Source organism: Colias eurytheme, chromosome 21 (assembly GCF_061535395.1).
Source record: "Colias eurytheme isolate Ceu_HAF_F1 chromosome 21, ilColEury1 Martin Lab GWU primary, whole genome shotgun sequence".
NCBI lineage: Eukaryota > Metazoa > Arthropoda > Insecta > Lepidoptera > Pieridae > Colias > Colias eurytheme.
The window spans coordinates 4601641-4663446 of record NC_143000.1 but is presented as its reverse complement, the minus strand read 5'-3'; the positions used below and the strand labels follow the sequence as shown (position 1 = coordinate 4663446).

At 32.4% G+C, this 61806-nt stretch overlaps 4 protein-coding genes across 4 annotated transcripts; all 4 read left to right on the top strand.

Annotated features, from left to right (window-relative positions):
- Window positions 1-3414: 3414 nt before the first annotated feature.
- Window positions 3415-17450, top strand: kz (putative ATP-dependent RNA helicase kurz). Its single transcript, XM_090114214.1, has 19 exons — window positions 3415-3599; window positions 6554-6736; window positions 7288-7480; window positions 7706-8197; window positions 8401-8616; window positions 9135-9376; window positions 9633-9779; window positions 9982-10128; window positions 10594-10759; window positions 11155-11374; window positions 12559-12787; window positions 13201-13326; window positions 13619-13759; window positions 14035-14190; window positions 14549-14744; window positions 14945-15169; window positions 16199-16337; window positions 16707-16909; window positions 17320-17450. Exons 1-19 carry the CDS (start codon window positions 3525-3527, stop codon window positions 17394-17396), a joined length of 3573 nt encoding a protein of 1190 aa, XP_089970340.1. The 5' UTR covers window positions 3415-3524; the 3' UTR covers window positions 17397-17450.
- A 1137-nt stretch (window positions 17451-18587) lies between these two features.
- LOC149899068 (apyrase-like) lies at window positions 18588-35977 on the top strand. Its single transcript, XM_090114277.1, has 11 exons — window positions 18588-18743; window positions 21487-21709; window positions 22071-22268; window positions 23542-23672; window positions 25286-25436; window positions 25882-26008; window positions 26482-26639; window positions 27290-27371; window positions 27784-27942; window positions 29146-29288; window positions 35797-35977. The coding sequence occupies exons 1-11, from the start codon at window positions 18625-18627 to the stop codon at window positions 35920-35922; spliced, it is 1617 nt and encodes a 538-aa protein (XP_089970403.1). The 5' UTR covers window positions 18588-18624; the 3' UTR covers window positions 35923-35977.
- A 2518-nt stretch (window positions 35978-38495) lies between these two features.
- LOC149899067 (apyrase-like) lies at window positions 38496-46678 on the top strand. The gene is made up of 11 exons (XM_090114445.1): window positions 38496-38601; window positions 40383-40605; window positions 40854-41051; window positions 41290-41420; window positions 41775-41892; window positions 42103-42229; window positions 43062-43219; window positions 43628-43709; window positions 44554-44712; window positions 45712-45872; window positions 46538-46678. Exons 1-11 carry the CDS (start codon window positions 38519-38521, stop codon window positions 46661-46663), a joined length of 1566 nt encoding a protein of 521 aa, XP_089970571.1. The 5' UTR covers window positions 38496-38518; the 3' UTR covers window positions 46664-46678.
- Window positions 46679-51336: 4658 nt separating this feature from the next.
- Window positions 51337-59685, top strand: LOC149899066 (apyrase-like). Its single transcript, XM_090114486.1, has 11 exons — window positions 51337-51620; window positions 54765-54987; window positions 55178-55375; window positions 55601-55731; window positions 56609-56759; window positions 57041-57167; window positions 57396-57553; window positions 58035-58116; window positions 58359-58517; window positions 58808-58953; window positions 59538-59685. Exons 1-11 carry the CDS (start codon window positions 51499-51501, stop codon window positions 59661-59663), a joined length of 1623 nt encoding a protein of 540 aa, XP_089970612.1. The 5' UTR covers window positions 51337-51498; the 3' UTR covers window positions 59664-59685.
- The last annotated feature ends 2121 nt before the right edge of the window (window positions 59686-61806 follow it).

Here is a 61806-nt window from a genome sequence, read left to right as displayed (position 1 = left end):
GGAGATACTGACAGAAAATTTCGGGTCATTTGTAACAGAATGGCGGTTCTACAGAGGTCTTATTACGCAATGACTAAAAGAAAAATGATGGTCAGAACGCTGGTACCGGCGGACTAGTCGCGTGGGCGTAAGTCGAACTCGTCGGATAAATAGCGAAAGTCAAACGATTTGTAACACAAAAATATTAGAATTTACCGATAGCCCATAAAAAAGATGTAGGCGGTAGTGTCATTCTTTTCTTTACTTTTCCGGTGTAACTTACAGCCCCCCATACCGACGCGATGCGTTGATTTAAAAAAAAACAATTCAACCATTTGTACCAGGCTAACTTTTGCACAGGTAATCATCATCGTGCAGACATTTACGAAAATCGCCATGCCATACTTTTCGGACGATTCCAAATGGCCACCATACCGCCGAAAATCTGCAAAAAAAAAATTTTTTTTCGCCAAACAATTTGTACCAGTATTGCATTTGGATTTTTGGAGAGTATTTGATAAAATGTGACCATTATTATATTTGCCATACTTCTAGTAGGGGGAAAAAGTGCTGCCATACTTGAAAAATTAATTTATTCGTCACGTTTCAAAAATACGACTGTACAATACGTAAAATTTCCCCTTTGAATTCCCTGATTTCTGTGATTTCCCCTTTTAATGGCATCATGCTTCACAGACTACACACTTCAATGTGTATTTTTAAGTATTGTAGTAAGTAAGTATTGTAGTAGTATTGTAGCATATAAGTATTGTATAAATTGCTTTGAATTATGTACGTGTGAGGCTATGTGCCATTAAATAAACGTTTTTTCTTTCTTTCTTTCTTTCATTCTTTAAAATAATTTTTTACAGTTTGGGATTATTATATTCTGTTTATATTCAAGTCAGCAGTGGTGGCTCAGTGGTGAGACCTCGGACTTCGAATCGATAAGTCCGGGGTTCGAGACCGGGCGAGCGCGCAGGAAATAAATTGATTTTTCAATTTATCTGCGCATGTTGTAACATCACCACAGCTCGAACGGTGAAGGAAAACATCGTGAGGAAACCGACATGTCGAAGAATCAAAAGTTCGACGATATGTGTCATCCGCCAACCCGCACTGGGCTAGCGTGGTGGATTATGGCCTGTACCCTCATAGGAGGCCCGTGTCCCAGCAGTGGGAACATATATGGGCTGATGATGATGATGATGATGATGATATTCTGTTTGTTTGTATACAATTCTACCTAGAAAGAAATATCGCAGAATGCAAACATGGGGCGGATGATTGTAAGACTTAAGCCAAGACGTAAAAAAAATGAAAAGAATTGGCGATTTGTACCAGTACGGCATTTTTGGAAAGTATATGATGCAACGTGACCATTATTATATTTGCCATACTTTTAATAGAGGGAAAAATTAGTGCCATACTGCTACAAATCGTTCAAACTACGAATAAAATCTTACAATAAGAATAAAAAGAAAATAGAAATCAATTACAATACAATCTTATACACATTCGTCACCTCCCACAGGTATGGCATTATCACACTTCTATTTATTCAGGAGTTGTTGAAAAAAAAATGTAGGATGGTACAAATCGTTTGGCGAGGAAAAAAAATTCAAAAATTTGCAGATTTTCCGCGGTATGGCGACCATTTGGAATCGTCCGAAAAGTATGGCATGGCGATTTTAGTAAATGGCTGCACGACGATGGTTATCTGTGCAAAAGTTAGCCCGGTATTTGTACCCGTTGATTTAAAAAAAAACAATTCAACCATTTGTGGTTGAATTGTTTTTTTTTTAAATCAACGCATTCACGTCGGTATGGCGGACTGTAAGTCACATCGTCAAAGTATGGCATGACACTACCGCCTACATCTTTTTTAAGGGCTATCGGTAAATTCTAAAATTTTTGTGTTACAAATCGTAGGACTTTCGCTATTTATCCGACGAGTGTAACTAACGCCCACGCGACTAGTCCGCCGGTACCAGCGTTCTGACCATCATTTTTCTTTTTGTCATTGCGTACTAAGACCCCTCTAGACCGCCATCCTGTTACAAATGACCCGAAATTTTGTGTCAGTATCTCCCGGCCTAACATGTGCAATGTGTAAATGTGTTGACGTTCCAGCTCTTCTTAATATACCTATATTCAGAAAGAAAGCTTGAAACTTATAAGCGCTTATAAACGCTTATCGGCGCTTGTCAGCGCTGGTAACCCGCGCAGGAAAATATATGAACATGACAAGCGCCGATAAGCGCTTATAAGTTTCAAGCTTTCTTTCTGAATACGCCCATAAGTTACACTTCTGACACTTGTGCTTGGCACACCCGTTCTTTTTGATTTTATTTATTTATTTATTTAGGTATATTATTTATTTTATTTATTTAGGTACTATAATCCATACTAATCACTTCATCACTATCACTACATAGTATAAAACAAAGTCGCTTTCCCTGTCCCTATGTCCCTATGTCCCTTTGTACGCTTAAATCTTTGAAACTACGCAACGGATTTTGATGCGGTTTTTTTTAATAGATAGAGTGATTCAAGAGGAAGGTTTATATGTATAATAAGATCCATTAAGTAGTGGAGAAGTACTGTTATTTTTGAGGTTTCTAATGTGATGTCGTAAAAAATTACATTTATTCCGCTTACATTGCAAACGCAGGCTGAACCCTACGAGTTTTATCAAAATAATGTACTAAGTATTATACACATTGAAAAGGTCTACAGAAAAGTCCGCGATGGTATATGTCTATCTCTTATGGATAACCCACAATAACTTTTTTTTGTCATTTACTTTTTACGACAAATAATGGCTAATTTTCGAAGCGATTTTAACCAATACAGCATTAATCCTTAACCAATTAAATACCATGGATACATTGTTCATTTAATATAGATCTATATGGCCCTTTACACCGTATGATTTAAGTGAATATTTTCGAAGATATTACAGATTTAAAAATTGCAGGACGTAGCGTTTGCGGCCGCCCGGCTATGTATTTTATACCCGTGCGATGCCGGAGGCCGGAGCGGGCCACTATATTTTTATACCTATACAACGTTCACAATTTTTCTGTAGTGTATTTACATTTAGTATCAGCATTGCACCCGTGCGAAGCCGGGGCGGGTCGCTAGTATTATAAATGCGAAAGTAACTCTGTCTGTCTGTTACTCAATCACGCCTAAACTACTGAACCAATTTGCATGAAATTTGGTATGGAGATATTTTGATACCTGAGAAAGGACATAGGCTACTTTTTATTGCGAAATATGTACCACGGGCGAAGCCGGGGCGGACCGCTAGTCACCTATAATTCCGAACGTAAAATTGATAGTTGACAGTTGACACGTGACATTCACAATCTCACAAGTCACAATTGACATAGGTACATTAAATTATAAAAAAAAAATTAAATAGGTATGTCATAACAATTGCACGTGTTGTTAAATTAAAGCTTTCGAATTTCGATAAAAACAAATATATTATAATTAATAAACTGCCAGATATTTATATGTAATGTAAAAATATCGCAATGGGTAAGAAAAGATATAACGCTAAAGCGCGGCAAGTGGTAAAAACAAACGTTGATAATTCTCAAACCAACGAGGTATGTATTATTTAGTTTTTTTTTAAGTGGGGAAATCTTTCAAAGATACCCACGGCCCCGGGGAAGGAGCCGTGGGTTATGTCGGATTCTTACCGACTAAAACACCACTGTGTTCCGTCGAGACGCTTTAATTATGGGGCCGCGGGTATTGTATGGAATTCTTTGATCTTTCGCAACCCCATCGGCGGCAGCCCGGTAAAACTGTACATTATAGGGCGTGGAATTTGGGGGTAGTGGGGGGTGGAGAGAGGGGGGGTGGATACTAGGAACTTCCCCTGTAAAGGGGGGGGGCGCGAAAATTAATAGTTTTCGAGATATTTACAAATTAAGTTTTGGTCCGCCTAAAGCAAAGGGGGCGCAAAGTAAGGACTTAGAAAATTTTTGATCTAAAGTGAAAATTGTATAGGAATCATAAAATACATAATTTTTATTCAAAACGCTAAAATAAGCATGTTTTATAAAAAAATCTTTTTCTCTAAAATAAAAAATGGCCGAGATATTCGCCCTCAAAGATTGATGATAAAACCTAACCTAACCCTTTCCCTATCTCCTCATGTCTTTTTTATATTGTCTCAGACACTGCCTTAGCTCCGGCGCTACGGGAAGTGCAGCCCTTCCGCCCTTGCGTGACAAAGCACGGTCGCCCGTACTCCACTTCGCAGCTTCAGCTTATTGGTCGCCTTCGGCGACCAGCCTCAGCCGCTCCGCTCCGCACGGCTCCCGAGCTTTGTCACGGCGGGCGAGGGCTGCTCTCCCTCCGCGCCTCCGGCTTTTTACATACACTCTAGGGGTAGGGCAGACAAGACCACGTGGAATTCGGGGTTGACAGCTTCGGTTCTGTGGCAAGTCTTATGATAATGCAATGCTTATTTTAGCGTAACGTTTTTTAGCTAGATTCGGACTTTCGCAGCTTAATATTGAATACATAATATTCCATCATTGAAAAAATTTACATTTTACAATCCGTCATGTATCTTGGTAATTATCAAGTTTAGAGAAAAGTTGCCCCAACAAAACATGCTTTTATTAGCGTAATCTTTACGATAAAACAATAATAAATATGTGTTATAATGATACCAACTCCATCAAAAATTTTCTAAGTCCTGCGCCCCCTTTGCTTTAGGTATTTTTTTCCAGTTCCACATTGATCTGAAGCAATTAATATTAATTATTACTTTACAATAATAGTTTTCAATACTAGTAATATTGCATTAGCTCTTTGATTTGAAATATGACAGATTTAATGTAATAGACATTAGTATGACCTGTAGTTTTTTTTTTGTTTGAGTGGGAATCGCCCTAAAGTCGCTTCTGGCACTCGCCGGCCGCTGCCGCGGCACGCTCGCTTCGCTCGCTCGGCTCGTGCGGCAGTTCAAATGTTAACCTAACACGCTCGTCGCTTCGCTCCTCGCTACCTATTTGTATGCTAAAAGTAAAAGTTTAATAGTTTTGTACAGTTTTAGGGCTTAACAGGAGTACGCACGAAACGATCTCGACTGAAAGGCAGCAAACGAACGGTAACTGAAAATGACGTCGTTATTGTTTTGTTCCACGGTACAAAGCGTACAATTAATATTGGACAGCGCTAGTCGTCCGCTAAACGGATGAATAAAATAAATTAGTCGTCCGATTACCGGATGAATAAAATAATTTAATCGTCCGATAACATCTATTTATCTATATAGTTAGGTTATCGGGGTTTCTTTAGAGAACTGCCGCACGTATTATAGGTTTTTTGTGGGGGGAGGAGGGCACACGTAGGTATTTGATTTTTTTTTGCGCGTCGACGGAGCCCCGCTTCGCGGGGCTCCTATTTCTGTGTAGTTTTTTTTTTAAAGAAACCTAACCTAACCTAACCTAACCTAACGGCTAACCTAACCTAACTTGATTTTTTTTTGCGCGTCGACGGAGCCCCGCTTCGCGGGGCTCCTATTTCTGTGTAGTTTTTTTTTAAGAAACCTAACCTAACCTAACCTAACCTAAAGGCTAACCTAACCTAAACCTAACCTAACGAATTGAGGGTGAATATCTCCGCCATTTTTGATTTTAGAGAAAAGTTGTTCCTATAAAACATGCTTATATTAGCGTTATCTTTACGATAAAACAATAATAAATAGGTGTTAAAATGACACCAACTCCATCAAAAGTCCTGCGCCCCCTTTGCTTTAGTCCAACCCAACTAGCTTTAGTGTTAAAAGGTTATCTAGTAATCCGAATAATCGGACGATTAAATTATTTTATTCATCCGGTAATCGGACGACTAATTTATTTTATTCATCCGTTTAGCGGACTACTAGACACTTCGATTAATATTTTTGTTAAATTATAAATTGCGAATATTAATAATTTTATTTTATTTAATCTATTTTACAAAAACTATACTTAATAATAATTATTTTTAATGTTGTTGTTAAAAAATATACAAATTTTATAAATAAAATTGAAATTATAATATTTTTTTTGTTAGATAGAAATGTTTTACCTGAAATGAAACGCGTTTGACAATCGCTGTAGGTCAATTTGACACTGTCATAACAGTAAGTTCGCGTTTCAAAGATAAAATGGAGTAAAATTTTCCGATTTTCAAAAATTCGTGACTCAAAAACAAAAAGTTTTCGCGCTGTGAAATTTCAGATTTAGGTTCCATAGGACAATAGCTAACCACAAAAAAAATTACGACTCTCAACTCCACGCCCTATAATGTACAGTTTAGCCGGCAGCCCGTCTCCAGTGTATAGGTAAATAATGGATTGATCTCCTGGACGGGGGGGGCAAAGATTATGTATTATTTACCAAACTCTTACACATTCTACTGATTTATTATGTGTTTACTGTGTTTGTAGTCCTGTTTAATTAAATTTAAGTTATTAGGAGATTATTTGTTGCTAGTTTCGGTGCAACATACCTAATTATTTATGAGTACGATTATCTTAATGCATTTTGTGTAATTTCAGATCAAGTTAGAGTTTGCTACAAATAACTATGGATCGGAGGATCCCAGTAATTTATTGGCTCTGCCATCACAAAAGAGAAAAACTAAAATTGTTGCAGAGAAGAAAGAAAAAACAAGATTTTTGTCCAAGGCACAGAGGAAGAGATTGGAAAAAATAATAGACAAAAAGAAAAAGAAAGAAAATGTATGTACTTATTGTTGTATGAATTAATTCAATGAACCTTTATTCTCACAAATTATCCATGAACATTTGAGAATGGTGTGTTCTTCTTTTTTTTCCAAAGAGATATTTTATGTAATAAAACAAATATACCATGCATTTTGATTGTATTTTAAACCAATACTAGCTATATGAAAATGTTTAACCCATTGACCACCGAGCGCCCCGATCGGGGCGCGACACAATAGATTATCTATTGTGTCTGTGATTCCGGGGACTGATGGATTAAATCATCAAACATTACTTGTTCAAAGTTAATTATCTTTGAACAAGTAATGTTTGATGATTATAGAATATAATATATTATGAACAATCGTTCATAATCTAATATAATATATAAATCTCGTGTCACAATGTTTGTCCTCAATGGACTCCTAAACCACTTAACCGATTATAATAAAATTCGCACACAATGTGCAGTTCGATCCAACTTGAGAGATAGGATAGTTTGAACATGTAGGTACCACGGGCGAAGCCGGGGCGGACCGCTAGTATATTATATGCTTAAATTTCAGCGGGCATCATTATTAGAATCTCTAAGTCAAGTGCAAGCTTCTAAAGAAGAAGTGGAGCAACTCACTACAATCTCTGCTTTCCAAACCCTTGGTCTAAGAAAACTTAATGAATATGATGTAGAAACTGCAAATTTGAAACTTAAGAAACCAGATGAAGATCAGGAAGAGCCGAAGAAATTCAGCAGTATAGCAGGTAATATGTTGTCATTTTTACTGTGGCTGTTAAGTACAATAGTAAAAAATGTTTTTGGGAGAATTTAGCACTAAAAATATTGACATTATAGATTTGAAGGTAGTTCTCAGATTTGACTACCTATGATTAAAAAAAATAGCAAATTTGAACAGTAAACATTTTTAATGAAAATTATACCTGGAGTAAATACTTAAAACTCAAATTGTTATTGAATTCCTTTTTCAGGAGCAAAAAAACGTTTACGTCTCCTCAGACTAGAAAATGCTAATAAAGTAAAAAAAACGAAGTATGACCCAAATGTAGTGGGATTAGAAGAATCCTCAGATGATGTCACAGAATCTGAATCTGATGAGGATGCTGTAGAAAATGGGGATCAAGAATGTATCATGGAAGAAAGTCATATAAAAGATATTCCTGATACTGTACAAGTTAAAGAAGAAGACAGCACAATTGTTATAAATGATGACGTTAAAAGTATAAAAATAGATAATACAGAAACAGACATAGAAAAGAAAAAGAAAAAGAATAACAAAAAAGCTGATAGTAAGGTTAAAGAAGTGAAAAAACCACTGCTGTCTCATGAAACAATTCATATCAATGTTAAAAGAGACCCTAAAATACAGGTAGCAAGGTTGAAATTGCCTATACTGGGCGAGGAACAAAAAATAATGGAGCTGATTAATGAAAATGAGTTCCTCATTGTTGCTGGAGAAACAGGTGATTATTTATTTATTTTAATAAGAAAATACAAGGGATTGATGTACGTTAAAAAAATTAGATTTTATTAGGTACTGTCTCTATACTTGCTTACTAAGACTTTAGTTTAAGAATACTTTGATGAATATTGCTAAGATTGAAAATTGATTTATTTGCAGAATTCTACATTCCATTTCTTTGAAATTATAAAAGTTCTTTTTCAGGTAGTGGTAAAACAACACAAATACCACAGTTTCTATATGAAGCTGGTTATGCTGAAAAACAAATGATTGCTGTGACTGAACCAAGGCGAGTGGCCACTGTAGCTATGTCTGCGAGAGTCGCTCATGAGTTGGGCTTGAGTAGTAAGGAAGTATCTTACTTGATGCGGTTTGAAGGAAATGTTACAAGAGACACGAAGATTAAGTTCATGACAGATGGTTAGTGTAACAGTGTTACAGATACTCAATTAATAACTCAGGCCCCGGAATCACAGACACAATAGAAAATCGATTGTGTCGTGGACCGATCGGGCCGTTCGGGGCTCAATGGGTTAAATTATAATACATTAAGTAAAATAAGAACTGTTATGCTTATTAGAAATTAAAGATTTTAAAGGATAGTACTCGCGCAAAATCAAATACAAAAAAGTACTATTATGCCTATTGTCAATGTTGTGCTTTCGTCAATTGACGATTGCAAGGAAAATGCTTGCATCTTGTGCATAATTAATCAAATTGTATTCACAGAGCAATAACGTGCCAATCGCTTGTCGTGCGTTCATTACAAAGTTTTGATTGTTGCTATGTAATATGCAAGCATTCATCTCACAATTCGTTGTACGATTTTGTTCTATGTCAATTAATGAACGCATATGCATCACATGCATATTCCATGGACAAACCTCAATATACAATCCAAAATAATTAAAATTTTTGCTTGTTGTTTCAAATTACAGGTGTGCTCTTAAAAGAGATACAGTCAGATTTCCTCCTCAGCAAGTATTCAGTAGTAATTATAGATGAAGCCCATGAAAGAAGTGTGTATACAGATATTCTGCTGGGATTATTATCTAGAATAGTTCCTTTACGGAGAAAACGAGGTTCCCCCTTGCGGCTTATTATTATGTCAGCTACATTGAGAGTGGAAGACTTTACTGAAAATACAAGATTGTTTAAGGAACCTCCGCCTTTGATTACGGTAAGATGACTATGGTATGGTACAGTATTTCTTTGATATCTGTTTGTTGTATGCATTGTATTGCGGAAAGCTTTTATGCGATCACAGTAAAAACATCTCTGTTGAATTCACTTTAATATTACAATTATAAAAAAAGTATCTCAATGGAGTATTGTAGACATATTTTAATATATTTCACATTTTTTATTTGATGTGTGAAATTACAAAGAGATTTTTTTCGTAAATATAATTTGCTTAAAGTTATCTTCTCTTTTAGATTGATTCCAGACAGTTTCCTGTGACAATACATTTCAATAAAAATACATATAGTGATTATTTGAAAGAAGCTTATAAAAAGGCGGTAAAAATACACACAAGATTGCCAGAAGGCGGCATACTTATATTTGTAACTGGTCAACAAGAAGTAAGTATTTGTTAATTGTTTATGAATAAGCCATTTTGTCTTATTTGTGTAAAATATATAATTTTATCTGTAAGAATTTAACCTATGATTTTGCTCATAATTTGTTTTTAATAAATAATTGTTTAATATATTATTTTAATTTTATTAAGTAATATCTGAAAATGTAAGAAACTAAAATTATTTAATTGAAATTAACTTTCAGGTCAATTACCTTGTGCGTAAATTGAAAGCGTCGTTTCCATATCGCAAAGATATAGATTATTCGAAAATAATCACCAAAAAATCTACAACAGAAGTAGATCCAGCACTTGATTCTGAACCAGAAGACATTGAATCTGATGATGACGAGGTAAGTAATTATAATAACAAAAAAGTCTCTATAATACTACAGCAATAGAATGATGAATGACAATATTTTTTTGAACTTCTTTATCGGCGTTGAGCACTTTTTCTGTAATGGGTATAAAATCTTAAACTCGCGTCAGGACACGTGACCTGATCGAAAAAGCGTAAGACGGATACCATTCCAAAATATCAAACATGCTTAACGTTAATAATCAAGTTTTCACTTCTGCCGGCACTCCCGGAGTGCAACCCGTCTTTTTTTTAATATTCTGTTGTTCATACATTACAGATTTATACTTTGTGAATCAAACATATTTAACGCAACATTTGAATTGTGTTATAAATGTGGCTATTTCACTACAAAAAATGTTATTAATGCTTATTATAAAAGCATATAAAAAAAAACCACTCAAAATATTTTATTTTTGTTTGAAATACACTTTAAAATATTATATTCATATTTTTTAAGGTAGAAAAAGAGATGAAACGTGCGAGAAAAGCAAGGAAGAAGGCTAAACAAAAATCAAAAGCATTACCTAAAATCAATTTGGATGATTATGACATGCCTGAAGACGATGGGCAGGCTGATTTAATTGGAAATGACGATGATAGTGAAGGACATTTGAGTGATTCAGGTATTTATTTATAACTTTTTAATACAATTAGAAATCTTATTATTTGCTTTATAAAAGTCTGAAAGAATGATAGATATTTAAAATTTTGAATATGCATATTGTCCTTGTCAACTTTAGAGAGTCATTTTCTTAAACAAGGAGAAATTTTAACTATTGACATAATAAAAAGGATAATTATAATTACTAGAATTAAATCTATCCGCAAATTAACCATCGAACATAAAAGCACACATTGTATGCACTCTTATAGAGCTGAATATTAGGGTGGGTAGCCGTAAATAAAAATACATCAAACATATAGGTGAATAAGTTTATTTATATCAGTATTACGTTGCATTTTATTATGTATCATATCATATTGTCTTATTTAAACTTCATATTAATTCTTCATTCAGATTTCGAAGACGATAGTCTAACACCAGAAATCAAATCCTGCCGACAGCCTCTATGGGTTCTGCCTCTATTCTCTATGCTTAGTTCTGCGAAACAGGCTCGAGTGTTTGAAACTCCACCCGTCGGAGCAAGACTATGTGTAGTTAGTACTGATGTGGCTGAAACATCGTTGACTATCCCAGCTATTAAGTATGTTGTTGATACTGGAAAGAAGAAGATGAAGTAAGTATATTTGTTGTATACTAGTTGTAAACAATATTAACAATTATCATGATAGATAGTAAGTAATCATAAGAAAAGAAATAATATTTTAACCCATTGAGCCCCGAACGGCCAGATCCGGCCGCGACACAATAAATTTTCTATTGTGGATTGTGTAGATTTCGGGTCCTGATGGATTAAATGCCAATGTGTGTCTTTTCACGTCGCAACGAAGCGATTTTATGATATGATTTTTCAGTCTGGACTTTATAAGGCCATAGATTACATTTTACTTGCGCAATGAACACATCAGAGGAAGTTTCAAGGTTGCTCCCATCACAGAGAAACTCACCGAACAGCGCTTGAGATGGTATGGACATGTAATGAGACGAGGGGAGGACCATGTAGTTAAGAGGGCTCTTAACTTGCCAAATAAAAGAAGGGGTCTGGGGCGTCCGCCAGCCACTTGGTGGTCCACCATATCGAACGACTTGGAGCGAGCCCAATTGAACAACCAGACAACCCAGGATAGGCCATCCTGGCGCATGAGAACGAGGAGAGCCGACCCCAAATAAAGGGACAAGGCAAAGGAAAAGAAGAAGATAGATTACATTTTACTGCGGCAAAACATCTCATTTCCAGGGCTATATACTTTATTGTATAATCATGTGCTCGTATTCGCGAGTGGAGAGCTAAATATTCTATCTTCTATCTTCTATCTTAATACTATTATAAAGGCGAAAGTTTGTAAGGATGTATGGATGTATGGATGTATGGATGTATGGATGTTTGTTACTCTTTCACGTAAAAACTACTGAACCGATTAGAATGAAATTTAGCACACTTATAGAGGGTAACTTGGATTAACACATAGGATAGGTTTTATCCCGGAAATCCCACGGGAACGGGAACTATGCGGGTTTTCCTTTGAAAACGCGGGCGAAGCCGCGGGCGGAAATCTAGTATATTATAAAGGCGAAAGTTTGTAAGTATGGATGTATGGATGTATGGATGTTTGTTACTCTTTCACGTAAAAACTACTGAACCGATTACAATGAAATTTAGCACACATATAGAGGGTAACTTGGATTAACACATAAGATAGGTTTTATCCCGGAAATCCCACGGGAACGGGAACTATGCGGGTTTTCCTTTGAAAACGCGGTCGAAGCCGCGGGCGAAAATCTAGTTACATATATTTTTAGAGTATACGACCACCGCACTGGCGCTAGTGCCTGGCGCATTGTGTGGACGTCGCAAGCCAGTGCGTCTCAACGGGCCGGGCGAGCGGGTCGTACTGGCGCTGGACACGCATACAGACTGTATAGTAGCGCAGTATTCCAACATGATTGTGCCCCACACTACGAACCGGATTTGTGCCGAAGACCTGTGGATGAGTTGCTGTTGCAGATGCGCTGCATGGGCATAGACAAGGTGAGTGTGACGTCACCGCTTTGTTTGTATAGCAAAGTATCAACACGACTGGGTTGCATTTTTTATGCTATCAGTGACGTCACGCGGTGCACCTGCCGCTTATTATATACAGCAGCAGTTATATTTGAACACTGGTAGAAAATCAATACTTATATTTCTACTCTGTCAATAAGCATATATTTTGTGTTATCTTTTTTATTTTCCATGTTGAATGAAGACTAATCCATCATTTTTAAATGTTTAATATACTAGTCAGTTTAAAGCCATAAAAAAGAGACGAAAGGCATTAAAAACGTTTTATGAAGGGGTTTTTCTTGTCCCTGTCCTTTAAAATTGAAACACATGAATTGGAATGAATATTATTTATTCTATCAATAACATTTATTCTATTGATAACAAATTATTTTGTTTAGGTGGTGAATTTCCCATTCCCAACTGCTCCAGATAGAATGCAACTGCGATTGGCGGAGAAACGTCTAGAAATTTTAGGTATACTAGAGAAATATGAAACAAACAAAAAAAGACGAGGAGACGAAGACGTAAGTAATTTTTATGTAAATAATAAAAATGTAGCATAAGAATGTTCTTCATTCTAGTTAAAGGTATTTTGGTCATAGACAAACATCTTATTGGAGAGGTATTTTTAAAGAAGACAAATTAATAATTTATAAATAATATTATACTATTTTTATAAATAATTTTATAGTAATGTCTAAACATCTATATCAAGGAAATATTACACTTTAAATTATTTATACCTAACTATTTCTAATATTATATCAATTACTTAATTACATTATGAGGTAAAAACATAATATTTGTATGTTTTAGGTGCTTAAAGTGACACCACTAGGTAAAGCGGTTTCAGCCTTTCCCCTATTACCGCGCTATGGTAAAATGTTAGCGCTCAGCCATCAACAAAACCTACTGCCTTATACTATTGCACTAGTTGCTGCTCTCACTGTGCCTGAGGTAATTTTTTATATGATTTGAAAACTGGTTTGAAATATTTGCAATATTTAATTGATTTTTATTACACAAACAGAAAAATTCACTGTCTTTCTATTTTTAGAAAATTATATTCTCGAGCGTGTTTTTTAGTTTATCTTTCTAAATTTTGCTACTTATAAATTGTAAATCAAAAATACAGATGTAGAACACTAAGTGACCGTTCCCGTGTTAAATTTAAACAGTAATTAATTTTTAAGAGTTATATAAAACAAAAGTACAAATATTTTTTTTACTAGATTATGAGCGGTAAGCCAGATTCTTGGCCAGCAACAGGCAATAGTCTTTTACTTGGCGATCCTGGTGTACTATTAAGAGCTGTGGGAGCTGCGGAATATGCACATACGAAAGGGGAAGAAGAATTGTTTTGTGCTAAATATGGATTAAGAGAAAAGGTAACGAATAAAATTAACAAAGTTTTTTTCATAAAATGAACAAACGAAATATCTGATTTGCATTTACTATGAAAACTTAGTTTGAAAATAGTGTCTTAAATAGTATACATACACTTAAATAATTTACTATAATTCTTATACAAATGTCTACAGAATACTTTTTATTCAATTCAAGACTTACTAGCGTGTTCCAAAATTGACAGAAGATTTCTAATGCTCGAACACAATTGACTTTGAACATTATTGTCTGGAAATAAGGTGTTAATTGGAATGAAAAATTGAAACACTTTATTTTTTTAAATATGCGATTGCGTTTCTAGTAAAATAAGTCAATAGTTCATCAAAAAATAAATTTCAGGCGCTCAAAGAAATCCGCAAGATACGAAAGCAGCTAACTTCCGAGATAAACCTAAGCGTCTCTGGAGTGAATGTAGCAGTGGACCCAGAGATGAAGCCTCCAGATGAAAATCAAGCAAGGCTGTTGAGACAGTTACTGCTGAGTGGTTTGGGAGACCAGGTCGGCAGAAAGATCGCTATGCACGAAGTTAAAGAGGGTAAATATTTGAAACAAGATTTATTTTACGAACAATTCAAATCTTACAAAACCAAAGTTCGAAATAAATGCAACAGTGAATGATATTGAAATTGTGTTCATGCTTGTTATTTCTATATTTATTTGTATCCTTTAGTAGACTGTATGTGGCTGAATGTGTAACTTTATAATCTCGGTAACTTATTTACCTTTACTTCCCAGGTGAAGACAAACGCAAATACAAATACGCGTACCACTGCGGTGATCTAGAAGAACCTGTACATCTGCACTCGGAATCCATACTTCGGAAGACGATACCTGAATGGGTGGTGTACCAGGAGCTTTACGAGACTGGTGGTGATGAGAGACGCAAGATGGTGATGAGGAATGTAGCGGCTATTGAACCGGAGTGGCTGCCGGTTTATGTGCCGCAATTGTGCCATCTTGGTACGTGATGAATCCTACTACTATTATAAAGGCGAAAGTTTGTATGGATGTATGGATGTTTGTTACTCTTTCACGTAAAAACTACTGAACCGATTACAATGAAATTTAGCACAAATATAGAGGGTAACTTGGATTAACACATAGGATAGGTTTTATCCCAAAAGTCCCACGGGAACGGGAACTACGCGGGCGAAGCCGCGGGCGGAAAGCTAGTTGTTATAATACTTATATTAAAATAGCTGTGCTCTGCGGTTTCACCCGCGTGGCTCCACTCCTGTTGGTCCTACCGTGATGATATAGCATATAGCCTTCCTCGATAAATGGGCTATCCAACACTGAAAGAAATTTTCAAATCGGACTAAGTAGCTCTTGAGATTAGCGCGTTCAAACAAACAAACTCTTCAGCTTTATAATATTAGTATAGATTATGCAATTTATGTGGAATGCAATGTTTGCGTGTAAGTTTGATATCAAAGTTATTGAAGTGATTTGAAATTTTTTCGACTTTCATCCATGTTCTTAACGTGAAATGAAGTTTAAGGGAGAAGGTTACGAAAAATAATAGATTTATTTTTGTCTACATATACATTTTTGCTAAGAAATGAGAATGGTACTTGCTTTAATTTATGGGTGCGAGGAAGGAGTCACGGTAAGAGTGCTATAATAAAATTTGGTGTTCTAAATTCTAACGTTATTTATACATATTAGCTATGAATGCTCTTTATATTCTTGCAAATAAATATAATTTAACTTAAGTTATTAGCGTTTCACGTTAAATACAATATCATTATGAACTATAATTAAATTTTCTATTTTTGACGTGACAACGTCTTATAATTCGATATAGCCTGCTGCAAGCACGAAAAAACATGACTCATGCGGCGTTACCTCGCTCTGAGGCGTTCCGTAAGGCTTGAAGTGCAAGCGAGAGCGCGGAACGAGCGACAAAGAAGCACAATCGGACGTTGTCACGTTCAATTACTATCGTCAGTAAACCGACTTTACAGACAACCAATTTTTTTTATTCAGAATCACTATCGGATCCAGAGCCAAGATATGACGAGAAAAGTGGTCGCGTGAAGGGTCATTACAAGGGAACGTTCGGAAAAGCCGGTTGGGAATTGCCAATTGTGGAAATAGATTTTCCCGATAAAATTGAACGATATAGGTAACTATGATACATGCTAAAACATGCTATGTTATTAGAAGATGGTTTCGATTCTATTTTTATCAATATTAATTTTGTTGATAAGAGTGTTTAAATTAACAAAAAACTAATTTAAAATTAACAAATGTGGTTGTCTCTTATATTATGTCGATAGGTTTTTTGTATCATATATGACGAATTGTAAAATTTTGCAACACGCAACTTATTTTCAAAAGACTTTTTGTGTTTTTATTGTTTGTATTATTCAATACTTTATTTATCTATAAGTATATTTATACAATGTTAAAATTGATAATATTAACAACCAAAAAATAAATAATTCTACCTATTAATTAAATACAGCTAGATAATCTAAGCCATCTCTTGCAGATGGTTCGCGCGATTCCTTCTAGAAGGTTCCGTGTTTCCAAAACTCAAGAAATACGCGACGTCTTTACTATCACCTCCTTCTACTATGATCAAGAGTTGGGCTAAATTGCAACCAAGAACCGAGATTCTGTTAAAAGCACTAATTTCTAGACGTTGCGGTACGAAGGTTGAGTTACAAAGGGCTTGGGAGGAGGAAGCGAGTTGTAAGTAAATTTAGTTAATACATTTAGGAACATAAAAAGTTCTTTATGAATATAATTTTAAACTTTTTTTTTTAATGCGCAGTAGTAAAAGATTGGTGAATTTTTAGTTGAGAGGTGTCGATTTGTTTTAACCCATTGAGCCCCGAACGGCCCGATCGGGCCACGACAAAATAGATTTTATATTGTGTCTGCGATTCCGGGGCCTGAGTTATTAAATGTGATATAGACAATATTTAATAATAATATGCCGCATTTTAGGCGTCAATTTTTTCTCGAAAACAGCTCTTTGTTTTTTCCATGAGGAGGTATGTCTCTTGTATATTTGTTAATTTATTATCGACCAATAGTAGTATATAAAATGAATAACATCTGTGTGTTAAGATTCTTTAAGCAATAAATTTTTGTTTCAGATTTACAAGAGGAGTATTTAAAATGGCTGCCAGAGTCCGCCCATAATGAAGTAACCTTATATTGGCCTCCACTATAAAAAGTATTTATTGTATATAATTATTGTAAATAAAACGTATTGTTTTATAAATAATTGTTTTCTTCCTACGGCCAAATAGATAACTTCTGAACTCGGTAAAATTTTTTATCAATACGATTTCTACTTTCGTAAGAAAAAAATATTTGTAGGTATTCAAATTTGAAGAAAGAATGATTCCCCATTTTAGTATCGCGTAAAAACACAAATATCACTGTATCTACTATTTTTTTTTCTCCAAGTAGTTAGGTACTTAACAATATGATTTATGAATGTTATCACGCAGGCATATTTACCTAGTTATATTTAAACAGCCTTAATCGCAATGTGACTTAAATGCTTAATTGTTAACTTATCGGTCATTAAAACTCTAATGGTGCTAAAGATTATAATATGTTGTGACAAATTATTTCGACCAAATATATGTTGTTTGAAAATAATTTAGACAATACCTACTTATCTAGTTTTCTGCGGCTTTGTTCTATTTCCCTTGATTAAGTTTTATTTTCGCAATAAATAATCTCTGTCGAATTTCAAAACGAATCTATCTCATCAAAATCGGTTTAGCCGTTTTCTTGCTTGATACTTATCCCTCCACTTTCACCCTCCAGAATGTAAGTAATATAGTATTCCATAGCTGGTATAGTTAATAGACCGTATATAGATACTTAAATTATTTTGCCAGCATTAATTTTATCAGAACTATTGAAAGAAATGATAAAGTGATAAAATATCTCATGTATGAATTTAATGTTAAGTGCTTAAGTGTTATGTCATCATCTAAGAAAGGTATAAAGTTATTTCAGACGATATTTATGAACCATTTTTTTAAATTAAATTAACAATTAAAAATGTAGAGTCTACTCATTATACGAAAAATAGCGTATATACTTACCACAAGAAACTTAAAAATATATATTCACTAATTGCTATTGTTTTTCCCGGCGTTGAGGAAAAAACTTGTGAATGCCATATAATATTTTTCTTTAGTGTATTCAATACTGCAAACGATTGAACAATCGTACAACGTTTAAACTCTTAAACGTGTACTTAAATTTGCATACATTATTATTAAGAAACAGCGACGCTCGTTCGCCTATTGTTCTGAAGACCCTCTTATTTCGTCTACAATAGATAATTCAGATCATTCAATTTGATTGTTAGAGTAACGTCAAATTGACAGTATCTGTGAATACGCCGCGCTGTGAACATGTCATAGTGTATCGTGAAAATGAACGTTTTATACAGTTTTATTTTTATTCTCTCGGTCAATTATTGCTATGGATTTGCACTGCCTTTCGAAGGATTGTATGAATTGAAAATAATTCATTACAACGACTTCCATGCACGGTAAGTGTTTTTTTATTAGCTTTTAAAAATAATGCGGGAATAGAGATTAATTGCTTAAATTATTTAATATGTTATTGTTAATTTTATGTTTACATAACTACATTAATTATATAATTTATATTTTATTTATTTCGACTTACGGATATACTGCTTAGTTTTTTTTGACTGGCTTTTCAATAATTGTACTATAATTTATTACTTATGTACATTACTGGGTATCAAGTTAAGGATCTTTTTAATTGTTTTAAAATATTTTTGCGCATTGAACGCCCTTGAATTAAGAGGCAAATTAACTTCACATAAACAATTTACTTCAAAGAAATATCCTTAATTATTTTCGTATATAAATTTGTATTGATGCATTTAATTGAAGTACTTCATTTAACATATTTAATGCCAAAGCTACGTTAATATTGCGATTGCGGACGTGATATTTGATAGGTCAAGACCATTTGAGGTGAAGTGTCGTATTGGTCAGTGATCCGTATTTTTGAAAGTAATTATTGAACATCTCGCTGTAACATTTTAGTATAATATTTGCTTAGTAAATGCTTAATGTAAATAAAAATTTACTATGTAGTTTCAAGAGTGCTTTCCAGTTCACTTTTCAATTTTCCCGCCAAAGTATATGTGGATCTAAAATCTAAATTACACACGCATTCGCAAAGTCTTCATTAAGGATGTTGTTTGAACATCAAAATGTTTTTAAAAATATATTTGGAAAATAAAATAAAAATACCTTCAGACTTTACAACCTAACGTGTGCGTCCACACTGAATGCGCGGTGGCGGCGGCCTAGGCGGGCGCGACGAGCGGGCGCTCGCGGTGGCCACACCGACGCGCGAGCTCAAGTAGCGGTTCGACGTTTTTCGGGTGTTGCAAACTTTGGACGATTTGCTATTTTTACTGGACAGTCCGATTTTGAGATGAGATCATTATAGAAGTTGTACACAAAATAAATAAAACAGAGGAATAACGGTTGAATCTTATATGAAGAATTGAGATTATACCCTACAAAATTACTGTGGTGTATATAAGTGTTTTAGATTGAATCGCACTTATAAATAAAGAAGTTTCACTTCAACAATTAAGTATTTACCGCTATTTTACGAAAAACAATAAAGGATATAATATAAGAAGTCGAGCGATAAGACCGAACTGGTTTGATACCCCCGCCGTCCGCGCATTGGGTCGCTTGCTGACTAGGCCCGTAGTGTGGCCAGAACGCGCGGATAGGAGAGTTTGAAAACTACGCGCGCTGGCTCGCTCATTACCGTCGCACTAGGCTTCCGCCATAGTCATTTCAATGTGGACGCAAAGGCGCGTTTCATACGTTTGATATTTCGCGCCCGCCGTCGCAACCGCGCTAGGCTCGCAGTGTGGACCTGCACTACGTGTGCCAAGTTTCATCGAAATCGATGTACAATCGATATAATGAGTATTAGCTAGTTCAATAAAGAAACGAATCTTCAATGGCGGCCAAAGCTGACTTTGACAGATGGTAGGATCAGCAAAAAAGAAAATAAAAATAACGTAAATTGATAATTATTTTATTAATTATTTCAAATTGTTTGTTGGCAAACTTTTTTGTTATTGTATTTGTGTATTTATATGAATTGTCATATTTACGTATACAGAATGTAATAAAATCCCCATAATACTTGTAATATGCCCATAAAACTGAACAACTTTTCCCAAAGAACATATTTTGTCAAATTCCAATAAAACATTATTTACTTTCGCAAATGCATAATTGTCATTGTAAATTTATGATAAAAACTATTATAGGGAAAATCAAATACATTTTAGTGATTTTATTTTTCCATTTTTTTTTTGCATACCGTACGGCCGTGTGTGAGCGAGAGGGAATGATAAGCGCCGCCATTGAAGATTCGTTTCTTTAAAGAACTGATTAATATAATAATATGCCTCAGATAGATATGAATTATAAATCAGAGCACTGACCTTCCAATATTGCATTTCATTACAATTTTATTTTATTCGTAGTTGCAAGTAAGGCGACTTTCGATAGCGTTGTTTATAAAATACAAATGACTCACTTTAGGATTGAAATACGGCTCATTTTTAAATGCTATATGAAGGACAATGAGGAAATTTCCTCCGAATGCTGAACTTTCGTTTTATACTTATCTACTTATTGGTTTTTTTATAGACTATAAAATTTTCGGAATATATTAACCTTCAGCTTATGTTTTTGTAACTTGGAAGTCATCATTTTTCACGTACTTATTTATATTTTCGCGTATTTAATTGATTAATATAATTTTCAGAAGATGAATATTATCCTATGGGATATTTTTTCATGCGTAAAGTTAGCGCGAACTCTTTTGGTCTTTTGCGAACAAAGACAAAAAGGGACCTTTCACGACCCATGGGCCACGAGTCCTTTTAAAAACAGGGCATAAACAATTATTAAAATGATCGACAGCGATCGAAAGTAAAACGCCTAAAAATTGCAAAGCGCAATTGTTATTATTTACGTTAGTTCTATTTTCTGGTGCCTACCTATTCAAATTTTATATATATTACAACGTATAGCAGCCATATAGATACTTATTTGATTTTTATTAATAAAACTTCTGTCTCTATAATATCTAATATTTGCCAACGCACATTTACATTCATATTTTCGAGTAAACGTGACCTATGCTGTTTGCTCACGATAAAAAAGTTCGTTCGTCGTTGAAAATTGCTTCCTTAGAATACATTTATCATAACCCAGGTTCGAAGAAACATCAGTCGAAACTCCAACATGCCGCTTCAACAACGGGTCCTGCCTGGGCGGCTTTCCCAGGCTTTACAAGAATATAATCTATTTAAAACAGGAGAAGCCAGATGCTCTAGTGTTAAATGCTGGTGACAGTTTCCAAGGAACTTATTGGTATACTTTGCTTAAGTGGAAGATCATATTGGAATTTATGAACCTTCTGCCTCATGATGCTCATGTTAGTATAGTTTATTTATAGCTTTTTCTACTAGGTATCATGATATTAAGGGACAGAGTGCTAACTAAACTTAAGATTTTTATTATTGCCCTGTTTTGATTTTTTTTTTACTTTATCTGTTTACCCTTAACGTACCAAAGTCAGTAGATAACTATTAAAAGTCTACATTCTTTTTTATATTTATGTATTTTTATTTCAAGTATAGCAATTAGCCTAGCACAACGATCGAGAGCCATTTACGCTTTAATAACAATGCAATCAACGCATGACCCAAGAGGATATGTGCCTTTGTCTGAATGTACCAATTACGATTCGATTATAAAACCATTATTCCTTTTTAATACCCGTTAATATTTTTAAGGCAATAGGCAACCATGAATTCGACGACGGTCCTGCAGGGCTCGCACCATATCTATCAGGGCTCAAAGCGCCTGTGGTCGCTGCGAACATGGATACGAGCAAGGAACCGAGCTTACAAGGACTGTACCAGCCCTACATAGTTGTGGAACGGCATGGCAGGAAGATCGGTATTATTGGACTGATCACACCTACTACTAAGGTGCGTAATAAAGTTAATCAGGTTCTATTGCCCGTTTCATATAGCTTAACAAAAGTGACAAATCGAAGCTCAAATAGAACGGCATTGACTGTCTAATACGGAAGATTTGTTAAGAAATAGAATAAATCACTTCTGCTTATCACAAATACACCGTTATTGCCATTATTTTATAATTTACGTGTATCGTATAATGTAGAATAGTGAAAAATATAAAAAAAAGACGTGTGGCACTCGGGGACTGCCGCGGTAAAGCTATTGCATAGCATGCCTTCAAGCCACACCTCCGTGTCCGTCGGAGTGGGGAGCGTGAGGTTTTTTCGTTACGGAATTTCTCGATTCGGTCCCCGCGCTCAAGGCCCGCGATAGAAGCTATGCAATAGCTTAAAAAATATATATTAGGTAGTTACCTTGGTAATGGTATCTATTTTCTAAATAATATTCCTATATAGCTTAAATTCAAAATTTTACGCCTAATAAGTTGAACTTTGATAGGGAAATTAACATATTATTTTCGACTTGTATATCGACAGTATTCATTGATTGAGATGCTTGCAAATATTTACAAACGTTAGATAACGAAATATTTACTGATATGTATATAGAGATGAGTGCTAGATAGGTCATTGTTAATGATATCATTCATAACTACATACCTACTCTGATATCGAGAGATATGTAATATTTTCGCGACGCGACCTTGAAATTTTACTCTCAACTTCAAATTTTTTTTTATTAAATACGTAAACTTGGTACGAAACCAGTTACAGTAAAACAAAGTATGGTCGAAAAATAATAGGGTCCCGTTTTACCGTTTCGGTACGAAACCCTAAAAAGACTAATTATTATATAAAAGTTAATTCAGCCTGTATTCGAGATGATCGCTTTAATAAAAAAAAAAAAATACTTATAAGTACGGCAAATGGCAATATCAATCGGCCTTTGCATTTTCACATTGATCTCAATGATCTTAAGCTATAAATAAATGTGATCAATGATCATATGTGATCTACATGCAATTAATACATAACAGTAACATGTGTGAAATAATTATTGTATACGATGTTATAATGCATAATAATATGCTTGCTTTTTGGAAAAATACATAAAAATGGTTACATATTATGTCCACACCTTGATTACATAAACTTGTTTAATTAATTTTTGCCTCTTGGACATTTTGTTAGCGAATATCTCATTTTCTTATATGTTTTCATATAAAAAAATTATTACTTTTCTATAAGCAGAAAGAATGATTGTATTTTTCATGTTTCAGATTTTGTCCTCAGCTGGTGAGGTTGAATTTACAGATCCCAAAGTGGCAACTTTACGTGAATCTAAGAAATTAAATGAAATGGGAGTGGATATAATTATCCTTTTATCACATTGTGGATTGGATGTGGATAAGTATGACTTTTTTATTTTAATGATTTACGGGAAAAAAGAGCGTGTGTGCCGAGCACACGTGTCAGAAGTGAAACTGTGAAAGTGATACCAAAATCGTCGCGCTAGTGATAACGTGACGATATAACGTGACGGATTGCCATGACGCGACCTTGAAATTTTACTCTCAATACGCCTAAAGAAGTTTCACTTCCATATACAGGGTGAAAATTTTCTATGGGCCCTGGACGAAAAGTACCTAATACTGGATTTTGCAAATTTTGCTTAAGAGAAACATTCCTTTATTTTTTATTGAAATAGAACTGCATTAAAAGATTTTTCTAAATTCACTAACCATACCCGGGAATCGAATCGAAATTGGCGAATTGTGGCCTAATAAGTCATAGGAAACTTGTGTCTATAAATATGTATTGGGATAAAAATGTGTTGATGATGATGAAAATAGTATTTTACACATCAATATAGGTAGGTATATTTCAATTATTCGTTGTGAATTGTGATTAGTCAACTGCTGCATCTGGTTAATATTAGTAGGTAGGTACTCCCTTATCAAACCATAGTTGTTCCATGTTTTTCAAACACTATTCATAAATCATAAGTGTGTGTTAATGTACTTGTTTCTATTTGCGTTTGGATTTTAATGGGGAAATCGTTGCCTCTGGTTTTATTTTCTAATTAATTATTGGCAATTAGTTAATGTTTTATGATCGTGTTACATTACGATGTTAGTTTAACTTTTACATGCTTTTGACAATAGGATAAATATCTGTAACTTAAACGCTAGGGGATCGAATATTCACCCCCTAAATTTTAAGGGCTACCTAACGATATAGGTGACACTTATCCGTCGGTGAAAGCAAATTTTACGTTAGGCATCCCCTAAACTGACTTAGGTGACACTTACATTTTACGGGTTGTTGGTGAAAACGAGCAATAGTATACCTTATACGTTCACGTATGATAATATTAAGTACCATAAAAGGCGTGAGATACTTTGAATTAGTTTGAAGCAGGATGCAGTTGTTGTTCTCACAATGGGCTAATCTTGCAATTGTGATGTTGTTCGAATGTCTGTATGGAAACTTGTTTATTTTTCTTGTTTCCTTTTACGTTGTGATAATATTTTGATAATTTCCCTACAATTAATATAACTTGTGAATAATAGATAGTCTATTTTCAACATGGTAAAATGTAGGAATTTTATAGTATGTATAAGGATAAAAATGTTATTTTAAGATACCTGAATTATTAAATACTCCTTTAGATTCCAAATTAAAACTAGGTTAATGCATTATACTTATTGGTAACAAATATAATATGTACCTACATACAAAAAGTGGTAGGTAACTAACTAACTGGTAACGCGAAAGCACTAAATAAATCTCTAAATAATTAACTAAATAAAACACTTAATAAATATGTATATATATCCAATTAATGTAATTAAAGACGCTTATTATAATAATAGTTCTGATATTTCAATTAAACGTTGATAGTTATCTTACACACATAACTTGAATTTGCGCACTCATCCTACTCTATTTATTTTTTCAAATATTGACTTATTCAGAATACACGTACTATAAATATATTTTTTAATTCTACCTATTTTTTAGAGAAATAGCACGTGATTACGGTCAATACATAGATATAATAGTGGGAGGGCACACGCACTCCTTACTATGGAACGGACCATCGCCAAGCGGAGAACGAGTCGCAGATACCTACCCTGTGATTGTAGAAACTGCTCCTGAAATGAAACATAAGGTTTGTGTTAAAATAATTAAGTAAAATATTCTGAAATAAGTTAAGGAGAGCAGTATAATCCAAAATAGAACGTCTTTTACATAAGGATATAGGCATGCATGTATAAAATATGTAATATGAAATATGACAAGGCTTATTATGGATTTATTCATAATCATAATGAGTTTAGACCATAGCATGAGGATATTGTAATCATTTTTTTTAAATTATATTTTTTATTAAATAAATTTCAAAACATATTTATGTAATTTCTACTCGTTATTGTATACTATAATTTTGCTCTGTTGAGATTTATTAACGTTTAGAAAATGTAAATAATAATATTATTTAATGATTAATTTATATTATAACTTGTTTTGTAGGTTTTACATAATATGGCAACATATCTTAGATTAATAATCTAAGCAACATATAGATTAAATACAATTACTTTATTATCTTTCAGGTGCTGATAGTACAAGCGTCAGCCTTTACAAAATATATGGGAAGTTTTTCTGTATTTTTTGACTTCCGCGGCGACTACGTAAAATGGGAGGGTGGACCAATATTCTTGAACAGATCTCTACCAGAAGGTATATTTTAGTAATTTAATCTTTATAAAAACTTCTGTGAACGGGAAGTGCTTTAATTTGTAATATAAATTTTGTCTTATAATTTCTTGCGATGTCAGAATAGTTATTTATCATGGCTAAACAGTTTTGACGAGAATCTGGAGCCCGCGTTATATTATATTATCAAAGACGTAAAAATGATAGTCTTTTCATCCTTGTACTTAGATTTTTTTGCTTGATTTTTATTCAACATCTAATATATAAAAATAGGTTTAAGTACCTATAGTAAAAACTTTTATTAATACTTATGGAATTACATAAAATAGACTTTTTTTTTCAAATCTACAACTCACATTAATTTTATAATGATACTAATTCATAAAGCCAACATATCCAATACTTATCCATTGATTCTGAGTTATTCTTTCCTGACACATTGTTTAACAAGAACGTTAAAAAGCCTCGTAATAATATTATATACTATTTATCCACAGACGAAGAAATAAAGAAGAAACTGCAGCCATACGCTGAAATGGTGCATAAAGCAGAACAAGCGGTTGTCGGCGAAAGTGTGAACACGCTTTATTTTGAGGACTGCGTGTTTGGAGAGTGTGCGATTGGGGATATGCTTGTTGATGCTATGAGGGAATATGTTAGTACACATTATAATACAATGAAACGTACAAAAAGATATGGAATAAAGTATATACATATTGCAGCCTAAAAGTATATTATGTACTTATAATTATAATGACCAGTGGTTGCCCAGTGCTCGGAATTCCAGCATAGAAATATTCTATGCAATTATTTATCATATTAGTACTTATAGAATAACGAAATTAAACACAAAATATTTAAAGTTAATTAAGAACGATCAGCTTGGAATAGTCAACATCGGTTGACAAAATAAAAACTTGATAGATAACACACATAAAATATGCATTCAAAATAATAATAATCCACCATTTTATTAAATATCGTAACTCTAAAGTAAATAAATCATTAAGACACTCAAATAATTTATTTGTAATTGAATAATATGAAGTTTAACCGGTATTTGACCAGTATTTATTTTCGTTATATGCAATTAGTTTAATTGATTTGAAAGTATTTAAATGTCATTATGATAAGTCATCAAAGTTCATTCACCGTAGAATATATTTATCATGCACCTATTATTTTTATTTTAAGAGTAGCCTGTAAGAGATCGCTATATTGCGATAAGGCCGCCTTCTGCTAAATAATTGACTTGTTGTATGCATTTTATGTATTTATTTTAATATATTTTTTGTTTTATTACAGGCTATGGAGTCTTATAATTCGTCATACAGTTTTGTAGCGTTCATTCAGCGGGGAAATATAAAATCGTCTATACCAAGTGGACGTAAGTTATTCAGCTATTGCATAGCTTCTATCGCGAGCCTTGAGCGTGGAGACTGAATCCAGAAATTCCATAACGAAAACAACTCCGACCGGCCGCGGCACAGCGGTGATGCTTTTTAATTTCGCCATCTATCGATGCAATAAAAAAATTTTGAGTTAAATAATTCGTTGTGTTCGACATAATTTGTTATGAATTTTTGTATAATAATTTGGTATTTGCCATTATTTCATTTAAGTAAAAGTAATGCTACAAAGATTAAAGTTCATTTTTCCAAGTTAGGCTTACAAAATCACCTTCACTACCATAAATGTAATTCTTCGGCAATGTTAATTTATCTCCATCTAAGATATTTCCATGCTTGTCTTTTCCTTGGAAAGACATACGTAAATTTACTATACTAAATTTATTTCAGAAATCACAAAAGGGGTTATCTTCGAACTCCTACCATTCAACGATCGGATACAAACATTTGAATTACAGGGAAAGTACATTTTAAAGGCGCTTGAGAGAAGTGTCATTGAAGCTTGGGCTCTAAACCCGTTCAAGGGACCGTATGTTTTACAAGTATCAGGTAAATGTTGTTTTTAAGCTATTGCATAGCTTCTATCGCGGGCCTTGAGCGCGGGGACCGAATCGAGAAATTCCGTAACGAAAAAACACTCCGACGTGTGGCTGGCGTGAGGTGTGGCTTGAAGGCATAGCATGCAATAGCTTTACCGCAGTCCCCGAGTGCCACCGAGTCTGAATCATAAAAAATTCTTCAGTCCAACAACGGTCAGCGAGTTTATACAAATTGTATGAAGGCTGACACACAGAGATTTTCACACAGAGATTTTCACACAGAGATTTTCACACAGAGTTTTTCACACAGAGATTTTCACACAGAGATTTTCACACCGAGATTTTCACACGGAGATTTTCACACAGAGATTTTCACTGAGAGATTTTCACAGAGATTTTCACACAGAGGTTTTCGCACAGAGATTTTCACACAGATTTTCGCACAGATTTTTACACAGAGATTTTCACACAGGTTTTCACACAGAGATTTTCACAGAGATTTTCGCACAGATTTACACACAGAGATTTTCACACAGATTTTCACACAGAGATTTTCACACAGAGATTTTCACACAGAGGTTTTCACACAGAGGTTTTCACACAGATATTTTCACACAGAGATTTTCAGAAATTTAGTAACGAAAAACCTCACGCTCCCCACTCAGACGGGCGCGGAGGTGTGGCTTGAAGCATAGCAATAGCTTTACCGCGGCAGTCCCCGAGTGCCACACGTCTTCGTTTTTATTAATTGTATTTGATTTTTTGCAAATAATGTATTGGATTAGGATGTTTAAACAATGTTTGTAAGGTGTTTTTGTAGGATTATAAAGACGGATAATAATACTCAGTGTAATTTTTAACAATATGGGTAATTTATTTTTCGCGATTGCCATTGTTTAAAAATTATGAATTAAGAGGCGTGTGATAAAAATCTTTATTATTAAATCAGAAACAATGTGTTCTAAGTTGATCATTTCAACATTTACACTATTATCACAATTTACAAAATACAATTTAACAATCTACATCCTAATATTTCATGTGTAACATTTCTGATCTATCAAGCAGACATAATATTTTAGTCATCCAACAAGACTTCAGAAGTTTGAAATCTTTATTTCATACATATTATAATATAATTTCCATTTCAAGGTGTAAAAGAAAAGCACGTTTCAATCTTTATTTAAAACATTTTATAATACCATTTTTCAAGGTCTCAAAGTGACATACGATATAAAGCAACCAGAGGGCGGTAGAGTGACGTCATCACTGATCGGTAAAAAGGCGATAGAGCCAGAGGAGTTCTACCAAGTCGTAGCTCCCGCGTATTTGGCTGATGGAGGCGATGGTTTCTCGGTAAGTTGAGAGTTAAATTTCAAGGTCGCGTCATGACAATACCGTCACGTCATCGAGTAAGGTGACGATTCGGGTATCTTTAAATTTTGCCAAAGAAGTTTCACTTCTGACACGTGTGTTCGGCATACACGCAATTTTTTATAATATATAAAAAAAGATGTAATTTAATGCTATGGAAAGCACAAACCCTGCTGCTTGGAAAATATCCGTAGTTGCTGAACTAAATAAAACCAGCCTGTCGTGGTAAGCAAAAGCCCAAAATCGACGTCATTGAAAAAAAATACTCAGGCTCTTATAGTTTCCCGAGTAGTTTATTGTAGTACCTAATTAACATCTAAAAGTGGTTAGAATGAAAAAATACCAAACCTTGTGATACTAGATCTTTCGCCACTTTCTCGTGGTCGCCATCTTGAAAAAAGCGATTACCGCGTTATCCCGTCAACTGTAAATCATATAGAAAATTTTACACAACATAATTAATTGGTAGCAAATGGAACTGCAGAAACAACTCTAAAATCTATTCCTATTATTATTGACCGAAAATTGTAACATTTCATTAGACTACGAGCAAAGGTTAACCACTACACGACATTTGTGTTTTTAATTAATATTGTTGCATATAATATGCATATTTGAGAAGCTGTAATTTTGAAATATGGATATTATGTGTCAAAAATAAACATTTATTTATTTATAAATTATTTATCAGTACCGTTACAATTTTTCCGTGTCGATCGCTAAATATGAAAAATGATATTTAAATTTATAGCATTTAAAATGTAAATCTCAATGCATATATATATTTTAAGAATACGAAATGTCATTAACCTCAAATGAATAATATTAAACTTGTATAAAATTTATATATTCTGTATCTATGCAACTAATACGGTTGTTTTATTAATTAGCCGCATGCATTATATTATTTTTTAGTAGGTGTCTATGTCCGTATGTAAATTCGCCGACTATAGCCAATATTGATATCCTCCTAAGTGTGTTTGATTGGTCCTCAGTTGAACCAATTAGTACTTGCACATAGGATTTTGAAGTGAAAACTTCTTTAAACAACAATACTTAAAACTTAATAACTATTATATGGCAGTGAGTTATAGCCGTGATATATCAAGAGGGGGAGTGTGTATTTTTCTTAAAAATGATCTTAAATTTAAGGATGTCATTTTCATTAAAAGCTTAAGTACTGACAAAAAATTTGAATGTTGTGGCTTAGAAGTATTAGATAAAGACATAATAATTATATGTATTTACCGTACACCAGACTCCGATGTAAATTTCTTTTTAACCCAATTAAATCTACTGCTATTTAAAGTAACTGAAAAATACGATAAAAAGAAAATTATTATTGTCGGAGACTTCAACATTAATATACTTAAAATAAATAAAAATTGTTCTGACTACAAGAATTTAATTAACACATATAATTTTAAGCTACACATAAATCAACCTACAAGGGGAAATTCTTGTATTGATCACATTCTAAGTAATATTAACAAAGCGAATGCAAATATTATTCCCCTATATCTATCTGACCACAACACTGCTCAATTGCTGAAATTTCAAGTTAATTATAATCACAGGCAACAGCACAAATCTAGATTGACCATCTATAAAAGAGACTTTAGCACAGAATACATTAGCAAATTTAAAAATTACCTTAATAGTTTAACATTTTATGATATTTATAAAGAAAATGATCTAAATACAGCCTTTCAAAGTTTTCATGACCTTTTTTGTCTTTTATATAAATTGTGTTTTCCTCTTATAAAAATTAATTTGGGTAAGATTAATAATACAAAATGGATTAGTGAAGGATTAAAGATCAGCTGTAGAAATAAGAGAAATCTAAGATATTGCTATTATAATAATAAATCAAATATAAATTATAAATCTAAATACTTAACTTATTCTAAAATTTTACGCAAGTGCATATATAAAGCTCAAAAGCTTTCTAATATTGCTTATATTTCTAACAGCCAAAACAAATGCAAATCATCATGGAAACTTATAAAGAATGAACTAAATTCCCATAATAAGTCATCTGATATAGATAAAATAGATATAGGATCCGAAACATTATCTGACCCAGCCAAAATATCGACACAATTTAATAGTTTTTTTGTTAATATTGGTAAGCCCACACCAAATTCTTGTTATGGTTCCAAAATAAAAAACACACACAAAAATCCATCCTCAATGTTTCTTAGACCCATGAATGAAAATGAAGTTATGAAACAAATATTAGCCTTAAATAATACAAACTCTGTAGGTTACGATGAGGTTTGTACGAAAATTATAAAAAAATGCGCTGTAGAAATAGTTCATATATTAACGCATTTGATAAACATGTCTTTTTTAAGTGGATGTTATCCAAATGCCCTCAAAATCTCCATAGTTCGACCCTTATTTAAGAAGGGAGATAAACGTGTGATGGAAAATTACAGACCAATCACACTTATATCAATATTCGCAAAAATTTTTGAGAAATGCATGAGTCTTCGCCTTAATGAATTTTTAAATAAACATAATATAATTAAAAGTGATCAATACGCATTTCAGAAAAATAAATCTACGAACAATGCATTATATTCTCTGACTCATTGTATTATTAAGGGCCGATTTTTCAATCCCGAGATAAACAGTCTAATATCTACCCCTCGAATAGATTTATTCAATTATTTATCTAACTCATAACGGCTCGCCTATTTTTCAATCGTGATTTATTTGATGAACGACTATCTGACCAAATATTTCCATATTGGCAGCTCTGCTCTCGGAGTGGCGAAACAAACATATTAAATTAGTCAGGTTAGAGCGGGATAGAGTCAACTCTTGCAATTTGTCAACAACCGTCATTATGACTCACGTCTTGTATTGCTCTTGTCTTCTATGATTGTTGATTGTTGTTTTGATTCGAGTAAAGAGTTTGGTTAAATTTGTGTTTCAATTTATATATTTTACGATGGAAACGACATACTTAAAGGCAGCGTTCGGCAAATTTTCAATGGCATGGTCATCAGTACTATCAAAAACATCAATTTCAATATGATTTTAATTGATAATAATTATATAGAAAGAGGTTTAATTGTTAATAATTCTACGCTCTATGTTATGACATACGAAAATATCCCAAATTTGACGCATCAGTTGTCAACTCAAACGCCTAACCGTCGAATAGCGCGCTATCTGGCCGTTGGAGCGGCAAATAGATTTATTCCTCAAATAACGTAGTTATTCAATAGATACGTCCTATTCGTCTGTTGAAAAATTGAATATTTTGTTAACTGAAGAATAAAGTCTATCTAGCTGTTTATCTGGGCATTGAAAAATCGGCCCTAAAAATATTGACTTAAAATTTATGACAACTGCTATATTTTTTGACATGTCCAAAGCTTTTGACAGAGTGTGTCACAACATATTATTAGAAAAGCTGGAAATATATGGTATACGTGGTATTGTGTTAGAGTGGTTTCGTACTTACCTAGAAAATAGAAAACAATGTGTTGTAATCACCAAAACAAATAAAAATAAAGAACAACAGTCGTACCAATCTAATCTCATTTGCAACGAATATGGAGTACCGCAAGGTTCTGTACTAGGGCCAATTCTATTTCTTGTTTATATAAATGACTTAATCGATGTTTCGGACAACAAGATAATCTTATTTGCTGACGATATATCCATAATCTTTAAAACAGACATTAAAAATTTTGACCATATAAATTACCAACGTGACATAAATTATAATATTGACTATTTAATTAATTGGCTGACCTTGAACAATCTCAATTTTAACCTAAATAAAACAAATTTTATTCAATTCTTAAATAAACCTAGATCTGACTTAAAACTAGAACATAACAATATAATAATAAATAAAACTCATGAAACACAATTCTTAGGCATAACAATAGACATGAATTTAAATTGGACATCTCATATTGAAAAAGTATGTAATAGAATAAATAAGTATATATATGTACTCAGACGTCTTCGTAAAATAACTGACATAAAGACAGCAATATCGGCATACCACGCATACGTAGTATCAATTTTAAGATATGGACTTATAGTATGGGGAAATGGAGTAAATATAAAGAAAGCTTTTGTATCACAAAAAAAATGCATCCGAGCTATATGTGGTGTAGGGCCTTTCGAATCATGCAAACCCCTTTTTATAAAACTTAAATTATTAACTTTGCCGTGCCTTTACATATTTGAAATTTGCAAATTTGTTAAAAATAATCAAAGATTGTTTACGACGGCTCAAGAAATGTACGGGAATTTACGTCATCCCGATAGATTGATACTTGACCATAAACCTAGAACATCTTTGTACTCAAAAAACTGTCATGCTATGTGTGTTAAAATATATAATAATATTCCAGACGATTTAAAGAAATTTGACGCAAAACAGTTTAAGACAAAACTTTATATGTGGCTATTAAGCAAAAATTTTTATAATGTAAGGGACATTTTGGATTGTAAACATAAATATTGACATGTATGTTATTCTTTGTTGTTCGTGTGTGTAATAAATAAGTATATTTTGAACTTAATTATAATAAGTATGTAATGTTAATGTAATAATTTTTTTTTCTGATTATGCGGAGCTGTGAAATTATGTTTGCATGCCAGTATGACTGGCGAATGTGCTGTACTTTTCCATAAATAATAACTTGTGAACCACATTTGAGCAAATAAAGATTTATTTATTTATTTATTTATTTATTTAGCGGCGTTGGGTATAAAATCTTAAACTCGCGTCAGGACACGTGACCCTGATCGAAAAAGCGTAAGACGGATGGATATCAAACATGCTCAACGTTAATAATCAAGTTTTCACTTCTGCCGGCACTCCCGGAGTGCAACCCGTCGTTTTTTAAAATACATATATTATAACGGTGCATTTAGACCAAACGAACATAGAGCTAGAGCAAGAAAATTATTTCGTGATCTTTTAGTGTAAACGAAAACTCGTATTCAGTCTTGTTCGGAGTTAAAACATTGCATACAATCTTTTCGAACGCAATAAGAAGAACGAAAGAATGCTCTACGCCTGTTTATACTTAAATAATTTAACATAGTGGTTTAGAATGAGCATTCGCTCGTTTGATCTACATGCACCGTACGGGGAACGAAGAAATAAGCTAGAATTAGTGATATAATTTTAAGTTCCTGTCTTCGATTTTCTAAAGAAAGTCTAGATATATACATATATAGATGGAATAAAATCGCCTATAATAATGCTAATAGGGAGTCTTATGTTCTAATTTCTAATAGGCAAAGACTTTTTTATTCGTTGGAGACAGATAAATTATTATTAATAGGTATATATTCACTATCAGAATAATAATATGTGCCCTTTTATACTAAATTATTCCTTTTAATGTACCGTAAATAATTATGATAAACACTAAATATCTAAAATGTGGGTTATTCTCATATGTTGCATAGAGTTAATTTCTGTAATTTGATATGAAAATTTTATGTAGGCAATTTCATTTAAGTACATAATCAAATAGTTAAGATAATTTACCTTAGTTCAATGACTTTACGGTAGGTAGTTACTACGCATTAGGGCGCTTGTGCACTACAAGGAATTTTACTGTCCGGCATTCCGATTTTTTACGGTCCGGTGTGGCATGAAAAAACCGATGAATTGCTTGTGCACCTGTCCGTCTTTACTCGGATCAGTGCGGTACAGTTCAAGGAAGTTTGGCGGTATAATGCTATCATAAATGATTGTTTTTGCATTTTACAAGAAACGAGTAAAAAATATAGAAGGTGAAATATTATATTATTTCGTTATAATAAAAAGTAAAGTTCCGTAAGAGATTTAAAATGCGTGTTTCACTTATTTATTTTAATCGGTGACGAGGAGCTAAAGCTATTCCCACTTGAACTTTAACTTACCAACACTTACTTAGATAATAATTATAGGTCAATGCTTGGTCAATGTATATAAAATAACAATACCGACTTCTCAAATCTCATTGCCAACTAAAAGAAAGTAAAACAAGAGCTTGCTTTCTATTGGCATATGCAGTAAAAACAGTAAAATCCAAGCAAGTGGGCATTCGAAAACAATTATACCTACAGCGACTCGTAGACACAACAAACCATCCGGAATAGGGAAAAGTAAAATGTCGGACAGTAAAATTACGTATAGTGCACAAGCTAGTATATAGATTAATGGCGTGCCATACCGGACCGTAAAAAATCGGAATGCCGGACCGTAAAATTCCTTGTAGTGGACAAACGCCCTTATAGTGACAATAATTATAGGTTTATGAATAGAAGGGAAATTTTGATAATTTTACATTACATTATGTTTTTATTCTATGAATATCATGACGTCTGCAGTTTCTGAACGTTTAAGCACTTACAATACTATTTTAAAATCGAAAGTTTCAAAAACAACAGAGGAGCTCAAATCTTTGCGTATTTTTTAATATCATTGAATAATATTTATGTATTTTTCTCTTTCCAGATGTTTAAAGAAGGCAGAAGAAACGTAGAAGTAATAGGCAGAGACCAAAAAGTTCTAGAAACGTTCATAAAGAAGCATTCGCCCCTAAACATTACTACAGACGCAAGGATTGTTATAAATCAGTGAATGTTAGAATATTTTAGCTTTATTGTTATTTTGTTGTATTAAAATATTATATACAGGTGTCGTTTTTCATTTAACTCTTTAATAATATTTTTAATTATATAATATTACTAGTATAATAATATTACTAGCTGTGCCCTGCGGACTTACCTGCGTTGCTCCGCCACTATTGGTCTTAGCGTGATGCGGTGATGATATTACATAGCCTATAATATGTTGGACCGACCTGTAATAGCAATATTCATGCAAAATTTTAAGTAATTTAACCCGGACATACATACAGACAAAGGGACAAAAATTCTTAAAACTATATTTTTTGCTTCGATATCAATTGTAGATCACGCCCCATGTAGTCTTTTTAAAAATAAACAATTTACATTGTACAGTTTTGACTTTCTAACGATTTTATTATATGTATAGAATATAGATACACAGTTTTTCAAACATATTCTGTATGTATACGATAAACGTTCAAAGAGTACCTAGATAAAAAGTCATTAGTAAACAATTGGCTTACATATTAGGTACCTATTTTTCTCATTATCATACGTAAGCGAATTTCTATTTGTCGTAAGCCATAACTTTTACTATATGTACTATGTAATCAAAAAATATAATATTGTATTTTAACCTTAAAAAATCCCATCTTTGTTTGAGCCGAGTAAGCCCAAGGTTTTCAAGCACCTTGAAAAACAAATCTTTTGGATTTGTTACATACGCATTTTCGACTGAATGTGCTTTCCCTGTTTTTTATTTAGATTAAAAAATCTGAATCGATTAAGTAGTTTAAAAAATAAAAAAAATATTTTGAGGTATTTTTTTTTTGTGTTGAATTATCAAAATTAAAAAAAAATTTTTTTTAAAGGATTAATACTCATTGGTCTTCAACCAACTCGAATAAATTAATGGAAAAAATAACTTTTAGCAGTATTTATCAATAGATTTTGTAAGGCAAAAAATGGGAAATTTAATGAATTTATAACGTTCTAATTAAGAAAATCATAAGTTTTTCGGCAATTGTATTCAGCAGTTTTTAATAACGACTATATAAGGATAATAATGCGCTGATCAGATTGTGTAAATTGTAATCGGTTGCAACGTAGTGAGTGCACAAACTTAGCTCGAAATGTCTTTGGGGGAAAGAGACTTATCTTGAAGGCCTGATTAAGGTAAAATAAAGTAACTTTATAAATGTGAAAAAATTCACGCGCATTGCGTATATAACACTTATTGATAAACAAGAAAAAAAAATTCAGTTTATCATTTCATTAGCCGGGAAAAAATTGTCAAATAACTTGTTGAAAACGCAATTTTGCTAGACTGCAGCCTTAATTAGTTAGATAGGTATTACAATTACAAGTTTTTTCCACGCCGGATATGTTAATATGAATTGAATTATGAATGAGGACAATTCTAGTTTTTTTGATATTATTCCAAAAAATGATGATTTATAACAGGTACAAAAGAAGTCATGTAGAGCAACAAAGCAATTCAAAGACAAAAAATATATAAACACTAAACAGTTGAATTGGGATTAGGTATCTCCTTTTTGATGTCTGCTATAAAAGTTTGTTAGATACTTACAGAACGTAATCAAAAGTAAAATAAACGATTCAAATTGAAAACTGCTTGCTTTTATTTTTATTTGTTACAACTCTACATTCACGGAACGGTAAGATCCATCTTTAGACTTGTTTTTCATATGGATTATTCTCTACATTTGAAACCAAAAAAAAAAAAATATTTAGTTACCTCGCCTCTTTATAAAAAAAATATTCAAAATTTTTATCGCTCAAATTAATATGTAAGTGTTTGTTAATGTAAATTTAAAACCGTAAAACACGTTTTAAATGTTAAAGATGTCTGCAGGATGATATCTACTGGTACAGTCGTTTGGAAAATATGGATTGTGTTTTTTTTTATTATAAATTATGTTGTTTATTTATGTAACAAATAACGATATATTAATTTGTCTTCTTTTCTATATTCCAACTATATTATAAAATATTCCGACTCAATGTATTGTTTTGGTGCATTGTAGGTACTACTATATATTTTTTTCGTCATGTGGTCGTATCTCATAAACCAAAAATGTATTTTAATTATACGATCGTGGCCACGAACACTAGACAATGTAATTTGTTTTTTCTCTACTAAGTACCTACTTAATGCCGTTAATTTTATTACATGTACTTAAATTTTATTTAGCTATAAGTACTGAAGAACTGAGAGAACCGTGATATTGGTTATTAAAATGAATAATTTTTACAAAAATAAATTGTATTTTCGAAAAATTATAATACAACCAAATTAACACAAGTTTTAATTTGTCTTTTAAAAATTCCGAATATAACTAGGCACTAAACAATAGTGCGGTGCAAAATTTTACAAAAGTATTTACAAAACCGCAAACAATCTTGTTTCTCAAATTTTAATAGAAGTGATTATTTAATTATTTACCTTAATGTGACTGTCTTGCGTAACTGTACTAAAAGTGATAGAAATTTATTTTGGTAACATTACTTATTGATTTTATAAGGATCGACATCACACGCATGTAATAATTATGAAGAAAATATATTTTTTGTTGTTTTTTGTTATGAATAGTGTTTGTAGTGTAGTGATAAGATGCAAGGGAACCCATTCTATACATCTTATACATTATAATGATTTCCATGCAAGGTGAGTGCAATATTTTATAAACAACGGATTTTAAATAAGTAGTTAATTTTTCAAAAATATTTTTTGGGATATGCACGGGGATTGTAAATTGTACCTTGTTACCTAATTATAATTGTACAATGAAACAAACTTACCTGAAGTGAAGTTCTATGTTAATTTTACGACTGGTTTGTTCCAAGACATTCTTCTATATTTTTGCGGAACAAAATGCCCCCCGCATTGTGGGACTACCTACATAGAAATATAGTAGACTCAAGGAGTATAATTATAATTTATAGTAAAACCACAGATTACTAAATAGTTACAACATATAAAACATTCCTGTTTATATTACATACTATTCTTTATATTTTTATTTCACATACATAGTTCGAAATTAGGTGCGTATCTCTTATTTCTATGTAATTGCAATGGCATGTAACAAGTTTTTATCCCTGTATCTATACTAGATATACTACAATTTGTAACGGTGTAACCGCCGATACTAGCTAGTGAATGGATATTAAAAAAAAATTTAAGACAAGTATGAAGTAAAGGAAACTGATCATGAGTCTAAATTTCAACCTGCGTCTTCCACCGTCCAATCTGCCACCCATGACCCCAAGTTGGTTTAAAATTTAAATGCGACTTAACATATTCATAGTTAGGTACTCTGAAAAAAAATATAGAATACTTTTATACCATTTTTCATCATGGATATTGGACATAATTGAAGTAAATTACGTGTTGACCTGATTTCATTCATTCCTTAAATGAAAAGAAAGCTTTTAAGTAAGATTAATCTGTAAATAATTGTTTCTTAAACTCAATTTCTGAGGCTCAACATAAGATAGGTACAGGCTCGGCCTCGTTTCTGAGTTGTGTTTAGGAGGGAGATTATAGTTATAGGTTTAACGGTGATAATGGTAGAGAACAAAGTTAAAATTTAAAGTTTTCTAACAAGAAATGAAGATCCTTATCACTCAAGTTTCCGTAGAGAGAAAAATTAACAAAATCAATGAAAATAAAAGAAAATCATGAAATGTTTTTATTTATTATTAAAACCCGGGCTGATTTTTCAATCCTTGGTTAAAACTTATTCGTCGAATAATGTATAAAACAACCATTTTAAAAACATATTCTAAGTGCCCGTATTTGGCAGATTACGTGACATTTTAATATTATCGTGCAATACTTTATTGTATGGATAAGTTTTAACCAAGAAGCTTATATCTAATACACTGGAGAATCCCTTTCACACCTAACTTGGCAAGTTGGTGTGAAAGGGATAAAAAAACATACAGACGTCATTCAACGTCATATTTTCTTGTTACAAGTTAACCCTGTTCATAGTGCAATCTCCAGTGTATTAGATATACCTAAGCTTTATTGGTTTTAACCAAGCATTGAAAAATCGGCCCTTACTATAATAAAAATAAATAGTTAATATGTCAAATAATATGTCAAAATTATTTATAGATTTTAAGATATTTCTAAAATACAAAATATCTCTAGACTTTGTTGATGAGTGTAAGTACCTACTGTTAAACATTTAACTCTACTAGAATGAGAGGCGCTGGTAAATTGACTCCTTCCATATACGTAATAACAACATGCTGTTCAAGTACTACCTAATTACTAATATATTATGATTATGATATGATTCATAATAATAAACACTTAAAACAAACACAACAATAAAATCACATAAAAATCATACACAAACAAAAACATTTATTAAGAAGTACAAATAGACGGTCTTCTAAGTAAAATACGTTTCTTTTTCCAAATTATTCTATTAGGTTTGAAGAAACATCAGACGACTCGTTAATTTGTTACCACGTGAACGAGACATGTTATGGTGGGCTACCTCGAATGGTGTATGAGATCGAAGCGATCAGACGGCAGCATCCTGACGCATTACTGTTGGATGCTGGAGACGCTTTCCAAGGTACCTACTGGTATACTGCAATGAAATGGAACGTGACGCAGTACTTCATCAATCTGTTGAATCATGATGCTCATGTAAGGAATATCTTTTGGTTAATAATTTTGAAAGTTTTCTTAATTACAGAAAACGTAGAATTGGGAATAATACCTATCTGTCTACAAATTTTGTAAGGATTAAATTATTGTGTCAAATATTATATTTAGTAAAACTTCTTACAAGCAACCATTCCATTTGGTAATTTTCCTGTCCCTTTTTAAATACAATTATGTATTAAAATTAAAATGTTTTGAGACAAAATAATTCTTTCTACTGATTTTCCTAGGCAATTGGAAACCACGAATTCGACGATGACATTGAAGGTCTGGTACCATATTTGACTCATCTAAAAGCACCTGCGTTAGCTGCTAACATGGATTGCTCAGAAGAACCCGTACTGAAAGGATTATACAAGCCGTATGTGATTGTAGAGAGAAACGGCAGAAAGATTGGCATCATTGGCGTTACTACAACAGCCACTAAGGTATTTTTTTACCTATAGTGTTTGATTGATATGTCCGCTGAAATAAAATCTTTAAGAAATAGATTAAAACATGGTTTAAATCTACCAAAACATAAATAAATGAAACTCTATTTTATTATAACAACTTGTAAAGTTGAAAAAAATAAATATAAAACAATTGCAAAATAATAATGTCATTAGGCAAGGCACTATACATTATTCTGATCATATAATTCTAAAGCTCTTATTTGTATTACAGGGATTAGCTCCAACGGGAAACGTGAAATTTACAGATCCAAGGGAAGCTGCTTTCCAAGTGTCAAAACATTTAAATGAGATGGGAGTCGATATTATTATACTGCTCTCTCACTGTGGATATACAATGGATATGTAAGTTAATGTTATGGTCTTTGTTCAGATGACCACTGTCACATACGTGAGAAATCAAGATGAGTACCTAAATTTAACTTATTTTAAAATTGTGGCAGGAGTAAGTAATTAAAATTGATATACCTACAATATTCTTCGATTATTGCATTATCAAATATACCATAACCTATGACTCGATCGGTCCAAAAAAAATAATCTTCAGTTTCTACCTCCGATTTTTTTTCTTTAATTTGACTTTAGCCAGTATAATTAGGTATAGGTAGGTACTTGCTAGTGTCTAATAGAGCATTTTTATTATATGAGTCTGGGTCAAATCGTACTAACTGATATTTTATTGACCATTTTATTCAACAGTGAAATCGCTAAAGGCTACGGGCAGTACATTGATGTTATAGTAGGTGGTCACTCACACAGAGACAGGAGACAAATATTCCCTTACCTTACGGCTATTAAGAGGTCTGATACACATGAGGTAAGTTTTTTAATTTTCTTCCTGATTCAGAGCTTAGAAAAGATTAATTTCAAAGAATTAAAGGGTAGATAACAGGCAAAGGTAAAGGCAAAGGTTAATATGAATTAGGTATCTATGTGAAGAAAAATAACAACAAAAATGCATGCTCATAAGTACTATCAGAGATTCTGTGTAAATGTATTTATTACGCTGAAATGGTTTTTCTTTCAGGTTTTAGTTCTACAAGCAGATGCATTCACAAAGTATCTTGGAAGTATATCAATGGATTTCGACTGTGAAGGCAATGTCATAAGATGGTCTGGGGGCCCGATAGAATTGGACAGTTCTATACCAGAGGGTCAGTTATGGACCTAATCAGGCATGCATTTTATAGACCTTACAAATAGCTCTCATACTTACTACGGCCTGAATTAAATATCTATTTTATTTGTGTCCATGTCGTGGCCATATCGTAGATTTGCTCATTTCATGAAATGGCCAATTTAGTTTGTCCAGATCGTTAAATCGTCAACGTTTCACGATTTGGTCATCCACATTTGGCCAGATCGTCGATCTGGCCAAACGTGGAAGGCCATTTCACGAAATGCGACCATTTTTGTTTCTTTTTTAAAAAGCGATTCGCTTCTGGCACTCGCCGGCCGCTGCCGCGGCACTCTCGCTTTGCTCGCTCGGCTCGTGCGTTGTTTATTAAAGTCTAACCTAACTGTTTTCTATTGAAAAAACCATTCGCTTCTGGTATTCGCCGGCGCTACCGCGGCACTAACTTAAATGACAATAAACAAGTTCTTAAAATATTCTGAATTTTTTTTATGTTTTATGGACTCTCTAAGATATTTTATACGATCTGGCCAAATGTCGATGACCAAATCGTGAAACGTTGACGATTTAACGATCTGATCAAACTATGTTGGCCATTTCATGAAATGAGCAAATCTACGATATGGCCACGGCATCCAAATGACAAATATTGAAGGGATTATAATTGCTTGTAGTTACCTATTATTATTTAATGAAATCATAAACTCATGTGCAATTCCATTTTGAAATGAATATCTTATCTTAAAAACCTATCTATGGGTATTTATTTTATGAAAATGTATCCCTAATTAGCTTACGTGGTCATATAGATTTTGAATCTTACATTCAAGACATTAAGGTCCCTTTTCCAGATGAGAAAATGAAGGAAGAACTAGCACCATACGCAGATTTAGTACACAATGCTTCTAAAGAAGTTATTGGATATTTGGACACAGCCATGAATCACACCGACTGTGTGCATGGCGAATGCTTGATGGGCAACTTCTTGACAGACGCTATTAAACATGTTGTAAGTAATTCAATGTAATAAATAATAAAGATATGGCTTATTACATTGTATGTGTACCTATTGCCTGGTTAAATCTGGCTGTAATGTTTCAAATCTTTAATACTGCTTGAAACAAACATCAATCAAATTTTGTATAGAATTTAATGTTATGAAGATAATAAAAATACTAAACATAAAAAAAAAACTACGCCAGAGAAATTAATTTATATTGGTTGTAGGGGACGCATAACCAATAATTTAACCAATTGTTTTTTTGTCTTAATTCCTTTTAAAAAGGTCATTATAAAATTCATGTTCAATAATTATTGAACTTCTCGGTAATACTTGATGCAGTTATGTAACATTTAACTATGAGGATGTTTGCAGTTCATATTTTCTCCTTAGAACGTTTTCTTACTCAATTTATAGGCACAACATAGATTGAACAGTTCGAGACCATTTGTAGGCATCATACAAAGAAGCAATATGAGAGCAATCCTTCCGAAAGGAGGTAAGTATGCTTTATTATTAGAACCATAAAATAATATACAGTAAGACGAAAGACGCGGGCTCGAATCCTGCTTTCGAATTTCACACGAAGTCATCTAATTCTAATCGTATCAGAGCTTCTACCATCTATGTAAATAATTAGACCAATAATGAACGTACTTATGCATTTTTACTAAAGACATACAATATACAAACACAATTTTTAAATCCGCAAATTTAGATATTATCAGTTGAAAATTTCTAGAAGATCTAAAACAAATTTGATGCAGCAGTGAATTTTCCATAGCCCTAATCACGTGGATATTTAAATGACATATTATATAAAAACATTAACAAGTAAAAAGTCCCATTCACTAAATACCTAAATCCACATTATATCTGGTAATTGACGCAAATATGCCATGAAGAGATCACGCAAGTATAAATGGAATTCAAAAGTGACTCACATGATCAGATTGTGTTCACGCAATGATAACAATCTCTTAAAACAATGGATATCTAGATGATTTGAATTATTGACAGCATCTACTGCTATTCGTTCTATGATATATATTTTTTACATCGTATGAAAGAATATTCAGATTAATAGATAATAATAACTTTTCTCTTTATTCCGGTATATCTGAGGAGTTTTCAGGAAGTTTAAAAATATTATGTCGATATTGGAACTTGGTACATCTAATAATAGTAAAATATTCATTGATATAAAAACTATACATAATGTTAAAATATTGTTTTAGCTTGTACGGAGATAATTACGTTTATGACGAAAAAGGAAAGGATTCATCAAGAATATATTATAACCAAAATGTTTTATCTCTTTCATTAATATTATTATGTTTTAGATATAACACAAGGCTCTGTGGTCGAATTGTTTCCATACTTGGATTTTTTGGAAAGTTTCGAATTACACGGGAAATATATATATGAAGCCCTGGAGCGGTCAGCGAGTGATTTAATGGAGGGAAAAACATTCACTGGACCCTGGCTTTTGCAGGTTTCTGGTATGTATTTCAATATGAAATTAATTAATTATATATTTTTATTTAATTGTTATTAATATGTTTAATGTGGCTGATGTTTATTTGGGTTGTATTTTAACCAAATGAATCCGTGGAGGTTTATTTTCATGGGATATCATGTCATGAAGAAATTGTACGTTGTTTCCATATACGAAAATATCTACAAGCAGAGACGAGACGGCAAAGTGTAGGATTTTACTCTAAATATCAATTATAATATATGTATTATGTTTACCATTTTATCAAAAATTAATAATATTTTTTTATCTAGGTATCTACATAGATAGAGCTAGATAGAGCTTAAAATATTTCAAGCACTTAGATCTTACGTTACATTCGCTGGAGAAAAAATGTAACTGTTATGCTTTAAAAGAAATATTTTACGAAAATCTTCATATTACTATAGTATAAAATTTTTAAAAAATAATTATTAATTTCACCTGTGAACGATTTTAAATACACATACGAAAGTAGATATTTAAAATAAAATAGAACAATTGCTCTCATTAGCAATTGTTTTATGAAGGAGGTTGTAATAAATATGTACATTCTAACCTACTAAAATTTACCTTCACTATTGTTTCCTTACGTTAATTATCATAATATTTATTTAAAACAGGTTTTTATTTTTGAAAAGTTTGTTTTTGTATGTTAGTGAAATTACTTTCTTGACAGGACTTTAAAGAAAGTATGGACCACCACAGAACTGTAGTTGGGGTTGAAATTTGATTTATTTATATTACCTATAGACTAATCAAGAATGTGTAATTACCTATAAGTTGTTATAATGGTATTCTTAAATAATAAATAACGTATTTCAACATTTACGTAAAGTAAATTTTATCCCCTATAAAAATACCTACATAAGTGGCTCTGTCTATCTATTTGCCTTTGAATTAATTTGTATTTGTTTTTTATATTTAATGGAATATTATTATTCACATTATGTTATTATATATTTTATTTCAACTTATCTTTCAGGATTACAAGTTATATACAACGTAACTAAACCAGTAGGCCACAGAGTAGAAGCAGTCTTCGTGACGGATAGCTCTAATTCTACAAAAGTGCCTTTGGATCCTGATGAAGTTTATCAAGTTGTTTCACCTATTTACTTATCGAATGGTGGTGATGGTTATGAGGTATTTTATTGGTTTTGAGCTAAAAGTTTCTTTAATTTGTTATAGTATATTTATCTCCCTGTTTCCAATTATAAGAAATATTTTAGGAAAAAATATTCGTAAAAGTTATGGAATTGCTAAAAGTTTGTTAAACGGTTTCGTTTAAAAGCTATAATTTATTCATATATTTTATAAAAAGAGAGTACTTACTAATAAAGAGTAAAACATTTTTGGTTAAAATGCTCCACAACAACACTGTTAATACCACAGATCACAGAAACTAAAGGGAGATATGGTTAGGGGGCGGGGCCGGTATCGCAGCAATATGCCCAAAAAAAGAACAAGCTGTAGTGGTGCTGTATACTTGCGTCACTTACAATCTAGTGTGCGAACGAATAGTCGCTCTCATATTTTTGTGTGATGACACGCACACAACGCGAAGCATTGTTTTGATTTTGTTTACTGCAGTTGTGTGCGTAAATTTGTAATGAGACACCGGTTTCGTACTCAGCGCAAGCGTTGGGCATCTCTCTAGATCTCTATGGTTAATACCTATTTATTTAATAGAGGAAGGAAAATAAAATAACTTTTTATACGGAATGTAAAAACCTACCATTTCCATACCGATATTATTAATTTTCCAATTGCCACAACATAAGGAATAAGGATTTATTTATGTTTTTCAGATGTTAAATGACAATAAGAAGAATCCCAAAGTAATCGGTTACGACCAACACGCACTACGAGAGTACATCCAAGCACACAAGTCATTTTATGTGAATATTGAAGGCAGAATAATTATAGTGAGATAATAAAACCAATGAAATAAAAAATATGTGTATTATTTTCCTCATCAGCGAGAAATCTAAATCGAAATATAAAAAGCTCAAAAACTTTTTTACTTACCTAAAACATTATTATTATTACTTAATTACTTTGTACACAATATACCTATAAGTAGATTCGCACTGGTTAATAAGTATAGTTCAATAGTTCAATTAACACTGTCCTGTGGACGTGACCTCATACGAAGGTCATCAGAAAGTTGTGCTTTTAACAAGAAATAAAATAAAAAAAAAATATTCTAGAGAAAGACATAGACGATAGAATTCTCAAGTCTAGACAAAAAGATGTTATAGTTATGCCAATCGATTATTTTGATCAATATCCATGATATAATTAATGTCAGTATTTATCATGTAAACTAAACGTAATAAGTATTGAACTTCGAATTATTTAATAAGATTTATAAGTCACACATACTTAAATTTCTCCATGTTAGGTTTTCATCTAAAATCTGTAAAAGTCTATTACTCTCACATTACTCTATTAACGTGAATACCTATATTACGTGGAAGTGGAATGGATTTTTATGATAAAAATATTGATTTCAATTTCAATGGGTCGAATCTAGGATCTACAGATATTTATGAGGTCAATAGACATAATTTAAGCAATTTAATTTTTTATCTTTCTCAGATTTCTACTTCAAAAATATACACTCTTCACTTTAATAATGGTCTAATTCACGGAGGTTCCGTGTTCGAACGTCAATATTTTGAACTTATTTCTCGTACAATGTAAATTTGCCATAAAAACTTTGTCGCAATCTATTAACCTCAAGTTTGTTTTACGCCCACAAAATAGATGTTAAAAAGTACTCCACATTTTCACGAAAAATATACAGTTTTCGCGCGCAATGTGTCATTCACGGTTACTATTCCGAGTTAAAAACAAAAATGTCTTCGTAAATGGCACTGCGAAATGAGGCAGGGCAAGTAATGAGAATGACTGCGGAAAATCTTAAGTTTCTTTGGCCTTTTTTGTTGAGAAACACGCTATAGCTCCTCTTTATGTTTGTAATGCTTTTTATAATGTGTGCTCGTTGTTTCTTTTAGTTTTTCTTTAAGTAAATAATAACGATGATTAGGCTGGTGCTAAATACCGATGAATATGATTATACTTATTTCTTATAGTTAATGATAAAAGCTTTGGTGAGGAACTTGGTGGCGTGACAGTAAGTATTCTGCAACTTAAATATGGATTGTTTTTGATGATGAGGTAAATTCCCTGGAGTGAGCGTCGTTAAAACTCTCTATATATTTAGTATGTATATTAAAATATAAAGAGAGCATGCTCCGCTCCTGTTGGTCTTAGCGTGATGATAAGCGCCTAAAGCCTTCCTCGATAAATGGACATCTAACACCGAAATAATTTTTAAAATCGAACCAGTAGGGGAGACCGAGGGAATGTAATCCATCGTCCGGTGCGGTGAGGCGACTTGAGACGTGTTCCGCTCATGCCGCCAACGGGAGGGAAGAGCAGGCAAACCACCTTTCCTGTTCTTGGCTTGCGCCTGGCCTGGAGATGGGCTGCCGCCGAGGCGGTCGCGGAAGAATTCTAACAAATACCCGCGGCCCCATCATTAAAGCGGCTCGACGGAACACAGTGGGGTTTTAGTCGGTAAGAATCCGACATAACCCACGGGGGCCGTGGGTATCTTTGGAAGATTTCCCCACTATAAAAAAAGGTAGTTCCTGAGATTAGCGCGTAAGTTGCTTCGCCGGTCGTAATCAGTTGCTTCTACTATTATACCTAGATGGATTCGTGTTTAACTTACAATAATCATGGCAATAATGAAATAGATTTAAAACAAACAAAAATACTTTATTGTGCACCACAGAGAAAAGTATCTACAACTTACAAGTAAAGTGGTTTTAAGGTGACTTACACACTTTAAGAGATTTGTCACAAGATTTTTTTCCACCGTGTCAAATACACAATACAAAGTAAAGTAATTATAATGCTACAAGAACGCCGTCACGCAAGGAAAATATAATTGGTCACGCTAAATATGAGAGACATTGACCCAAGTCGTCGTATTTTGACATTCCTTGTATGTTTAATTTGATTGCGAAGTGTAGCAAATATGATACGTGCTCCCACAATACTCCCATTCTATTAACAGGATAGGATTGTTATAAAACTCATCAGATAGTTTATACTATCTGTTGACTTTTATATAACAATCCAGTTATTGGAATTAATACCATAATATAAGACTATAGGATGATTCTTGTGTTGAATTTATGTGTAATTTAATGCTCTGTTATTATATTAAACTATAGATAATCAACAAACTTAAAATAATTACTACTTATATACATAAATATGTATAATTTTATGTGGCATTATTATGATTGAAAATATCAATATGAACTAGGTACCTTCCGCTGCCTTTTACCGCATCCTCGGTACGGATGACTACATCTGTACCAACCACTAAAACTACCCTAGTACAAACTACAACACTGCAAAACCACTGGGTTGACTCGTGATCATAGAACCCTGGTTCTATGAGTTTCTTAGCTGATCAAGGAGACACATAAATCTTGCTATGACTGGAAAATTTAATAATATGAAGTAACACTTATGCAAGGTATAATTTCAAGGAATAATTTCAAAGTCAATCCAGTTTAAAACACAATAAACAGACAGACATGGAATAACGTAATTTTCCGGCGTGAGCACAGTGCAAAATTTTGCATGTTATGAATTGGTTTTGGAACAAAAAACCAATTTCATCAAGATATAACTACTTCAAAAGATAGAGCCTTAACCTAAAAAAATAAATAATTTATTGGCTCTATATAATATATTGTTGTGTGTAAAATGCAATCATAAACGTATATTTTCTCCATTCACAATTGAATTTATAAAAATATACGATATAATAATGGGACGTGAGATACTCAATGTCATTTATAAATAATAGTTTTTGATTTTTATTTAATTTAACAATCAATTAGTACGTGACTTGATAGTATAATTACCTACACAGATAAAAATCAATATTTTATGTGCAATGTTTTGTTTGTTGCATTTATTATGAGACTAGCGACCCGCCCCGGCTTCGCACGGGTACAATGCTGATACTAAATACACTACAGAAAAACTGTGAACGTTTTATATAAAAACATAGCGGCCCGCTCCGGCTTCGCACGGGTATAAAATATATAGCCGGGCGGCCGGCCGGTACCGCCGCAAACGGTACGTCCCGCAATTTTTAAATCTGTAATATCTTCGAAAATATTCACTTAAATCATACTGTATAAAGGGCCACGACGACGCGGTTGGCTCAGTGGTAAAGTAACTGCCTACTGAGCCGACGGTCCCGGGTTCGATCCCCGGTCAGGGCAAATATTTGTGTGATGAACTCAATTATTTGTTCTTGGGTCTGGGTGTTATATCTATAAATAAGTGCTATACCCACAACACAAGCCTTAATTGAGCTTACTGTGGGACTAGGTCGATTTGTGTGATAATGTCCTTTAATATTTATTTATTTATTATTTATTTATTTAGATCTATATTATTTTAAACGACTATTTTATATACCATCACGGACTTTTCTGTAGACCTTTTCAATGTGTATAATACTTAGTAGTTACATTATTTTGATAAAACTCGTAGGGTTCAGCCTGCCAATGTAAGCGGAAAAAATGTAATTTTTACGACATCACATTAGAAACCTCAAAAATAACAGTACTTCTCCATTATTTCATGGATGTTATTATACATATAAACCTTCCTTTTGAATCACTCTATCTATTAAAAAAACCGCATCAAAATCCGTTGCGTAGTTTCAAAGATTTAAGCGTACAAAGGGACATAGGGACAGAGAAGGCGACTTTGTTTTATACTATGTAGTGATAATATTTCAAAAAATACTATGTTGTTTTCAGGAGTAAATGAATAATCAGAAAAAAAATATTTAGACACGTAAGTTGTATTTTAAAATATAAAATTATGGTTTATTTGAATATAATATTTCTAGATATTGTTTTTCTTTTTTTGTACATTTTATTATTGACTCTACACTCTTATTTTGCACCGTATTTTTTAAAAATAATCACAAGGTACATAATATTATTATGCATAAAATAATGTCCTTTGAATTATGCAAAATAGTTTAGTTTCTAAGTCGCACATAATATTCTATTTTTCAGAATTATAGAGATCTAAGATAAAATGTAACCTAAATCAAAGTGTGCACATATGTACTACCTATAGAGACTATATATTTTAAATTTAAACTTTTGTTATAACTTAATTATTATTGCAAAAAAATATTATGATTAATCTTCTTAGTTTTAAATAATGATGAGTAGGTAGTAGCTATAACTTTCTTTCACAAACCCAATATTTTTAATGAAGATATGACAATTCCCTACTCTATAAAAATTATAATTATGTAAATGACCCATTTAAAAAAGGACCGCTGATTTTTTGTCTATTACTATTTGCACACAAAATTAATGACTACTTGTCAGTCGTATCACGTTACAATATACATTGAAAATACAAAAGGAAAGTTGTATTAATTGCAGTTGTATCCTTGAGTGTAGCATTCATGTCCAATGCGCTCTGATTCAAACGTATCCTCAGTTTAATTCTAAACTCTATGGTTAAGATATTGAGTTCAAAACCGTTTGCCGTTAGTTTATAACGTGTTGTCAATATATTCTTTAAGATGAATGAACGAATCCGAATACTTAAATAATGGTTCAGTGTTACACAAGCTCGCCTTTTGACCTGACGCAGGCGCAGCTATCGAACATGTGTTGATCCCATCGCGATCGAAAAAATGGTCACTTTTGACCTAAATGTTTTTGTGCTGTCGGTTATTGTGTGCGTAACGAGTGGCAGTGTTTTGAACAGTGGCATCTATAAGCTTGATATTATTCATTATAATGATTTTCACGCCAGGTATATATTTTTAATGTTTTTATTGCTTTTTTTACATGTGAATATTTTGAACTTTCACTTAAAAAAATAAATGTATTTTTGATTGACACGCTTTCGCTCTTTCTCTTAGCGTAGACTAAAAACTTGAGAATTTGTTTATAATTTATGAATGCCTTTTGAATATTTTGTATGAACAAAAACAATTGTAAGTATTTAGGTATCTACACGAACTTTTTTTTTCTTAATTTCATTTATCTTCAATGTACGTCACCAGGTAGGTACGTCAGTGATAAGTATTTGAACGCGACATTTTTTATACACGAAAACAAACAATACCTAGATAAAACTAACACAGCAAAATTAACCTTCAGCTTATCTGCAGATTTCTTACATTATCACTGCTCATTGCACAAACTAAGGAAGGAAAACTTCTTGAAAAACCTTCAATTATTACAATGGAAAATAAATAATGTCAGTAGTAGTTGTTTTAAATAATTATAGACTACCGTATATATTTTATTTGCTTTACATTATTCGTTTAAATATACTTTTGATACTGAGATTAATTAGAAGAAGATTATTACCTACATTATAATTTTCTTATATTAAAAAATCTCTGTCTTCCTATATAGGATGTACATAGCTAATGAAGACATTTTATTGTACCTACTTCCTTTTTTATCATTTACTGAATACTTGATATATAGGTAGCTGTTGTTATGATAATCGAACACTACTTTTTCAGCATAATTTCTAAAACTAAGCTACTAGGTCATGTTCGAGTCTATGGCCTAGTACTGGTTTAGTATACCTATTATTTATAATATCACAACTATACAATAGGTCAAATGATTATATTATATAAAAATAACTATTATATACATAGAACTCTCACTTTATCAAACTATGTACCTACATTAATAAAATGGATATAGAGCCAAATATTTGTTGATCATAAGTAAATAATATAAATAAATAAATAAATAAAAACATCATTTATTTCACTTAAAACATTTAACAAATTAGAGCGACCCAGGCTCCTAAGATAGTAAGAACTGTTTTTCAGGAGCCTGTATCTTCCATTTACAGTAACACGACACGAAAAAAATCAGAGACAAATTAAATAAAGTCTAAAATAAATTAAAAATTTACATGCAATTAAAACTATAAAAAATAATCAATAACAAATACCTAAGTAGGTACAAACAACAAAACAAAATGTGTCTAGGTTACTCATTAGTCATTACAAATAAAGCACGTCCAATACAAATTTCGAAATTATATCAGCACATAAATAAATTCATCAAAAATTAAATAAAGTAGTAATTATAAAATAAAATAAATTGGGCAACAGATATTAAATCAGCAAAAAATCTAAATTAAGTCAAAACAATGCAACACTATTATAAGTTGTTACAATCAACATAACAATAAAATGTAAGTTAGTAGTAAGTTCTTATAGCTAAATATTACAAATTACAATCAATTAAAATTACAATTATTAAAATATATATATGTGTTTATTGTTTTTGTTTAAATGGTTAAAAACTATTTATTAAACCATAAAAAATAACGGTGTAGTTATTATTAGAAAAGTATACACCTATTCGTAATATTATAGATAGGTATGATGATAAAACATAGTTAGTACCTTCATGATTTTAATGTATCGATCGATTATATCATTTCCTAATAGGCATTCAAAGTTTAGTAAGTATGGTTAAAACCGTGACAACTGTGTTGGATTAAATATTATTTTTTTTAATAGCTGAAAAATTAAATAAAAAAGTGCGTGTGTGCACAAGTGTCAGAAGTGAAACTTCTTTGCAAGACTCAAAAATACTAAAATCGTCGCCTTCATACATATATGTATATGACGTGCGGTATTGCCATGACGCAATCTTGAAATTTTACTCTCAACGCGCCAAAAATTGAGTTCAAAAAGAAAAAACGATTCAGCCATTGAGTCCCTCTTACAATGTTTATATTACAAACACGAATAATATAATCATCGACACCTATCTTTAACTCTTATCTTATGATATTATAAACAAGGAAAAAGTAGAGTTTTCGTATATTTTTTAAATTTGTTTCCAACAAAACACACAACATTTTATTGTTTTAAGATACACTTTTGATGACGAATTTCAGGAAACTGATGAAGATATCAATAGATAAAAATAATATGACATTTCCTTGACTATCAATAAAATTTGATAACTATATTTTGAAAGTAAAAAAAAAAACATAGTACTACGTGTAAGTAGCATGTCGATGGCGTGATATTTATTTGATTATGTACTGAATTTCTCTTATGTTTAAAGACGGATAAATGCAGCGTACAATGTTATAATTTTGATACTATAAGCGTGACCTTTTTATCAGTAATATTTCTATAACAGATCAAAATACGTCTTACTATCTGTGTTTTGTATAGGTTGATATACAGGGTGTCCCACTGTTGGTATACTAAGCTCAATGGAGGTTATAGTTTTGCATACGCTGAGTACGTAAAAAATACTTATAAAATTCCAGACGCATTTTTTTTTCAAATATTATGTAGATGAATTCTTAAAACTCTATGTGTACACCCATAACAAGCAACCCGCCTAACTTTGCCACCAGCACGTGAGCTATCGTTTAAGATTATGTTTTCATAGACAAAATGCTCACATTAGAGAAGCGGTACATACCGGCTGCATGAAGCTAGAGAAGAAAACATGGATTTTCAGGAAAAATTTAGCAAAAAATTTTTGACGTAATTTTGTTGTTTCAGTATTTTTTACGTGATCAGTTTATGCAAAACTACAAGGCCCTTCGCGCTTAGTATACCAATAGTGGGACACCCTGTATACATACATGAAATTCATATAGTGTTAAAATTTAGATACATATAACTAGGTAGAAACATAATAAATATATTTATTTTTAATTACCAAAGTAAATAGCAGTAGGGTCTGTGATAGATAATTGAAATAAATATTAAATTGTATGGAAATTTACACCTCTACTATCAAAACATATAATTAATAACCTCTTCATTCATTTAATAATAAGCCTTATTTAAGTAAATTCTTACCATTTCTTTACTACACAAGCATTTCTTAATTTATTTGAAAATCTTCACTTAATCAAAGTAACGCAACACGAATCTATTGTTTACAGATTCGAGGAAACTACAGTGCAATATCCAGTATGTGTGTCAAACGACAGCAATTGTTTAGGCGGATACGCGCGTCTGTATCATGAAATTACTGAGCTATTGAAAGAAAAACCAGGCGCTCTAGTATTGAACGCCGGCGATACGTTCCAAGGGACCTATTGGTATACGTTATTGAAGTGGAATATTACGCAGAAGTTCATCAATTTGCTGCCCAATGACGTTCATGTTAGTACCTGCGCACTTAGTGGACTTTGGACGAAATTAAATTGAATAAAATGTTCTTATAGTTGGCATTTCTATTTTAAATTAACGATCATAAAATGAGTGTAGTCACACTTGATTTAGTAAATTTTCAATTTTCGTAAATCATTATAAAATTAGTCTATGAACACAGTTTTATATAATATAATTACAGACAATTGGTAATCATGAGTTTGACGATGGAATACCGGGCCTAGCACCTTACCTTGCAGCACTCAAAGCACCTGTAGTTGTCGCAAATATCGATACTAGTCAAGAACCAGCCTTGCAGGGACTGTATAAACCTCATATAGTCATTGAAAGAAAAGGTAGAAAAATCGGTATTATTGGTGTTATGACTACGGAGACACAGGTAAGTTACTTATAAAAGGCTACTTAATATTTAGTGGAATAGTCAAGAACATATTTAATCCAATACGCATGGTAAAATTGTGCATACAACTTGATAGTTGCACAATTTTACCTGATCTATGTCCTTAAAAGAGGCATCTATCAGGTGATCCTGATAGATGTCTCTTTTAAGGACATAGATCTAAATAGCTACTACATATTCCTACTAATGCCTGTATATTTCCAGACTTCATCTAACCCTGGTAAAGTATTATTCTTAGATCCAATTAAAGCTGCCAAAAAAGAGGCTCAATTACTTACTGACGAAGGAATCGATATAATCATCCTTTTGTCTCATTGTGGACTCGATATAGACAAGTAAGTTACGAATATTCAAAAAGTTATAAATAAATGCACAATTCAGATAGTTCGTATGTTAGTAAAGTTGTTGAATGATAACGAAATTAAATGATAATTAGCGAGTTCTATTTACATTAACACAAATTACCTTTTTAGTATCACGCTATCTTGCGTAATGACTTAACTATTTAGTTACTAAGTTTATTATGATTCTTTAGAGTTTAGATACAAATTTACTTTCAACTAAATGCACCACTTTGTGAAACATTATTTCACATATTCTTTTACAAGTAGACTTGACTATAAAATATTGATCTTTAACAATGTTAAACTACCTATCTGATAAAGAATGTAAAAGAAGTCACAATAAATTCCATTTAACTTCATACGTTTGACTTATCGGCGATTTAAATGCAAGGAAAGCAGCGTTCTACGATATTTTCCAATAAACCTGTCAAATTACTAACTCGACGCCGGCGGAGACTCTACAGAAGTATTCTTTAATAATTCACTATTGAAAGGATAATATGAAAAGTAAACGGACGGATTTCGGAGTTGAGAAATAGAACTGAGCGCTGTTTGTATATTAAATTCACAATTTGCAATTGTCGTGGAAACTGGAAAGTCATTATATCCGTAGTGACCTTCATGGGTATTTGAATCCGTTTGATTCGCCTAGGCTCAATTAAAATACGTGTAGATTGGATTAAGTTTAGGTCTCCTTGGCTAAAATTAAAACCACAAATCAGTCAATTATCACATTCACCTCTACTTTTTTGTTTACTATCTATGTAATGTTTTCAATTTGCTAACTATGTTTATAAAAACGACGTTTCACCAAACTGACATAGTTAGGTATTTTAAGTACTTAACTTTTTCATATTGCTTGTTTCAGACAAATTGCAAGAGAAGTTGGTGAACACATAGATATTATTATTGGAGGCCACTCTCACAGTCTCTTATGGAATGGAGAATCACCGAGTCATGAGGAAATATCAGGACCATATCCTGTGATTATTGAAACAGCCTCGAGAACAGGACATAAAGTGAGTATTGAAAACCTTGTTAAAATGAGTTAATATTCATTTTGTGTCTGTTTACCTTACCTTAACCTTAAGTGTGAAACCCCTAATAAAAATGGTCTAAATAGCATGTTTTTTATAGGACGGAAAAATATATTGATTTTCATCCTTTTCTTTATATACCTATTTTTGTAAACAAAATATTTCATTTATAAAACTGAAACCAAATCTTTAATTAATTCCTTCTTTAAAAATTACATATTATTTCAATATGTATTAACAGGGATATGATTTCCCAATTCCAGGTACCTATAGTCACAGCATCTGCGTTTTCCAAGTACATTGGCAACTTGACAGTCTATTTCGACAAATATGGAGATTTGAAGTATTTCGAAGGAAAACCGGTGTTCTTAGACAGGTCCATTCCTGAAGGTACTTAAATCACACCATACAAGTAAATTAAAGTAAAAAAGAGCGTGTGTGCCGAGCACACGTGTTAGAAGTGAAATTTCTTTGGCAAGATTCAAATATGAAAAAAATCGTCGCCTTACTCGATAACGTGACGGTATTGCCATGACGCGATCTTGAAATTTTATTCTCAACGCGCCTAAAAGTTTCAGTCCTTTCTATACTATAACACAATTTGTTTTCTTTATACAGATCCGGAAATGAAAGCACTATTAAAACCTTATCAGGACAAGCTCCACACAATCGTTAAGGAAGTGATAGCATTTACGAACGAAGATCTCATAGCATCGCCGTGTGGTGCGCGGGAGTGTGCGATTGGCGATATATTCGCTGATGCGTTGTTGGATGCTGTAAGTAGTTCTGACGATCTATGACGATCATAACGTTTATAACATTATGTCAAAGAATGTGCTGAAAATAAGATTTACTTACACTAAGTAAGTGCTGAACATCTCTTAATGAACAATCTTAAATGAACATCTAAAAATTAGTACATTTCAATATTAACGAAAAAAAAATCGATTAAAAAAGAAAAGGGAATGGCATTACGCCTTCTTATTACATCATAGTTTATCGACTCATTCAGATCGGAGCTAGTCTTCAAGTTTGAATGTATGAACTAATTTTGAAGAAATTTCATATTATGAATGTAGCAAGTATATTTTTAATGAACTATAGCTAGAGGAAATGGGACGACTAGCTTTTTAAAGAATTGAAAACCTACATATGAAATACAAATTCTGGCATATTTCCATTCCAATTCAATTGATTCGAGAGAATAATTTTACGAATAATCTCGTTGGCGTATCTATATTAATATTTTTATTTCAGGGAAAAGAAAAGGAACCTTCCGATTTACCACATATAGCATTTCTTCTAAGAAATATGATTAGAGGATCAATTGAAGGAGGAGGTAAGGAGCAAAGACGATAAATAAAAAAATCATGAAATAAATATTATAAATCTACCTTGAAAGTTATACAGTGTAACTACTTGAGAATTGAGGTCTTGGAAATTCTTTCACACAAAGGGATCAAAGAAACACATCAAAGAATCTGTCATAAAGATAGGACATTTTCAAGTCATTTTATTTTTTTACACCGTTATTTATATTAACATGAAAATAACTATTCGTAACATTCTATCGAATTTCAGAAATATCACGAGGTGAACTGATAAATACCTTGCCATTTGGAAACGAGGTAGTAACATTCATTGTTAAAGGAAAATATCTAATAGAGACGTTTAAAATTTGCACAACAAATGCATGGGTGAGAAAGCCCTTCCAGGGGCCGTGGATGCCGCAAATTGCTGGTACTTACTACTAAATATTTTTTTGTATTTCTGTAAAGTTTAAAATTAAATAATTTTAACAGTGAAACCATTAAATTTGATTGATTGGATTAGATTTTTTTTATTGGTAATAGGGAGAACAGATGCAATATTAACGACAATAAACCATTTTACGTACATATTATGATACTGTTTTATATCTATATATTATTGTTATGACACAGGTCATGATGATAGTTAAGGTATAAGAACTACCAGCAAAGATAGGGTAGGTATATTTAAATTAACGATACACATAATATTATTTTCAGGTATACAACTAACCTTAGATATGAAGAACGAAACTAAAGTAGAAGTAAAAGTGAAGGAAGGAAGCGAATTTGTCGATATGGACCCAGAAAAAGAATATCAAGTTACAACCGTTTCATTTATCGTAAGAGGAGACAATCAATTTCAGGTAAATATTTTGTTTATTGAAATATAATTTTTATGATAGCAATTATTGGTTAGTAGTTATATTTTGTTGTTTATGATTCAGAATGACAGTTAAATTCTGCGGCATTGTTTAAGCTTATTCGCTATCCAATTATTATAACTACGTAAAATTTTATCGGTTGTCGTAATTATCTAGTTTTTATTATCTGCAACTCAATATTATATAGGTAGAAGGTGCTAATAGCATTTTCTTTAAATTAAGGCTTGTGTGGGTAAATACATACTTATATCCGTTCTGTTAAATTTTTGAAAATATCCACTACCGACTACTGTACTCTATGTAGAGATTATTTTCGGTTGGAAAATTAAAAATAATAAATACGAGCTGAATAAAGATTTACATTATTTTTAAAGTGAAACTTCTTTAGACGCGTTGGGAGTTAAATTTCAAGGTCGTGTCGTGGCAATACCGTCACGTCATGGAATAAGGCGACGATTTTGGTATCTTTGGATCTTGCCAAAGAAGTTTTACTTTTGTGACGTGTGCTCGGCACACACAGGATTTTTTAATCATAATAATATTTGTGTAAAAAATCTTATTTACAGACATTAAGGAAACACGGTCGAGACTTTAAAATTATTGGGAGTGATATCGATGTCGTGGAGAAATATCTTAATAAGATATCACCAATTACACCTACTTTGGATAATAGACTTATTGTTATTAATTAATTATATTAAATTTTTAAGTCATTATTGTGTTTTATTTTAAAAGTAAGGACAGAATGGACATCTATACATATAATAAATCTGTAGAAGGGTCAATTCTGTACATTAAAAATATTGAAAAAATTAATAGCAGGGGGTGTTATTGGATCGATACCAAACCCAAATATGTGATTAAAAAAATTTTTGTCTGTCTGTCTGTCTGTCTGTCTGTCTGTATGTGAAGACATCACGTGAAAACTAACGGATCGATTTCGATGAAACTTGGTATAATTATACCTTATTATCCTGGGCGTAAAATAGGATACTTTTTATCCAAAAAGTACGAAGAAAAAAAATAATCTTAATTTTTCAGTTTTATCCATAGACGTTGTTCTGTAGAACAGCGAACACACGTTGGGTATTATTATAGGCCTAGCCGTATTTGGGTCCAATAGATATTTATAAGATGTTATTGTCAGAGTTACTCAAAATGGAGAAATAAACCATCCACGCGAAGACCGACATCCGCGCGGACGGAGTCGCGGGCGGAAGCTAGTAACTCATAAGATAATAATATAAGAGATTGAATTATAAGTCACTGGTGCAATAGATAGATAATATAATCTTTACCCATAATATGTAATAATATGTTTTCAAATTAATTATTACAAGTACCTACTGATTTAATCTCTGTGTTATTATTATTATCATGCTTAATGGGTGCATGCATTTTATACATACTGCAATTTGGTAATTTGGTGGTAATTATTTACAAAACAGGTATCGAATTAATTTACGACTTACTGCAAAATAACGATTAATTAATTATTGTTTATAATTGCCTAGTTTATTTTTGATTTTCTATAATAATATAATAGATGAAGAGCCCACGACGCGAACGGCCAGACTTTCGTTATTTTATAAAACAATCAGCGACTATCAAGTTTTGGCTGTGGTTACTTGGGCAGGTAACATGTAGTAAAGGTGTGTAAAATAGTACCTAAGTTTCGTTATAGTATAAAAGCTAAATTGTATGCATGTTACTTGGGGACGTATAAAAAGATGTTACTTCAAGAGCCGGACACGGCTTTCATGCTTTTTACATCTTGCCAGACATGACATTGAAGAAATAACTCACATATCATCAAATTCACATTATTACTTAAAAGTGTAACAAATATGTAACGTACTAAAAACATTAGTTTACTGTAATTATTAAAAATTAATGGTATAAGTAATAAAGTTATTATTAATTATCTTGTAACTTGTAAGGGGAATCATGTTGATGGAATTCCACGTATAGGTATAATAAAGTAACCATAACCCAAACTTGATAGTCGCTGGTCGTTCTTAACTTTTGAAACTTTTAACTTTTATAAAATAACGAAGGTCTGGCTGTCGTGGGCTCTTGGGTTATAATACCTCTATCGTGTTAAAACAGTAGGTACAGTATTCTTGCCAATGCAAACAAATTGACAATAAAGCTTACACTAAGCTTATATTTTCAAATATCCATTATGGAATTACACCAAAATCTCCTCTTACTTTTAAATTGAACATGAAAAAGAACCAAACAAACAACTTTCCACGGACTTCACTCAAAGAATCAATAAAAGTGTCAAAAACTTCAATAACTAATTCCGAAAACAATTTTACCTGGATCAAACTTCTGCTACCAATTAGAATGAAACTCTCTGCGGTTGAATAATTAATTTTAATGTATTTTAATGATGACCATTTCTGGCTAAGGGATGGAAGACATCTGTTGAATTTTAAAAGTTCTCAGGTCTTTGTAAGGAATTGATACTGCTAATTATATTGGTCCACGAGCCAGGCGCAAGTTTCATAAGTCATTTTACTAGACAAATTTAATTTGTACAAATAAAAAAAGATCAACTATAGAGTTTAAAAGTTATTATTTTTTTTCTATTTTGATGATTCAAAAGCGCTTCTTATTGAATAAGCAAATGTTGTAGTTTAAATTTAAGTTATTTTAGTTATCTTCATCACATCCAAATTCATTTAAAACTGGAGATTTAAAGTCAAATAGAGGTCCTGTGAACAATGTGGTCCCGCATGTCCAGTGGTAAGAAACTATCTATTAACTGAAATAGTTAGTTTTAAGAACTATTTCAGATTTACAGAAATTTTTTATTCGGCGTATATT

What these genes read in the sequence shown, in the direction of transcription:
- kz (XM_090114214.1), top strand. Translation starts at nt 3,525, where the DNA reads ATGGGTAAGAAAAGATATAACGCTAAAGCGCGGCAAGTGGTAAAAACA. An exon ending in TTGAATCTGATGATGACGAG is followed by an intron (nt 10,129 to 10,593) that starts GTAAGTAATTAT and finishes ATATTTTTTAAG; the next exon opens with GTAGAAAAAGAGATGAAACG. An exon ending in AAAGACGAGGAGACGAAGAC is followed by an intron (nt 13,327 to 13,618) that starts GTAAGTAATTTT and finishes TGTATGTTTTAG; the next exon opens with GTGCTTAAAGTGACACCACT.
- LOC149899068 (XM_090114277.1), top strand. Translation starts at nt 18,625, where the DNA reads ATGAACGTTTTATACAGTTTTATTTTTATTCTCTCGGTCAATTATTGC. An exon ending in TACAACGACTTCCATGCACG is followed by an intron (nt 18,744 to 21,486) that starts GTAAGTGTTTTT and finishes ATCATAACCCAG; the next exon opens with GTTCGAAGAAACATCAGTCG. An exon ending in CTCCTGAAATGAAACATAAG is followed by an intron (nt 25,437 to 25,881) that starts GTTTGTGTTAAA and finishes ATTATCTTTCAG; the next exon opens with GTGCTGATAGTACAAGCGTC.
- LOC149899067 (XM_090114445.1), top strand. Translation starts at nt 38,519, where the DNA reads ATGAATAGTGTTTGTAGTGTAGTGATAAGATGCAAGGGAACCCATTCT. An exon ending in TATAATGATTTCCATGCAAG is followed by an intron (nt 38,602 to 40,382) that starts GTGAGTGCAATA and finishes TTATTCTATTAG; the next exon opens with GTTTGAAGAAACATCAGACG. An exon ending in CTGGCTTTTGCAGGTTTCTG is followed by an intron (nt 44,713 to 45,711) that starts GTATGTATTTCA and finishes CTTATCTTTCAG; the next exon opens with GATTACAAGTTATATACAAC.
- LOC149899066 (XM_090114486.1), top strand. Translation starts at nt 51,499, where the DNA reads ATGGTCACTTTTGACCTAAATGTTTTTGTGCTGTCGGTTATTGTGTGC. An exon ending in TTATGACTACGGAGACACAG is followed by an intron (nt 55,376 to 55,600) that starts GTAAGTTACTTA and finishes GTATATTTCCAG; the next exon opens with ACTTCATCTAACCCTGGTAA. An exon ending in GAGGAGACAATCAATTTCAG is followed by an intron (nt 58,954 to 59,537) that starts GTAAATATTTTG and finishes TCTTATTTACAG; the next exon opens with ACATTAAGGAAACACGGTCG.